The sequence below is a fragment of the Rissa tridactyla genome, chromosome 9 (assembly GCF_028500815.1).
Source record: "Rissa tridactyla isolate bRisTri1 chromosome 9, bRisTri1.patW.cur.20221130, whole genome shotgun sequence".
NCBI lineage: Eukaryota > Metazoa > Chordata > Aves > Charadriiformes > Laridae > Rissa > Rissa tridactyla.
In genome coordinates this window covers 1,501,546-1,570,722 of record NC_071474.1, presented here as the reverse complement: position 1 = coordinate 1,570,722, position 69,177 = coordinate 1,501,546, and the positions used below count along the sequence as shown (strand labels likewise).

General features: G+C 59.4%; 1 protein-coding gene across 13 annotated transcripts; it reads right to left on the bottom strand.

The window, feature by feature from the left end:
- Positions 1–15,022: 15,022 nt before the first annotated feature.
- Positions 15,023–43,857, bottom strand: TLE3 (TLE family member 3, transcriptional corepressor). 13 transcript variants are annotated; one of them, XM_054214245.1, is made up of 21 exons: positions 43,550–43,857; positions 42,875–42,990; positions 42,699–42,799; positions 42,535–42,598; positions 41,531–41,575; positions 32,990–33,052; positions 32,420–32,524; positions 25,774–25,978; positions 24,395–24,411; positions 22,111–22,230; positions 21,813–21,863; positions 21,475–21,630; positions 21,201–21,333; positions 20,728–20,924; positions 20,010–20,086; positions 19,524–19,773; positions 19,116–19,363; positions 18,685–18,832; positions 17,351–17,501; positions 16,815–16,891; positions 15,023–16,540 (listed from the first exon to the last, which is right to left on the bottom strand). In XM_054214245.1, exons 2-21 carry the CDS (start codon positions 42,896–42,898, stop codon positions 16,433–16,435), a joined length of 2,340 nt encoding a protein of 779 aa, XP_054070220.1. In that variant the 5' UTR covers positions 42,899–42,990; positions 43,550–43,857; the 3' UTR covers positions 15,023–16,432. The 13 variants fall into 13 exon arrangements, with proteins under 13 accessions (XP_054070220.1, XP_054070222.1, XP_054070221.1 ...); XM_054214247.1 differs by having other exon boundaries at positions 20,743–20,924; XM_054214246.1 differs by having other exon boundaries at positions 25,774–25,975.
- Positions 43,858–69,177: the final 25,320 nt, after the last annotated feature.

Below are 69,177 nucleotides of genomic sequence, written 5' to 3'. Positions count from 1 at the left end.
TTGCTCCTTTAACGCCGCTGCCGGCGGGGTGGGAGCGCGGGGGGCTGCGCGTCCCCTCCCGGCAGAGGCCGCGGTGCCGTGGGTGCCGGAGGACATGGCAGGGGTGCTCAGCCCTTCGCCCGCGTGGATCCTTCCACTTCTTTCCCCTGGTAGCGGTGACTCCGTGCTTCCCTGCGTCAATATTGCCTTTCCTCTGCTGTGCGCACCTTGTTCTTTTCCCAGCAGTTCCAAGAGCTGCTGCGGGGAGATAGAAGAGAAGAGGAGGCAACGCGGCCCTTCTGTGTCAACTCGTGGCCCAACACTTCGCCCCTTGCCTCGCCTTGGGGGCAAACACTCATTTTGTCCATCGGTCCCGCAGCCGCGGCTGCTTTTTTAGGTGATTTTTTCTGTTAGTTGCTCAGCAGTAGCCGACAAGGTCCCACCAGCAGCTTGGCTGCCATCAGGGTCACTTGGGGTATTGCCCTCTGGAGACCCCCGTGCTGGGGACAACACGCAGCACCGGAGCCTGCGAGGTCCCTCCCAGAGCATCCTGGGCAGGTGGGCAGAAGCTGGGTATCCCTCAACGCCAACTGGGAGCTGGGGCGGCCCAGGGGTGGTCCAGGGGACCATCTCCCAAAAGGAAGAGGAGCCCGAAGCCATCCCTGCTCCCTGCCAAACCTGCCCGGCTGGCCGGAGCGCTCACCGGCATCGGTGGCGAGCTGTGGGCGACTGCTGCACCTTGGGGACACCGATGCCATCGCTCAGCAGCCAGAGGAACCTCTTTGGCGTGTACTCCGTCAGCCCGATGGAAACAGGCGTGTATTTATTTTAAAAAACAAATGTAGGGGAGGGCAGGTGGAGAAGGAACCTGTAGAAACAGAAGCTGAGCAGGGTCCTGGTGCCTCGGGTGCCGGCAGCGGTTGAGCTGGACCCTGTGCCGAGGTGCCACATTCGCCAGGCCCCCACCGGACCCCGTGCCGAGGTGCCACGCTCGCTGGGCGCTGGGTGCCTCAGAAGGGACCACCCGGCCCAAACCAATTAACCTTTTTAATATAACCGTATCCTCATGTGGCTATCCATTACAGCCAATTAAGAAGAGCTGTGGTTAGGTATAATTACTGCCAGGCCATAAACCGCGCTGCGAGCAGGCGGTCTCCCCGGAAGGGGACGGGGACGGGGGGTGGCTGGTGGGGACACAGTGGGGGTTACAGCCCCGGCTTCCCACCGCGGAAGGTTGCATGACGGTTCAAAAGCAGTCGGCGCTGTCAAATAAACAATTGCTTATTGTGTTCGCTGGGTTGGCCCGGATTTACAGTGTCGTTGTGGCCCAACGGCGTAAGCAAACAGCTGCTGGGGACGGCAGCGGCCGCCCGGCAGCATGGGGAGAGGTTGGCAGCGCCCTGGGAGGGAGCAGAAACCCCATCCTCCTCCCGCCGGGGACCGAGACGGAGCCAGGGGCCGCTGGCAGGGTGATGCCACGCCGGGGACGATGCTCAGCACCCATCCAAGCAAAGCACCCGCCGGCTCCAGGCACCTCCTCTCCTCCTGCTGTTGCTGGTGTCAGTAAAACCCTGTTGTGGAAACAGACTCTTCCCTGAGCGGGTCCCCCCGCTGCCCCTCTGCTCCCCGGGCAGACAGCTGGCCCTGTGGCCACCATGACTTACACACCTTCAGGGCAATTTCCATTTGTCTCTATTACCTGGAGGAAAGGCACGGTGATCCTTGAAAAGGGCCCCTCCATGGGCCGCACCACCACCACCACCGCTCCTTCCCGCGTTTCCTGCACCTCATGGAGGAGAATGAACATCATCTTAACTTCTTCCAGCAATTCCCGGTTCCAGCCAGCACTGGGAAGATGGGCAGTAACCCTTTGCTTGCCGGTGCATCAGAAGGAAGCTGGGTGTCCCTGCGAGCGTTCCCGGAGCACTCCTGGCTGTTTGCGGCACTCGCCGCGGTTTGCACCGTGAACGGGGCTTTACTTTATTGCTGCTGAGCTGGTAGCTCTTGTTCCCATTCCCGGCTTTGCTGGGAGCCCGGAGCTCCAGCTCAGTTCCAGTCGTGGCTGCAAACAGCGCTTTGCAGCACAGAGCAGCAATTCGGTCCTCGCCAGGAGGACAGGAGCCAACGGCCATTCCACATAACGTCGGGAGAGATGGGAAAGGTACTGAACCTCAAACTGCAAATAGTTTAAAAGCAATATGAGGGAGTGGAGCGATGGGACGAGGGGGAACGGGTTTACACTGGAAGAGGGGAGACTGAGATGAGATCTGAGGAAGAAACTCTTGGCTGGGAGGGCGCTGAGCCCCTGGCCCAGGTTGCCCAGAGGAGCTGTGGCTGCCCCATCCCTGGAGGGGTTCAAGGCCAGGTTGGACGGGGCTTGGAGCAACCTGGGCTGGTGGGAGGTGTCCCTGCCCAGGGCAGGGGGTGCCACTGGGCGGGGCTTTACGGTCCCTTCCAACCTGAACCATTCTGTGATTCTATGAATAGATAAAAGTAAAAATTAACGCCAGCAGCTATATGGCTGAGAAGACTTTTCAGAGCAGGACAACTTGACAACGTATTCCTGGTCTACGGGAGGAGGATGTGGAAAGGGCAGAGGTGTTCCATAGCTGTTGGCCGGGTGGTTGGGAGGAAGCCAAGGGCTGGGATCGGTGGTTGGTGATGAAAGACTTCCCGGCCCTGCAGTCACTCGCACAAACGTTAAGCAGTTGCTAAACCCGGGCGTGTGGAAATCGGCAGGTCCGGTTAAGCTGCAGCCAAGGAACTTTAACAACAGTTGGCCAAGGGGAACGGTTGGGCCATTAATGTTGATTTTCAATAAGTCTTTGAAGACCGGGGTGGTTCCAGAGGGCTGGGAGAAAGCTAATGTTGTGCCGGTATTTTAAAAGGGCAAACAAGATGACCCAGGTAATTACAGGCCTGTCAGGCTGACATCGATCCCAGGAAAAATAATGGAACAGCTGATACGGGACTCAATTAATAGAGAGTCAGAGGAGGACAGTGCAATTAATGCCAATCAGCGTGGATTTATGGGAAGCAGCCCTTGTCAAGCTCTTGTGATACCTCCTTGATGAGATTACAAGTTTGGTGAATAATCATAAACGTCGAAGCCGTGGGTTTCGTGCCGTCCCCAGGTGCTGGGAACCCGAATAACGTGAAGGCACGGAGTGCACGACGGGTGGCCGGGGGGTCCCGGGGACTGCGGGACGTGCCCAGCAGTGACCTGGAGGAAGAACGGACGCTGTTCCTGGGAGGGGTGGCACAGGGGATGGAGGGGTGAGAGCTCATGGCGTGCGGCGCAGGCGGAACGTGTCTGTGTTAACCCAGCCAAAAGCGAAGCCCCTCACGGGGGAACGGGGACCGGCGGGCGCAGGAGGGACCAGTGTGGGTCACACCACCCCAGAGCAGGTGGGGCTGCTTCAGAAGCATGTCTGGGGGCACCTGAAACTTGTTGCCTGACCCAGGAGGAAACGTGGTGCTTTCAGGCTATTTAAACCTTCTGTCGACCTTTAAAAGCTCAGGCGATTTTAAATTTAAAAAATTGAAAAACAAAACAAAACAAAACAAAACAAAAAAACAACCCACCGTTTGTAAATGCATAGGCCAAGTTCCATTTTGGAAACATCAGAAACAAAAAGTTTGAGCGTCTTCAAAAGGAAAATCCCTCTTCAGGCTTTTGTTTTTCAGGCAGAAGCTCTCAGCAGGTTTTGTACCCGATCCCTGGGGTTGGTGGTGGCCTCCCCACCCTGCGGGTGTGGGTGTGGATATGGATGTGGATATGGATGTGGATGTGGATGTGGCCGGGCTGCTCCTGGCACCCACAGCGTGGTGGGGGGGTGTTGGAAATGCAGATTGGGGGGGTCTTTAGGGCAGGGGACGCGCAGGGGGCGGCGCGCTCCTGCCTCTGCTGCAGGGCTGTGGCTTGCAGGAAGGGCAGAGCCCCCGGCACGCGTGTCCCTGCCTGTGTCCCCCCGCCCCAAATCGGTCTGCCTGGGGGGGACACGGTGGCACATGGGATCCTGCCCAGCCCTAGATATTCCCCCCCCCCGCTGCCCAGGCTGATCAGCCATGGAGATGCTGCTGTGCCCAGCTGCCCGCGCGCACTTCTGGGGAACCTTTTATTCAAAGTATTAGGCAGGTTATAAAAATGTCACCGATGATTTGCTCGTGTTTTCTAGACTGTCGTTAAAAATTTATAGTCAGGACAAAATGCAAAAGGGGGAGGGGGGGGGGAAAAAAAACAAAACCACAACCCCAAACCCGCATGTTTTAAGCTGAGCCTCTCCATAAATTAGAGAGATTTGCTTTTGAGGGTGGTCCGCAGAGCTGCGTGCCAAAATTGTGTGTGTTCAAAGAGTGAGGATCATGGGGTTAAGTGTTAGGAAAGGGGAGGGGAAAAGCAACTTATTTAAGAAAGCGGTGCGTAGAGCGGGCAGAGGTCCCTGCATCTGCCGGGGCGTCTGTGCACTTTCTGGGCCAGGGAGCTGCCGTGGGGGGGGACGGGGACGCCGGCTAATCCCCGCTGCCCTCCCATTAGCATGCAAAGCCGTGGGCTCGCTTTGAGGAATTTTTCGAGCTGCTTTGGGGGATTACAGGGACGTCAGGCGGCGGGGGACACCCGGCCTGGTCCTGCCGAGCAGCACGGCGGCCGTTCCCCCCCGTGTCTGCTGCCCTACGACGGGGTCCTGGGGACGCCGCAGGCAGCGCAGCCCGGGGCGGGGGACGAGGACCTTGCTAGAGAAAATGTCCCAATTCCTGCTGCGAGAAGCAAGGTGGCTGTACGGGAGCGCGGATCCCGTGCGTAGGTGGGAGCGGGAGCGCTGCCGGCTCTCCAAGGATGGGTTTTCCGTGGATCGGTGGCAGCCGGGCAGGCTGAGCCTGTGCCCCGCGGAGCAGCAGGGCCAGTGTGGCGGCCCAGGAGAGCTCGCGGGCTAATGATAGCCCAGACGCTCCCTGCACCCTTCACATGGCCCCTGTGCCTCAGCTGGTATTTACCAGAACAGAGAGAAATCTTATTTATTACAGCTGGGCAGGGGGTGTAAGCAGCATGTCTCGGCACTGGCGGGTTTTGCAGGAGCACGGGTGCTTTCGGGGGGAGCCGTGGCTTCCAGCGTGGCTGAGTTGGAGCTCACCGGGAGCCCTGGGGCCAGCGGCGCGGCCAGAGAGGTCTCCTGTTCGTTCTTGCAGCATTACTAGGAAAGAACCTAAAAATAAAAAAGAGCCCCAAACCACCCAAGAGCCCCACGTTTGCTCCAGGGGAGAAGCGGGGGCTCCCCTGCTGTGCTGGGGGTGTCTCGAGGGGCCGGGTGGGAGCTCCTTGGGGGAAGGGGGGGGGGCAGCGGGGGGGAGCCTGCGAGGGAGCAGGCGGCAGGGGCTGCCCCAGATGTTGGTGCTGCAGATGTGTGGGGCTCTGGGATGCTGCGCAGAGAGCAGCAGCTGGGGGGGGGACCGAGTCAGCCCCAACCAGGGCTTTGAATCCTACGAATCCGCAGCTCTGCCGGGCCCCACAGCCGTGTCCCCCCCCCTCCCCGGGCAGGGTCTGCACTGTGTGCGCACAGGCCAGGGCGGCACCGCTGCCCTCCCGGCCCCCCCCCAGCCCTCGGTGGCAGCCATGGGATGGCCTCCGTCCATGGCACGGGCCACCCCGGGAGCCAGAGCCACTGGCGGGACCCACGTGGCCATCCGGGCTGTGGTGCTGCGCTTTGACCTTGCTGGCTTTGGGCTTTATCTTTGAAACTCGGAGTTTTCAGAAATATACTGACTTTTACAATTTCGCCTCCTACGGAAGAGCAAGCTGAAGGCAGCCGGTGGCTTTGTGGTTTGTCCAGCAGTGATCAGGAGGGCACAACCGATGCCAGTGTGCCGTGACGTATCATGCCATGCCATTCCGTGCCATGCTGTCCCATGCCATGCCATGCCCTGCTGTTCCATGGCGTACTATGCCATGCCATACTGTCCCGGGCCATGCCATACTGTGCCATGCCATGCCATGCCATACTGTCCCATAAAATCCTGTGCCATGCCATGCCGTGCCATGCCATACTGTCCCATGCCATCCTGTGCCGTGCCATGCCATGCCATGTTGAGCCATGCCATGCCATGCCATGCCATGCCGTGCCATGCCTGCTCGCATGGAAGGGTGAGGCAGGGACTCCCTGACCTGCTCCCGGTGCGTCTGTTGGAGCACCATCGCGCTCGCTCGCTCCCCTGCCCTGCCGACCTTGTGAAGAAGGCGGACCCACCCCTGCTTCGAAATTTCGCACTTTTGCATTCATTTCAAATATCCGACCTATCAGGCAAACGTTATGTGTGAAGTGAGCAGCCTCGGCGCCCCGGCCCATCGCCTGCCCCTCCACCCCGCTTGGCAGAAGGGCTTAAAGCCGTTGTTTCACAAGGAAGAGCGGTTAAGCAAAGGGGAGAGACCCAGCGTGTGCCGGCTGCAGGAGCAGCGGCCCCCCAGGGAGGGCAGTGCCACTGGGAGCAGCTCTGGACCGTCCCCCTCTGCCCGTGCCTGGCTCCCTGTGGTACCCGAGACCAAGTGACCCTCCTCCGAGGGTGGCTGGGACACCAAGGATGTGTCCCCGGCGTGCTGGGATCAGAGTAACGAGCGTTCATAAATACCGCATCTCTCAGCGCATAGGCTGTACCAGGGGATAATATATTATCTGCAAGTAAGGTATAAGGCCACAAGTCCAAAGCTACAAATCCTCACAAGTGAGTATTAATGGATTATGCCTCCGCAATCCATTGCATGTTCTAGTTATACAACAAAAATTGGGATAATAAAACAGCTCTTAGTGTCAAAATGTAATTAAACTGCTTCAATATGCCTTGAGAACAGCACAGCTGCTTTGTGCTGCCATAAAGCATTTTAAAACGGCTGGGCCATTTGCTCGGGTGCCTAAATGAGAGCGCGGGGCTTCAGCCGTGACTCCTGCGCCGCGGCGGTGGCGGGGAGGTGACCCTCTCCCCCGATAAACCCCGGGCGGAGGCGGGTCCCGGCGTCCCGCTGCGGGATGCTCTGGGCCCAAAACCCCATCCGCCAGCCTGAAAAAAAGAGCAAAAAGCTTTGCTTTAGTTGCTGCGGCGGGGAAGGTGGGGGCGTGCTGGAGGGGGGGACACCCGCACCCCAAAATGTGACCGGGAGGGGCTGCTGCTGTTTGTCCCTCTGCTGCTGGTGCCGATGGGAAGGTAAATGCCGAGTGAACAAGAGCTGCCAATAGACTCTTGTTTAGTCCTTCTGGGGGATAAACGAACCATTAATTAACCTCCCAGCAGAAGCTATCAAACCTGCACGCGTGAAACACCCGTTATCAGTCAGTCACAGCCTTTACGCCCGTCAGCCCCGTTAGTGTCCCAGGTGTGTCCAGGGCCTGTGATGGCGGCTCCGGGGGGGGGGTACCACGAGGTGCTGCCCGCGCCGCCGTAACATCCCGGGGGTCCCAGGGTGTCCCCGTCCCCCCACCCCATCACGGTCGCTGCCGAGCAGTCCCCCCTCGGACGGTGCCTGCGCACCCTCTCCGCGGGCGAGGGCGGTTACCCCACCACGTGCGGACGGCGTGCTTTATCGCCTGGAGACGCCGCACGGTTCCGCCCGTGGGGGCTGCAGGCCAGGAGGGAGGGCGCGTGCATCCAGCTCCCCAAAATCCCCCTGGTTCCCGGGAGAGACCTCTCCCTGGCAGGCACACGCTGACCTCGTGGCTTCCCGAGGCTGCCCCACACCAGCCGCTGATGCTGCAGGGTCCGGTCCCGCGGCCAAACCTGCTCTGAGGGTCTGCATTTGTTTTAAATCTTGACTTCTATAACACACAACACCCCCCTCCCCGGCCCCCCCTGCCCAAGCCACGTGCGGGATGCGCGGCCCGAGCCGCCCCGTGCTCCCGCATCCCCCTGAGACCGGGGCATCCCTGACCCGCTGCCTGGGAAAAAGGGCTTTTCCCCATGGCGTGGCCCATCCAGGGGTCAGGAATGACGGGATAAGTACAGCGGGCTGTGGGGGGGGCACCTCAGACAGCCCTGGGGGGCTCTGTGTGTGTTGTGTGTGTGTTGTGTGTGTGTGTGCGCACACACGTGCCCCCCCCCCCCCACTCAGTTCCCTTTATCATCTCACCCATCTTCTCCCCAGGGGTGCTGGGAGGGGGCGAAAGGGGCAAGGGGGGTGGGGGGGTTGACTTTTATGTGTAACAATAAAAACTTTCATTGTAGCAAAACATTGGCTGGTCAAAATTAGACTAGTTAATTCCAGCGAATTGTTTCATCTCGGCTCAACAGTAATAATGAATCTTTTTTACAAGATGAGTTGGTGAACAGCCAGCTTCCTCCGGGGCAATTCCTGTGTAGTGTTGATCCCACTGGAATTTACCTTGGGGGAAAAAAAAAGAAAAAAAAGAAAAGAAAAAAGAAAAGAAAAGAAAAGAAAAGAAAAGAAAAGAAAAGAAAAGAAAAGAAAAGAAAAGAAAAGAAAAGAAAAGAAAAGAAAAGAAAAGAAAAGAGAAGAAAAGAGAAGAAAAGAGAAAAGAAAAGAAAAGAAAAGAAAAGAAAAGAAAAGAAAAGAAAAGAAAAGAAAAGAAAAGAAAAAAGAAAAGAAAAAAGAAAAGAAAAGATAAAAAGAAAAGAAAAGAAAAAGAAAAGGTTTAAAACTATCAAATGCTACTATTCATAACAACGTGTTATTTAGCTCAGCCATTAACTGACGGCGTACAGATGGAGCCAAGTCTTTTACAGAAAAATGCTCACACAACACTTTTCTCCGAAGCCAGGCACGGCCTAAAAAGAAATATTAGGTGCACACACGCACGTTATTATCCTCGCAGAAGCCAAGAAGCGCGATGGGCGCTCGCCGAATGCGGAGCCGCCTTAAAAAATTAATATGATCTTGGCCTCTTCCTCAAGAAGAAAAAGGGTCCCCCCCCCTCGAAGGCCGTGTTTTCGGTGGGCTCGGTGCTCCCGCGTCTCCCCGCAGAGCTCTGCCGCTCGGGCACGGCTTCAGACCCCCAGATCTGCAGGATCGGTCCCTGGGGGGTGCGGGGCTGGGCTCGTCCCAGTGGCTGAGCGCTTGGGAGCTATTTATATCAGAAACGAGATAAATCTCATTAAAGCACTGCTGCATCGCCGGCCCCCCACTTTGGGCGGGGAGGTGGTGCTGCAGCAGTGCTTTGATGAGATTTTTGAGACTTTTTGTGCTGGAATAAGACTTTTCACGCATTTTAGGGCCAGGAGAGCACACAGCAGCTGCCTCAAGGTGTTTGCAGCAGAGGTGGCACGTCGAATGGCACCATGTCCCCTTTCCTTTCCATTCCTCCTGGCTTGCTCCTCAGGGGACAGGCAGGGTATGTGGTGGCACTTGCAGTGACCGGCGGTGACCGGGGCCGGCACTTGCCTTGGCCGGCCTTGTCCCCCACTGCCAATGGGTCAGCGGGTTTGGGGGGACAGCAAAAGGAGCATCTGGAGAGCGTCCTCCTCAGGTGCTGGCACCAGCACATCGCCGGCACCCATGAGCCCTCGGCAGGTCTGGGAAGGAGCAGAGCATCTCACCCCAGCCCTCTGTCCGCATCCCACCCATGGGAAACGCTGTCTGGGAAAGGCCAGAGTGCCCCGTGCGAATAGTCATAGAATCACAGAGTGCTTCGGGTTGGAAGGGACCTTAAAGCCCCCCCAGTGGCACCCCCTGCCCTGGGCAGGGACACCTCCCACCAGCCCAGGTTGCTCCAAGCCCCGTCCAACCTGGCCTTGAACCCCTCCAGGGATGGGGCAGCCCCAGCTCCTCTGGGCAACCTGGGCCAGGGGCTCAGCGCCCTCCCAGCCAAGAATTTCTTCCGAATATTCCATCTCAGTCTCCCCTCTTCCAGTTTAAACACATTCCCCCCCATCCCATGGCTCCCCTCCCTGCTCCAGAGTCCCTCCCCAGCTTTCCTGGAGCCCCTTTAGGGACTGGAAGGGGCTGGAAGGTCTCCCCGGAGCCTTCTCTTCTCCAGGCTGAACCCCCCCAGCTCTCTCAGCCTGTCCTCCCAGCAGAGGGGCTCCAGCCCTTGGAGCATCTCCGTGGCCTCCCCTGGACCCGTTCCAACAGCTCCATGTCCTCCTTCTCCTGAGGGCTCCAGAGCTGGAGGCAGTGCGCCAGCTGGGCTCAATAAATTCCCTTTCCCGGAGCAGCAGAGACCTTCGGGTGCTGCGTACAGACCCGCACGGAGGAGTCCGGCTGGTTGCAGCGGGGTTCCGCCATCCCAGGGGCTCTGCAAACGTCTCCCAGGTCAGCGCTGGGATGTCACCATCAGGCGCAGCCCCATGGGCTGGGCTCGGGCTGTCCCCAGGCTGGGGCCCTGGAGCTCTGTCGTGCGGCGTCCCCCGGCCCCGCAAGCAAAGGCGAGGGCGGCTGCGGGCACCGTGGGGGGTGGGCACGGGCAGAGCAGGGCTCCAGGGCTCCAGGTGCCCGTGTCACCTGCAGAAGGGACACGCTGGCAGCCAGAGCCCGCAGCTGCCAGGGGCTGGGAAAGGCTCTCCCCGTCCCTCCTGCATGGGCCCTGTGTGGCCACCCGCGCTAATGGTTTTTTTTCAGCAGGCAAAAGAAAGCTCTGCAGGTTTTGGGGTTTTTTTTGCTGTCGTGGTGGTGTTTTGTTTTTTTGTGTTGGGTTTGTTGGTTGTTGGTTGTGGTTTTTTGTTTTTTTTTTCCAAGAGGGATTAAGCCAAATTAGTTTTTATCTGTTTCTGCAGTTTTCCACTGGGATTCAGTGAAGCACCAGTGCCTGAGAACAGAAAAGCGATAAACATCTAAACGCAGACACTCTGAGTACTGTTTTATCTCTGCCATTTGAAGTGATGACACCCTTCAACCAGATAAACAAAGCAACGAGGAGGGGCATGTTGTTAGATGGAGTGTGTAACGAACAGAATACTCCCTGCCACATTACAGACAATGGTAATGCACAATCATTCATTATAACTCAATTACAGTAATTAAAACTGGTGGGATGCAGAGGCAGAACAGACGAAGGGAGTAGTGCCAACAGAATTTACACTCCGTGTCATCAGCTAGCGATAACAACAGCTGATGGTGTCCCAGAGCCTCCTCCCGCCATCTGTTCCCAGCGCCGGCGACGAGGGATGGCATTAGGAGCCGCAGCCTCCGAGCGGATGGTGGATGGAAAGGGGGTAGGAAAGGGCTCCCAGCCTCCCCCCGGCACGGCGCTGCCGTGGGTGCCGTGCTGCGGGGAGGTGCTGCCTTCGCACCCCGGAGGGTGAGACACCCCGCCGAAGCGGGCACAGAGCCCGGGCAAACCAAGGGGGAAGGGGGCACCCCGTTATTCCTGCTCCCCGCGGTCGGAACTGCACGGCCGCCTGCCTGGGGAGCACAGCCTGCGGCGGTCGGCTCCGCTCCCGGCGTGGGCACGGCATGGCATGGCACATCGTGGCATGGCACAGCATGGCGTGGCGTGGCATGGCAGAGCACAGCATGGTGTGGCACAGCATGGCATGGCACAGTACGCTGTGGCATAGAATGGCATGGCACGGTGTGGCATGGCACAGAATAGCGTGGCACGGCATGGCATGGCATGGCATGGCACAGTATGGTGTGGCATAGAATGGCATGGCACAGCATGGTGAGGCACAGAATAGCGTGGCACTGCATGGCACAGCATGGCACAGCATGGCATGGCTCGGCATGACGTGGCACAGCATGATGTGGCACAGAATAGCATGGGACGGCATGGCATGGCATGGCATGGCATGGCATGGCACAGCATGGCATAGCATGGCACAGCATGACACAGCATGGCCCCACACAGTATGGCATGGCACGGAATGGCATGGCATGGCATGGAACAGCATGGCACGGCACAGCATGGCATGGCATAGCACAGCACGGCACAGCATAGAACAGCATGGCACGGCACAGCATGGCACAGCATGGCATGGCACAGCACGGCATGGCATAGCACAGCATGGCACAGAATAGAACAGCATGGCACGGCACAGCACGGCTCTCCTACGCCTGCAGCATTGCTGCCGTTGGAGGACCAGAGACGCCGTGTGGGAAAAGCTGCTTGGCCAGGCCGGCTCCCCAGGGCAGGCATCCCCGGGGGGTCACCGTCCCCCTTCTCCGCCTGCTCGGGGCGGGGGACACACGTGCACCCACGGGCTGGGCAGGAGCCGCAGGGGCTGCGTCAGGGTGACTGTCGCAGCGGCAGCCTGAGCAGCCACCCCCGACCCGGGGCAGCGGGGTTCGGTATTTATTTCACGGCGAGCTCGCGATCCGCCTCAGCGCCAGGACCTGCACCCTGGAACTGGGTAATTACGGGCGACTCGAAGCGCAGTTTGGCCTGACGGCTGCCCCGGAGCGCCGGGCTGGGAAGGGGGAGAGGTGCCCAGCCCCGGAGCGGTGACCTGCACCCAACCGCCGCAGCCTCCCCCTGCGACCTGCCGCCGTCCTCGCCCCAAGGGCTGCGGGAACCAGGCGGGAGCATCGGCGGCGTGCACCCGAAAGGGGAAGGGCTACAGGGTGCACCCAGAAGGGTAAGGGCTATAGAGTCCACCCAGACGGATAATGGCTCAGTTTTGATGCTCAGCAGCTGCTGGGATCGGATCTCTTGCACATCTCCATGGGAGCCCTTCCTTGCCGGAGCGCGACGCTCATGGAAAAGGAAATGACTAATGAAAAGTGGGTAATGCAACCCAAAAGGTGCCGGGTGTGCCAGGCCTTGGAGCGCGCGAGCACCGGCACGGCACGGGGAGGGGAATCCTGGTGCCCCACTGCAATTCCCACCCGATGTGGGAGGTCTCTGCCTTCACGCCCCGGTGTGGCGCAGCATCGGCCCAGCCTGAACTAAAAGCATGTTTTTAAAAAAAAATAAAAAAGCCCTTATGAATATATAATAAAAAAAAAAATTAGCATGTGGGGCTCGGAATAGTTTAATTATAGAGCGCGGGCGTCGGGCGGCTGGCTGATAGCGTAAATGGGAATGGGAGAGACTGCGCACGGCTTTAACACCTCCTCCGTCAGCACTTTCGGAAAGGTTGTAGTCAAACCAAATTAATTGCAAAGGGCAACAGTTTGCCGGGAACTGTTGAAAGCAGAAGCTGCAGCGGATCAGGCGCCCGAAGGGGCAGCGCCGGGGGCTGGTGGGGGGGGGATGCCGGGCCCCACCGAACCCTTCCGCTCCCCAGCGCTGGGCTCTCCGAAATCTTACAACAAAGGATTTCTTGCAATTTTTATCTTTTAATGGTCCCCTGTGTAAGGCCCTCATTCCATCCAGCTTAAAATCAGATTTAAATGCACTCATAACCATTTACCGCTGTACATTATCGGAAACCCGAGCAGTTAGAGTGCTGCTCCTGCTTTTTATTTCTCCCTCGCAGCAGGCTCTGTCATGTTCAATCCATCACGGGGAAGCCCCCGTAGGACGGTACATATGTCCTAGTTCAAGGAAAGTGCTTTGTCTCTGTCAGGGGCACCCGTGCCGGGAGCGCAGGAATGCAGGTGCTCGCGCCCCGCGGGTGGGGAGCCGCCCGACCCCGTCCCCGAGCCACGGCGAGCGCCCCGCCTGCGGCTGGCACCCCGCGGGCTGGCTGGCACCCCGCCTCGGTGGCCGCGTCCCCAGCGGGGCGCAGGGTCCCCTGCTCCCAGCCCTTCCTCCCCATCCCCACATCCTCGCCGCGGGCTGGCGGGAGCAGAAACAAAGCAGCTGGGTGATGCCTTCGGGAAGAAATAGGAGGACACGGGGGTGCCCGTGGGCTGGCTCGCCCCCGGGGGAGATGGGGGGACACCTAGGGAGGAAGGGGCACGTCCCTCGGCAGCGCATCCCGGGGCGGGGAGGGCAGGGCCAGCCCCCCCAGAGGCGTGGGAAGGGGGGGAAGGCGAGGGCTGGGGGCTGCAGCGGCTGCTCCCATCGCTCCCGCGCTCCCGTCTCCTCCAGCCGACCTCCGCCGTCACCCCCAGGGGCGAGGGGGGCCTGGGCGAGGGGTGTCCTGTGCCCCCCCCAGCCCTGCCACGCAGGAACAACGGCCCCTCGCTTGCTTTGCTTGCTTTTATTAACAACTCAGTGCAGGTTTTCAGAGACCAAATGGTTTATAGACAATTTGCTTTCATTTGAGCTTCATTACATTTACTTTTTATTCTTTTTTTCTTCTTTTTTTTTTTTTTCTCCCTTTTTTACAAAAACCAGTTGTAGTTATTAACAGCTGTACATATTCTGCTACATACTTTGGTGTAAAGTTGAGAAGTCTGACTCAGTAACCCTCCACCAGCTCCGGTACATGCAGTTCCTTTATTTATTTTTTTTTCCTATTTTTTTTGGAGGAAAACGAAGCGCCGACTTGCAAACCGGTGCCCACGCAGGACGCGAGCTGGCGGTGGCCTTACCACGGGGCCAGTTTGCCATGGGGACAGTTCAAAGCCCCCCTGGCCCTTTCCGACATCCTCCCCATCAATGGGAAGAGGGGGGGGATGCTCCAAGAACCCCGGGGTCGGAAACCAGGCCCAGGGCTGGGGGTGCAGGGGAATGGGCAAAGCCCCCCCCCCCCCAAGATCCACCCCAGCCCCAAGGACCAAACACAAACCCCAAAAGACGCACGGCGCATCCCTGAAGCCCTCAGCAGTGGCCGACGCGGATCCCTTGGCACCAGGGGCATTTTCAGAGACATTTTTCTGAGCCAAACCCCCCTCAGAACCACTTTCCCCTCAATGCGGTTTGAAAGAGCCTGCTTTTTCCTTGGGCGGGTAATTAGCGCACAAGATCGATCCCATCTCCCCGGCCGAGGCGACGCACGGCGAGCACTAACGAGCCGCGCAGGACGGACGCCCTTCGCCTGGGACAATCCCCTTCTTTTTCTTTCAAGCAGAAAAGGGCAAAAAAATCTCAAAACCCCCTTCTTTTGACAGGAAAAAACTCCCCCTTTCCCATGAAATCCCCCTTCCAGCCCCATCTCGTCTCTCCCCACCCCAGGGGGGGCTGGTGGGAAGGATGCGATGCCAACCCCGCGGCCCCCCGCTGCACCCATGCATGTAAACCAGGCAGTTCTCACCTGAACCCTAAGCGTTCAGTATTTCTTCTTTGTTTTTTTTTTTTTTGAACCAGATTAAAATCCAAAATTAAAAAATAATCCATAAAAATGTAGTATAAAAATTCTCTTCCATATGCTACAATACAGGGTGAGCGCTTCTGCTACACAAATACTTTTATTTCCTGTTATGTTTTTTTTTTGTTGGTTTTTTTTTTGGTGTTTTTTTTTTTGTTTTTTTTTTTGTTTTTTTTTAACCCTTTAGTACAAAATGCTGAAACGCAGGCCTGTGCGGGGAGGGGGTTTGCTTCATCGGAACCTAGATACCAGAAGACACGAGACCGTATAGCCCACAGGACCCTACCAAAGCCAGCCCCTTCCCCCCCACCACACACAAACCCTACTTGTTAGTAAACTTTGCTTTTAAAAAACCTGTATTTTAAAGGTTATCAATTCTAATTCTTTACTTTCATTTGAATACAAAACACGTAAGTTGCTATTATCTTTCGTGGCTCCCTGAGCTGAATTTACTATGCTTTCTTTGAAATCACTCCTCATTGCTTCCGTCCGAAGACCAAGAAGGGCTTGCGCAGACGATCCCGCAGCGTGGGCTTCCCCTTTTCTTCAAACATACGAGCACAAAAAAAAAAAAAAAAATTTAAAAAAAAAAATCCATATATAAAAAAAAAAAAGGTGATTGTGTTGCTGATGTCCCGTCAGTAGCTGAGGATCCGAGCGAGTCCCCCGCGGTCCCAGCAGCGTCCCACCATCACTAACACACCGAACAACGCACGGGTACGACAGTAGGAACAACTTTCACCAGTGGACATCTTTGCTCAGCCTGGATACGCGCTGCACGGCAAAGTCACGTCCCAACGGACGCTTTTTTTGGGGGGGGAGGGGGGGGTGGGTGGGGGAGGGTTAAGGAAAAAAAAAAAAAGTAAAAAAAAAAAATAAAATTGCCACCACCAAAACCATCAGTGGAATACAATTACAGCAGACAAAAAATACACAACTAGTGTACCGGGAGGGGTCCCCCACCCTTCCAATGCTATTTACTAGTCCGTTATTTACATTTTTCACAAGTCTTATGCAGGATGCACAAAAAAAAAAAGTCACAATAAAAAATAAGTCCTTTATAGTGCCACCAAAGCGCAGACGGAAAGAACCAGAAAACCAAAAAAAAAAAAAATTCAAAATAAAACCCAAAACCCTAAAACCAAACAAAAATTCGTTTAGGGCTTCAATGTGTGCCATATTTGCAGACCTCCAAATAAATCCGTGTGTGTGGTACGCCGGGCCCTCGAGGCAGAGCCCCGCCGGAGCGTGCCAGTCCCTGGCCGAGCCCCGGGGGCTGCCCTGCTGCAGCCCCCCCGAGCCCCCGGCCGCTCGCCGCCGGCCGCCCGAGTCCTGCCACCGCCGGTGCCGGGAGCTGCCAGCCGTGCTATAAAATCCACGGTTAGTAGATGACCTCGTAGACTGTGGCTTTCTTGTCACCAGAGCCCGTGACGATGTACTTGTCATCCGCTGAAATGTCACAACTTAAGACGGACGAGGATTCCTTAGACTGGAAAAACAAGGTGCGGGGAGGGGGGCGGGTGGAAAGAGAAAAACCATGAGTTTGGTTTCCCCCGATGAGGCTTCCGCAGCCACGTGTCACCGAGCAGCATCCACAGAGCATCCATCACGCTGGGTAGGGATCTGGCCACCCCAAAAGGATCCCCCCCCCCACTTCCCCAGGGCTGGCAGCCCCCCAGGATGATGCCGAGAGGGGAGGGGGGTTCCAGGTGCTGACCACCCCCCCCCCCCCCCATCGCCCTGCCTGAGAAAGAGCCTCCTACCTGGAAGATGCTCGCTCCGTAGGGCGTCCTCCAGGCGTTGAGCAGGTTGTCTTTTCCAGTACTCACAAACCATTTACCTGCGCCCGGGGAAATACGGCCTCAGCACCCAAAAGCTGCTGCCGCCCCCCGCCCCCGGCCCCACTGAAGCCATGGGCCAGACCCCACGGCTGCCCTCGCCCCTGCCCCTGGGGGCTTCTGGCTGGTTTTGCCCTCAGAAATTGGGAGATTTTTCCAGAAACTGGAAAATCTGGAGATTTTCCCGCAGATTTTCCGGAGATGCTCTCCCCAGCCCCGCTCCCGAGGGGCCGCATCCCAGCGCCGGCACGTGGTGGTTCACCCCCCGCGATGCCAATGTGCCACCACCACTGGGCAGAGCGGCTAAGGGCAGGTTTGTGGGGACAATCCTTATCTTCATCATCCGTGGGACGGATCCTGCTGGAAGCCGCCCTGCTCAGCCCCCGCCCCCCGCACCGTGCCACGCTTCCAGCCACGGTCCCCACGCGTGTCCCCAAGCTGTCACCGAAGGAGCCGCTTACCGCAGTAGGCGAACTTGAGGGAGAGGACGCAGCTCTCGTGGAGGTGCAGCTGGTACTTGTCGGGTTTCGTGTGGTGCAGCACCTCCACGTTGCTGCTCTCCATGCCCACCGCCAGCCACTCGCCCGTCGGGCAGTACCCCAGCGAGAAGATCTGCGGGAGGGACACAGGGGTGGCTCAGCACGGGGGCAGGGGGGGGGTCGCACCCGCCAGCTCTGCATCCCTGACAATTCCCTGCTGGGGACAGATGCCGATCACCGGGGCACGAGCCGCGCCGGAGGTGATCCCGTTGGCCATTTGAGTAACGCGACGGCTTTGCCCGCAGCGCTGGCAGCAGGGCCAGCAATTCGGAAGAGAAACAGCCCGGCGGGGGGGGGAAGGGCACAGCCGGGTCCTCTGAAATCACCGAGTGGCCGCCGCCGCCGAGACGCGGGCACAGCAAAGCCGGGAGCCGGCGGCTGGCATCTGCCTTGGCCAAGACATCCCGGCTGACACGCAGCCTCTCGCGGGGACACCACTTCTGTCTTTGGACAGAAAGGACCCTCCTGGCATTCTCCAGAAGAGGAAAACTCAGCAGGGCTAAATAAGCTCTAAGCCACAGCTAGGAACTGCGGTGGCACGGCTTCTGGTCACCCAAGCTCCACGATGGCGAGTGTTCATGCAGTTAAAGTCCCGGCCGCCAGCGCCGTGGGGTCGGCAGCTGGGACGCAGCGGAGACCTCGGCCACGCAGATGCCATTCTGGACCCTGATCATACAACTCCAGTCTGACCAGCCGTACGGCATTGCTGGAGGCGGCTGGCCAGCCCTGAAGAGGCGCAGCAGGGCTCGGAGGGGCCATTCCACCGGTTCGGAGCAGTCGCACAAGACCCACAAGTGCCAGGGCAGCTCCGGCCCCACGGAGATGGCTGCACGTGCCAGGAGGACACAAGGTCCCAGCTTTGTCCCTCTGGGACAAGGGCTCTGGGAGGGTCTGCAGGAGCCCGAGCCCTGCTGCCATCCCACCTGCGGGGCACCCAGAGCCAGCCGGTAACAGCCACGGGCACCCCAAGGCAAGCGCTGCTTCCTTAACGGCAGCCTGGTCTTGCAGAGGATGAAAAAAAACAAGGAAAGAGATGCCAAAACAAGAGGAGGGGAACCCCCCCGGCAGTTCTTACTGCCTTGAACACTCCTCGGTCACACCTAAAGCACTGGGGACAGCCACGCACACGGCTAACAGGGGCCTGTGCGGGTCGTTTTCCCTCCCACGGCCAGGCACCACCTGGGGGGGATAAACTCCTACAGGGGGTGTCCAGGAGGAGCCGGACGAGGCGGCCGCCCAGGGCCCCCCCTGCTTACCTGGGAGGTGAAGTCGTGCTGCTGGAGCTGCCTGCCTTCCCGCAGGTCCCAGGAGCGCACGGTGTTGTCCAGACCCCCCGTCCACAACTTCGTACCATCGTGCGAGATATCTATGCAGCTGGCACCATCCGTGTGGCCTTGGAATTGCCTTTGAACGACAGAAAATAACGTAAACCTTCAAGGGGAGCACTGGGAAAAAGGTTGCTTCAAGGGAGCTGGTGCTCAGGCCACATTTAGGAGGCTTCCCTGTACCAAGTGCACCGGGAAATCCAGGGAGCATCCTCTGCCGAGGCGCACCGAGCCTGCTGTGCTCGCTTAGAGATCACGAGATGGTGTTCTTCTCACCACCCCCAAAGGTCCTCACGCCAAAATATGGCCGAAAGACCCCAATTATGGGCTCTCGTCTCTGCTGGGTGCCGAGGCGGGCTCACCTGACGAGGGTCTGGTTGTGCAGGTCCCAGACGGCGATGTTGCCGTCGCTGCAGCAGGAGAAGCAGACTTTGGCGTCGGGGCTGATGGCCAGGGCGTAGCAGGCGGGGGCGGAGGAGGTCAGCTCGGCCTTGATGCGGGGCGTGGGGGAGGCCAGGTCCCAGATGGTGAGCGTGCTGGCCTCCCCTCCCACGATCAGCGTGCGGCCGTCGGGGAGCAGTTTGCAGGAGCGGATGTAGTTATCTCTGTTCTGGAGGGGGCAGAGACGTTACCGGAGGGGACGGAGAATGAGTCACCACATTAGAGGGAGGGGAAAGCAGGGGGGGGACACGCGCTTGGGGACCAGGAGCAACCCGCGGTGGCGTGAGGGATGCTCCGGCTCCCGTGCGAGGCAGCCCCCAGCCCCTTACCAGGCAATCCAGCTGGGAGATGGGGCTCTTGCTGCCCGGCTGGCTGATATCCCAGATCTTCACGCAGCCCTTGCCCCCGGTGTAGACGTGCCTGGTGGGGTTGCTGATGGTGACAGCGCACACCACCTCCCCGTGGCTCAGGGTGTTGATCTGCCGAGCGTGCCGCGGGATGCCGGGACCCGCCAGGGCATCGTGGGGAAAGGGGACGGGCTGCATCTGCCCATCGGCACTGACGTGGAAGGAGTAGGCTCTGCCGGGGAAGGGCAAACGGGGTGGGAATCAGCCCGGGAGAAAGAGGTTTGCTGCAAACCCAGCGTAAGGGGGTGGGTGGCATTGCAACCCGGCTGCCAGGTCGTGCTTCACTGGGGGCCGGGGGCCACCGCTGCTCTCAGGGGCTCAGCCGGACCCAGCCCTGGGTGCAGCCCCCATCTCCCTCCCGCGCACACGCATCCCCCCCAGAGCGCAAAAAGACCAAGAGGGGCTTACGGCTTCCCTCCGGGGATGGACGCCAGGCTGGAGGGCAGGCCGGGGGCTCTCATGGGTGGGTGCGGGTCGAAACCAACCTGCCGAGAGACACACAGACGCGGGTGAGGCCGGGCAGGAGCCGGGCACACCAGCAAACAGCTCCCCATCCGCGAGCCCGGGCAGGTGTGGGGACACTCGGCAGCTCCCTCTTTTCCCTTGCTGCTCAATAGCCAATCGCTCCTTTTTCCCTGGCAGAAAGGGGAAGGACTGGGGGATTAGCCAAAGGTTTCTGGTCTGCAAGGACCAGCGCGGGACGTGCTCACCCTCCCCAATGCTGCTCCCAAGCCCCCAGGGACAGGAAGAGCCGAGCCATGCCCAGCACCCCGGCTGCAGGAACCCCCATCTCCGCATTAACGGCAGCGTTTTGCTTCTTGGTTTTGCCTGTATTTTGCCTTAAAGCGTACGATTGAGTGTTTAGCAGGAGTAAAGAAAAGGGGGCTGCACGGTGGGTACTTCCCACACGCAGCGGGGAAGGACAAACCCCAACGTCATGGCACATGCGCCTCACCCCAAGGGGAGGCATCTCTACACCCAGCACCTTTCAACGGCGGCCGAGTCGAAACGCAGCCGGTGAGGAGCCCCAGTTTTACAGCTGACACAGGGAAGCCTCCCCCTGCACCCCTCCGGACCCTCCCCACTCCCACCGGGAGCCAGAAAAGGAGCTAAAAGTGCTACGTACAGCTCCAAAGCTCACCATTGGCGACCGGCCATAGGCGGCGGCGGCAGCGGCAGCGGCGCTCATCTGCGGGGGGATGTTGTGGAGCCCCGCGTAGGCGCCGGGGCTGGTGAGCGAGCCGTTCATCTCGTGGTGCCCCATCATGGCGAAGGGAGCCGCGTAGGAGCCCGCGATGGAGATGGGCGTCCGCAGGGCCGAGGCTGCGGGAGGGATGGGGACGCGGTCAGGGGACGGAGCCCACCCGCATCCAGCCCCGCTCACCCCAGAGGAGAAGGTGCAAGGGCTGGACCTCCCTCCTCACCCCATCTCTGGCACGGGGAGCACCTGAGCTGCTGGCACCCCTGCCCTGAGCTGGATTGGGTCCCTGATAAACCTGAACCCCCCGCCGCCAAAGCTGCTGTGCCCCTGGAGGGCACGGGCTGAAGCCATGCTGGAGACAGCAGCAGAGAGGTGGCACTGGGGGACCCGGTACCCACCCAGGGGGTCCATGCCGGTCGGCTTGCCGGGCATCGGCCGCAGCCCCGGGGTGCTGCTCGTCCCCGGGGTCGGAGCGTCATTCCTGGGCGTTGGAGTGTTCGACTTGAGCCCGGGCGTCGACGATTTGTCATTCTGGATGGAGAAGGGATGAAAAACAGAAAAGGATGAGGTTCAGCCACTGGCATCTGCAGCCCCTGCTCGGCAAGCCCCCGGACTGGGCCAGCATTCCCGGCCAGGGGGGCCTGACCCCCCCCGGCAGAGCGAAGGACGTACGTGGCCCAGGTCTTTAGTCTTGGAGGAGGGAGTGCTGCTGGAGGAGGCGACCGAGGCCGGGCTGTTCGGCGCATCCCCCTTCTTCAGCCCACGGGCTTTGTCTATGCCATTCTCCGGGGGGGAGTGGGCTGGGCTGACCCGGGGGGTGGCGGGGTCCTGCGAGACAGGAGAAAGCATTGGCACCCCCAGCAGTGGGGAGGGCTCCCTCCGGCTCCTCTTTCAGGCAAGAACTGGGCTGGTGTCGGGGGACCCCTAAGACATCGCCCCCCCGACCCCCCCAAAGCCCCACTGTGCCGCGGGGAGAGGAGCGGACCTGCCAAAACACCCCCACGGCTCACCTCGTTGGAGACGTCGACCACCAGGTCGTCGCTCTTGTCACCATCGCTGTCCTGAAACACAAAGCGAGTTACATCCCGCAGAGAGCCGCCAAACCCTGGGGCGACGGGCAGCCCCCCGGGAAGCCGAACCCCCCCTCCAGCAGCACAGCGGCAGGACGCAGGTCACCTTTGGAAAGTATTACCCAAATCCCGCTTTCTCCCACCCAAAGTCCTGCCCGAACGCCCTGTGCCTCGTGCCACCGCATGCCCCTGCAGCTCTCAGCCCCCCGGCCGCAGCGTCACCGTCCCTGTCACTCACATATCGGCTCATGCTGTCCTTCTCCTCTGCTTTCCGCTTCTTGGAGTCGATGCTGTAGTCCGTGGAACTCCGGTGCTTTTCGCTGGCTCTCAGGCTTTCCGAGGGCGAAACAGAATTATTCTGCAGCAACAGAAGAAACTTTTTAAGGTGGAAACAGAAGGAAAACAGGCAGGACTCGACGAGCAGCAGCTTACAAGGTGCCTCTGACTCCCTCAGGGAGCACCAGCCCTGTCACCACCATCCTCTGGCCCTCACAGGGATCATCATCCCCATCACCATCATCCTCTGTGCCCCCCAGGGAGCACCAGCTCCATAATTATCATCCTCTACCCCCCATATGGAGCATCATCCCCATCACCATTATCCTCTGTGCCCCCCAGAGAGCACCAGCCCTGTCACCATCATCCTCTGCCCGCCTCGGGGAACACCAGCCCCGTCACCATCATCCTCTGGCCTCAGCTTCTCCCCAGCCCAGGGCAGGGGAAGGGACTGGCACAAGGGCTGGCACCCATGAGAGCCCACGGGTGCTTCCTCCGGCATCAGGAGAGCCAGGGCTTCACCCCCCCATGTTCATTAGGGGAGCAAAGGCACCGCTTCATCCCAGCCCCGGCCAAGCTGCACCGGCAGCTGAGCTCTGCTCAGACAAAGGGCATCCAAAAAAAACACTTGGAAAAACCCACGTCGCCGGGAGCAGCAGAGCCCAGCGCCCCACGGCGCAGCTCCGCTCGGGGGGGGCGGGTTTCTGCGCTCCCTTCAAGCGGCAAAGCCCAGGAGACGTTGGCATTCCCAGGAAAGCCGCCAGCATTCCCTGGAAAACCCCTCAACAAGCCGGGATCGGGCTGGGAGCAAAAATGGCAGCGCAAAACCCCCTCCAGAGCGGTGGCGAGAGCCCGGCCCCGCACGGCCCTGCGGCACAGCCCCGGCCCCGCGCAGATGCCCTTCAATTAGTTTCTCGGAGCAGCAGGAGAAATTACCATCATTTCATGTCTCGGAGCAGAGCCTGCCACCCCTGCTAAGCAGAAATGTTCCTAAGCTCCTCTGCCTGCCTTTCTTTCCCCGCTGAAAGGGAGAACTAAAGCAGTTCATGTTTCTCCTCGGTACCCAATAAGCGGCTTTGGATAACACCGGGGTCTTTCTTCTCAGGCAGTCATGCTGAAAAACCTCGCAGCTACCAGAGAATCATGTCAAGCATTTAGAGGCATCGATCCATTCAGCCCGCCGCTGGCCCGCCGCCAAGAAACTAAATATTTTTTATTGCGCAGGCAAGGCTAGGAAAATATGAATGACTAACTCTGATTATCGTGCGCATTAAACCTCCGTGGGGAATACCCCGTATTTTATTTTATAGATTGGGAACCTTCCCATCTCTGACGGCCCCCTCCCTGCCAAAGGAGCGGGTTAATGATGCCCAATTCCCCTCTCCCCCCTTAAATAGCATTTTTCTTCCCATCCGCCCCCAGCTCTCAAAAGGCCCATTTGTGGGCTCGGGGATGGCAGGAAATCGCTGCAAAGCCGCGGCTCAGCCGGGCTTTGTCCTGCCAGCTTTTCCCCGAGACGGCGGCATTGTGCACCCCAGGGGCGGGGGGCACGGGCTGAGCACCCCCCCCGCCACGGGGAGGGCAGCCCCCCACACGGCTCCTACCAGCCTCTGCCCACCGAAAAAAATGCATTCGCCGCCCTCTCCATCCACGCCGAGGGGCTGCGCCCAGGCAAAACGAGCAGCAAACCGCTGCCATTGCCATCGAGATGTCAGGGACGCAAATAAAAAGCAGCCGCGCTGGAGGTGACGGTTGCCCTCCACCACGGTTATTTAGCTGGTTAGTTAACTGCTTGACCTTCCAAGTCCTACTTAACACGGCGTAATAGCCAAAACCCATCCCGACAGATTAGATGACCCAAGATAATAGAAGAGTGATCAGGAATAAAATAGCTTTCCTAATCGCCAAAGGATTTTTAGCCGGCAGACTTGACTGCGCTCATTCACAGGGCTTAGTCAATTGAAACTGAATCGCGAAGCTCCGCGGCAATCAAAAAAAGATTTAAACCAAATCTCATAACCGGCCCGGAGGAAGGAGGCGGCTCCGCTCGCCCCTGGCACAGCCCAGCAGCTCTTCCAGCCAGGGTGGGGGTGGGTTTGGGGTTTTTTTTAATGCTTGCCTTTTTTTTTTTTTAATTTTATTAAATAGGACCTGGGCAAAAGGCATCCCAACAGCGAAAACAAAAACCACACAGCCACCAGAAACTGAGAAAAAAAAAAAAAAAAAAAGGAGGTAACGGGACTTACTGCACTTGAGTCGCGCTCTTTTAGAAGAAGCCGGTGTCAGAGGTGAGGTCACAGCCAAAATAAAGAGAAGACAGATAAATAAAGCAAGTTAGAATAAGTGTTAAAACAGGAAAATGAACCTAGAAGCTCCTCCTTGCACGGTCTCCTGCCTTAACTCAAAACCTATCTGGGCTCTCTTTGGCTTCGCTTTAAAATTCCTGTCCCCCACCCATCCAGCTCCCGCTGCCTCCTGCCTCTTTCTTTTTGTCGACGTGATTTATTTGGCAAAACACACAGAGGAAAGGGGAAATGTCCTGAAACACAAAGGGAATGGCATCAGCCCAAGGCGCTCGTACCCAAAGTCACAAACCCGGGAGAAGGGCCCGGCCGCCCATCTCCGCAGCCACATCAGCGGGATGCGGTTTCGGCATTAATCTGCAGACAAACAGCCCCGTTTTCCCCTGGGATCTCCTGGTAATTTGAATCCATGCAGAAAAATGAGTGTAACTGAATAATAGCTACCAACAGTTTTTCTTCACAGGGAGGAAAAACACCCCAAAAGCAGCAGCAGCAGCCGGGCCCCGCAGCCCCGGTGAGGCTGCTGGATAACTGCCCCACAAAGGGCACGTTACGGGGAAGATCCCAGATCTTCCCGTGTTAATGGGCTGGAGGATTTGCGAGGAAGATCTTCAACGCTGGTGGTTTGCAACCAAACCCAGGCATCATTTTTTCCCTTCTAAAAAACTGACTTATTGCTATTAATAACAAAAAACAGCAAGTTTGTCAGCGAATATTGCGGGTTTCCAGACCGTTTAAAGTCTCTGAGAGTGATGGAGAGGAGGAGGAGGAGTAGGAGGAAGGCTGCTGCACCGTTAAGGCACGGCTGACTGGGGATGCAGGATCTGCAGCAAGGCTCCACGGCAGCCTGCGAGGACTCAAACCTGCGCGCGAGCAAATCACCCCAACAGAGGTCAACCAGCCGGAGCCATTTCTTGGGACAATTTGCATTCCCTGCCCTAAAGGAGCAAAGCAAGGAGCGGTCCGGAGGCAGCTTCTTCCTCCCCCGCCGCCTCCCGGAGACCCCACCATCCCCGAGCATCCTCACCTCAGCCAGCGAGAGCGCAGGGAAAGCTTTAGGATCGCCTCGAAGCTGCTGCTGGGAATAGCCCGCAACAGCGGCAGCACCTCCCGTGGCTGCCCGGGCTGATTTAAGGAGCTCAAGCATCATTTAGGGAAAGCTGCACCCCTAAAAGAGCACAAGCCCATCCCCTGCAGCCCGTTCCCCCGCAGGACGAGGCGGTGGGAGCAGAGCCATGCCCGGCCCAGGGCGTTTCTAGCACCAGGGGATGCAGCGACGAGCAGCCCCCGGGGACCACGTCCTCCCGCCCCCTCGCTCTCACCTCTGTGGTCCAGGTCGTGGTGGTTTTTCTCGTCCTTGACGGCGAGGTGTGCCTGGCTCCCCAGGGCGCCGAGAGCCAGCAGCCCCGAGCTGCTGCCGGTGACTGGCGGGATGCCTGGCGGCTGGAGACCCGAGGGATGCGGCGGCAGCTGGACCGGGGGCCCGTGGGCGGCGTGGGAGAGGTGCTGGGCCTGGAGCTGCTGCTGCTGCAATGAAACCACCAGTGAGGCGGGGAGGGGGCAGCGGGACCGGGGGCAGGGGGGCGTCGAGGCATCGAGCAGTGCCAGGAAAGGGGATGCCCGGCATCACAGAGACGCCCCGGGGAGCTGGCCCGCTCGGCTGCCTGCAAGGAGAAGCCCCATTAGCAGGAGGGACGGAGGGTGCCCGTGCACGGCCCCGGGGACAACCCCCGCCGCAGCCACCCACGACACGGCCGGGCGGCACGAGCACCCGCACGGCACACGCAGCCCCGGCCAGGCTGCAGGAGTCACCCTCAATTCAAGGTAATTCACTTCAAAGCCGCAGACTTGGCTGGTTTTGCTTTTCAGTAAATAATAAGCAAAAAAAAAAAAAAAAAAAAAAAGAAAATAAAAAGAAAAAATAAAGAAATAGTACCCAGGACACAGCAAGCGGCTCTGGCTGGAGTGCCAGTGCTAAACCAGATCAGAGAAAGAAAACTCAAGCAGCCACGATCCTCCCAGGCCACCTGAGACAGGAAAAGTTTCGCTTATTTGTTCAGGACCAACTTTAAGGCGCCTGATGGTGGGAAGAAATCTGCCCACAGGGTGCCTGTGCCCCATCCTGCTCCCGTCCCCCTCCCAGGGCGGCTGGATGTCCCCTGCACTGGATGGGGACGGCCGAGCCGCGGGGGCAGCCTCTCCCCCGGCTGCAGGGCTGGGCGTCGGAGGAAGGAAAAAACCAAAACCAAACGCATCCCTTGCGTTTCTATTTCAGATACAAACTTGAAAACAAGCTGAAATCCGAGTCGCTGGCTATCGGTCAACAGTCTGCCCTCGGTGGTGTCACTTCCAAGAACCCCACTCCTGCGGCTTCTCCACCCCAAGGACACCAGCCGTCCAGCCGGGCGGCTCTCGGAGCTGGCACCATGTTTCTGACACTCCTCGCCTGCACCCACGGCCACCCCGAGCAGCACCCAATTAGCCACCGGTGAAAGATGCATTTGGGCAACTGACTTCCAGTGTGAATCACGGGCTGGGGGGGACACCCGAGCTGCAGCAGAGCCCCCCCACGCCTCCCCTGGGTCCCCGGGACCAGCTCGGGTCAGGTTTTCTCCTTCCCTGGTGCCACCAGAGCGGGCAGCTCTGTCGCAGGGAGGATCCCACAGCACGGCGAGCGAACGCACCCCCAGCCCGCTCCCCTGCGCGGAGGGAGAGCAGGAGAGGACCCTTCCTGCAAGGGGCAGCAGGGCTCAGCCCCAGCCCCACAACAGCCGGGGAGTGAGAGGGGGCTGCCAGCACGGCTCAGCTCAAAGCTTGGCAGGAATACCCCAAAAATACCTCCCGGGTACAGGGACCCTACATTTCCATCAAGGAAATTTCCAGCAAATCTTCCCCAGCGCTGCAAGGGGACGCACCCCGGTGCCCCCCAACAGTGGCCAGGGGGGGTGACCCCAGCACAGCCTGAGGGGGCAGCACCAGTCACTGCGACACAACCCACAAAACGCACCGGGAAAGCGCCGAGAGCGGGTTTGACCCGAGGCGTGCACTCCCAGCTCGGCCCCGCCGTGCACGGAAGGTGCACTGAAGTCTTCCTCCTGCCCTGGAGCAAGGCTGGTGCCCCCCCAAGGCTGCAGCCCCCGCCACGTCCTGGCAGCCCCCCATGTGCCCCCAGCGCAGCAAACGGTTCTGCTGCACACACAGACCCCCGGCAAGGCCGAGGGCACCCTGCGAACGCCCCCCCCAGCCCGGCTGCAGGAGCCGGGGTGCAGCTTCTCGGAAAAACCCCCGCACCGAGGCCACGTCTCCAGGGGAAGCAGAGCTTCCACCCACCTCCCGGCCAACGGACCTATTTTAGGGGGTAGCAGAAGGAGGGGGTGACTTGCTGTCACACGCCGACGAGCACCACGGGACCGAGCAGCCTGTTGCAGGGAAAAGCGGGCGGGGGGGTGGGTGACCCACACCTGCCAGGCGCCAGTTTCTAAGCCTGGTGTGAGGGCAGAGGGAAATCCCCGCGCAGCAACGCGGGCCGGGGGTCACATCCCAAAGGCGGCGGCGGCAGTTCCAGGCAGGGGAGACGCATTATCTTAAAACGCAGCTTCTTCTGGGCAGCGCAGAGGTCCCAGCTGGGGCAGAAGCCAAATCGAGAAGGCAATTAGGCCTCCACGGCGCTGTTATAGGAAAAGCATAAATCACCGTGCCCTCAAAAGCCGGAGCTTTTGGGTTCTGCTGGGCTGCTCCATCCCCAGGGCAGAGGAGGGGAAGCATCCTCAGGACCCTCACCCGAGGGGGGGTCCTCAAAGGAGGACCTCCGTGCAAGGAGAGCTCGCTGGCGGGGCGAGGGGAGCACCACGGCCCACGGGGGGGTTCCCCAGCCCCAGGGGCTCTGCCGGATGGTGCCAGCGCCGTGCCGGTGTGTCCCTTGACAGCACGGAGCGCAGTCCCTGCCTCCTCATCACGCACACACACGCCGAGATCAATCCCTCCGACACCAAAGCGAGAGGAACAGAGCCTCGGCTCTTGCTGAAATCAATGAGGCTCTTCACAGCCCCAGCCTCACATGATTTCCACCCGTTTAAGGGAGAGGCAGGGCTGGCTGCTGTATCAGAGCACCACCCTGGAGAACGGCCCCTGATGGTTTTTTCCCCGCAGGGCACGATCCCCTCCTGCAAGATTTCCAGTGGTGCCCATCCCACGGGGCTGGGATGCGCAGAGATCCGATGCTTTATCCTCAGCAATCTCCAACTTTCCACGGTGGGCATCCCATAACGCTCCTCCCGGGAACTCCCCACCCTGGGGTGACGACCCCCCGCAGCAGCAGGAGCCCCAGGGAAGGGGGGACAGGGTCTCGTGGGCACTCTAGGTCCAGGCGGCATCACTCCAGCCAGGCGACAGGGGTCACAGCCTTGGCACGGCCCCAGGAGACAACGGAGCTCCCACCACAAGCAACTGCAGCAGCACCCAGCTAGGGCAGAGCGGGGAAGGCAGGAAGAATCGCCACCCCAAGCCTGGCCCTCCACCGAAGCAGAAAACCAACGGTTTCTTCCCTTTTTTTTAAGCTGCCAGCAAATACATCCATCCAAGGGCTCGCTGAGCTGAGGAGGACCGGCCCCATGGGCTCGGAGCCCCCCTGCAGCAGCCCCGCTCCAGCGCAGGGGGGTGGAAACAAACGTCAAGACAACATCCCACTTTAACGATGGTTTTTCTCCCCTCTGGCAGGCAGGAACCGGTGAGCAGAATCCATTTGGAAAGCCTTCCTTGCCGGGAAGCTCTGGCTCGAAGCCTCGTCCCTCCATCCGTCATCGGGGCCGAGCCGCCCGCAGCTCCGCCGGGCAGCGGAGATCACATCTCGGGGCTGCAGACCCCCATCCCGGCTCCGCTGGAAGGAGCCGTGCCCCGGCTACGTCGCCCCCGTGGCATGGAGACGATGATGAGCCGAGGAGCCCCATGCACATCCCCGCCAGTACCGAGGGTGCCCGCATGGATGCTGGAGAATCCCCAGGCTCCGCTCGCAGCTCCCCGCAGATGCCTCTTGCCATCCTTCCTGGCTCCATCGCTCGGCTGTCCGTGCCCATTAGCCCAGGGAGGGGTCGGATGCACGTCCCTCCTGCGCAGCGCTCCGGAATCACGCCCTGGAGACTCCACGGAGGGGGATAAAACCCGCCTGGAACTCCACGGCGCAGAAGGATGCAGCGGAGCTCAGCAATGCTGCACGCTTGGTGTCTTCTCTGCTGGAAAACCCACCTTCCCTCCCCTGCCCCTTGTTCCCTTCCCTGAAAAAGGTTGGTTTTTAAAAAAAAAAAAAAAAAAAACAAAAAAAAAAAAACCAAAACCACACACATCACGTGGAGGCTTGTGGCAAACAACCTTGGGGAGGGCAGGCTGCAGAGCTCTCCAGCCACCTTCGCCACCCGAAAAACACCCCTGCAGCCGGCTGCCCCACACCTCAGCTGGCGGCAGGGACAAGACGGGGTGCTCCCCTCCGAGCGGGATGGGGGTCCTGCCCCACAAAGCCGTGCACACAGCGCGGTCGGTGCGTGCCAGGGCTTGGGGCAGCTTTCCAGGGCCAGGGACCTCCCCCGCACCTCCCCAGCTCGGGGGCCTGAGCTCAGACCCGCTCAGGAGGCTGCACTGGGGCAGGACCCCGAACCGGGCCGGTTTCCCTGGAAAGCCCAGGACACGATTCCCCACAGCAAGAGGGTGCAGGCAAAGGCGCCGCAAAGCCATCCGCGGGTGACAGCGGGGACATCAGCATCGCCCAGCCCCCAGGCCCGGGCCAGGCGAGAGGAGCTGCTCGGGGATGCGAAGACGCGGAGATGTTTTCCTTCCGCAGTCCCTCGGCATGTGCCAGACAAATATGGTTAAGATATGAAGGAGGTTACAATTTACGAGAAAGGCTGGCAAGGAATATCTCGTATGTAGAGTGTTTTTAATTGGATTATGTACATCATGCTTCATGCCTTTGTTAACCGATTTAATGGTTCACCACTTAAGTTCACCACTTGCGTTAAATTTAGTAAAGTAGTCTAATCATTTCCAGAGCTATAACCAAATCAAGGGCTCAATTTCACAGAAGCCTGAAGCAGAGGAACTGTGAGACAATGGCCTAGATGCATAAAATTAACAGTTCTTGACCTCAAAAGGGGCAAAAAAGAAGGTTTTAATGATTTGGTGTGGTTTTTTTAGCGTGTCGATTTCGTTTGCGGCACCTGCACCAAGACGCTGGTGGAGTTTATAAATAGAGTCGCCTTCTCTCACTCCAAGGCATGGCAGGGGACAGCAGAGCCACCTGCCCCCCCCCTACTTGGTGGCCCGTCCCCGCGGGACACAGGGGGTGCGGGTCCCCGCACGCCCCAGCGCGCTGCCCTCTTCCCCGCGAGAACAAACGAACTCAAGCCGTCTGCCCCACGTGAGCAACCCTACAACAACAAACCCCTCCGCGCGCAGGAAGGGGAGAAATTCTGTTTGCTGGGGAAAAAAAAAAAACAAAACAAAACAAAAACCAAACCAACCCAACAAACCCAAACCCCTCTCGGTTTCACACCTCGGGGGGCACCGGGGCCGGTGCAGCAGCCACCGAGCAGCAGGAACCCGCGACCCAAAGCGGCTCCGCGTCTGCCCGAAGCACACCTCGGGGACGGGCTCTGCCCTCCTCTGCTGCCGTCAGCGCGCAGGGCATCGCTCCCCGCCCCGCGCCCTCCCGGGAGGAAGGATGGAGGATGATGATGCTCTCCCCCCCGGCTGCCCATAACTCCTGCCTCCTTAAAGTTCGTCAGGCAAAGCGATTAAATGCCTGGCTGCTTAATGACAGGACAGACACTCTCTCTGATCCGAGGAAGCAATTACCTTGAAAATGGGGGTCACAGGCCCCACTCATTTACCTTAATTGAATTCCAATATCTGCCTCTAGCTGCCTGGGCTCCTGGCTGCGACTTAAAGCAGCTCATCAAAGCCAAGCGCCTCCCTCGCCTGCTGCCTCTGCCAGGGATGCTCCCGTCACCTCCCGGCCTGCCGGGAAGGTGCGAGGGGCGGCAGGAGGCCAGGCAGCAGCTCCCCCAGCACGGACCCAGGGAGACACGGTCCCGCGTCCCAGTCGCTTCCCAAGTGTCCCCATCACACCCGACCCACCAGGAGGGATCCGGCTGCGGCCGAGACTTTCCTCAGCCCCAAGGGCTGCAGGAGCCCAGGGCGCATTTCTACACTTAGCGCTACCCAGAAAACCGGAGGAATGTACGGAAAAGCAAGTTAAACGCAGAGAATCCCAAAGATCCTTGTAGCTTAAGAAAGAAGTGCAAATAGTTACTCCAAAAGAAAAAAAAAAACAACAAAAAAACAACAAACCCAAACAACTGAAAATCAGTGGTTTTTGTGCAAAACAGACACCCAAACCCAGAGGAGCTCTGGAACCACCTCCCCAGGACACTGCGTGGGGACGCCGATGTCCCAGGGTTAAGGGAGCTCCAACAGGGAGCAGGTTTGCTGCAGGGCTGAGACTGTTACATCAATTAAAGAGACAATAAAAATCGTTAGTCTTATAAACCGCCTGAGATCTGCCAGAGAGAGCCCGGTAAGACGGGAGCGGGTAAGTCAATGCATGGAACAACAACTCTGTCAAGTTTACAGCACATTTCACATCAACAGCACACGCAGAGACATGCCTGGGCTCAGGGGGCTCCGGGAGGGCTGCCGGGCACCCGTCCCCGCTCCGCTCCCCAAACGCTCCCCGGACAACATCAAATTTGGCTGGCGGAGGCTCTCGGTGCTGCATTAACACCCAGGAAGGGGGACTGGGGCTGCCCAAGCAGTGGCTGCCACCCCCCATCTCACTCGATGCCAGATTGGGGGAGTTTTGGCGGTTTGGGGGGGCCGCGGGACAGCCAGGGTGCTGCGAGACGCCCTTCTTTAACCCCACCTGAGCGCAGGATTGCCTCTGGTTATGGTAAATGATAGGAATAAAAGGGGTATACACACGGTGAGAGGCAGATTGGGAAGTCCACGTACCCCGATGATAGCATTCAACTCCGTCATTGTCACTTGCTTGGCACGCTCAACAGCCTGTGCCACTTGCTGTTGGTGCTGCGGGGACAGAGGTGCACCGCCAGGTCAGAGCCGGGCACGGGGGCACCGAGCTGAGGCATCAACCCCCCCCCCCTCCCCGGAGACGGTCACCCCTTTTTTTGGCCTCTATTTTGCTCACGAGAGCAGCAGCGCAGGCTCCCGTCCCTGCGCCCGGGGTGCAGGGGGAGCCGGAGCAGCCCCTCGCCACCTTTTTTGCTCCACAAGCTCGGCACAGACCGTCCTCCCCAGGGTCCAGCTCTCCTCCACCCCAAGGGTTTTGCAAACACACACATGGGATCTGAGCCCCATTGCTCACGGGGCACCCCAGAGCAGCCCCACACCCCCAAAATCTGGGTTTGGTTGGAGCAGGTCCATGCCCCCTCGTGGGACACCCCGAGGGGCACAGCGCTGCCTTCCCAGGGAACCCCCCCTGCCCCGCAGCAGAAGCGGCATCCCTCATCTGGGGTGTGAAAGAGTCCTTACCTCTTGTGACAGAAAAGGCATGATCTGAGCTAAAATCGTATTCAGCCTTTTAGCAATTTCTGTCTGGAAAAAAAAAAAAAGGGAAGAAATAAAAAACCAACAGTTAGTACCCAGCAACCTCCTGCCTGCATAAGGCTTCCCAGCAGCAGCGCCGTGCATCCCCTTCCTGGTCTGCCCATCCCCGTCCTCTCCTGTGCATCCCCTCCTGGTCCCCCCCCCGGCCCCGTGCATCCCCTTCCCCATCCCTCTGTCCCCGTGCATCCCCCTCCCGGTCCCTCCATCCCCGTGCATCCCCTTCCCGGTCCCCTCCCGTGGCCGTGCAAGAGGAAGCGGGGATTCCCAAAAGAGGCAACGAAAGCACCTTCGTGCACACTCTGTGCTCGCCAGCGCAGGGACACGGTCCCACTCCCCGTGCCCCCGGGACGCTCTGGTCCCCTTCCCATCACGGGACCGAGTATCACGAACCAGCTTCACGCCAGCCTGGGCTTCCCTGGCCTCAAGAAAACGTGGCCAGGCACGAGCACGGCTCCCCACCCTTGGAGCAGCCCCTGCCCTCCAAAGAGGCCGGGTCATGTAAAATCAATCTGTGCTTCCAGCCGGGATGACACACAAAGGACAGCCCCTCGCCATCGCTTCCCGCTCCCGGAGCTTATTTGCGGGCGTCGAGTTTCTTCAGAAGAAACCTCGGCAAACACACACCGCCCCGCGCAGCGACTGTTTAGTCAACAGCGAGGGCTGCCGGGTGCTTGCTCTGATCTCAGCACCGTCGAGGTCTTTCCCCACCCCAAGCCGGAGCCGTTCGGGCTCCTTTCGCCATCCTCGCCTCACACCCCGCAAATCTAACCCGTAACCATTTACGCCCGTCGGCTCCACCACATTATTTAGGAGTTTAACAACAAACTTGCGCTGTCAAACTGTGGTTTCTACAACACCTCCATTAACCAGGAATGGCGTTTTCCTCAAGTGACAACCCCAGCACGTGTGTGGGGTGAGCCGGGAGGTGCCATCCTGCCCCACACCGCACACCCCAGGGATGCTCGCGCTCGGCACGCAGAGCTGCCCGGATCCTCGCCGCCCGGCTCCCAGGAGTTAACGCCGGCTACTCCGCCGGCCCCGGCAGCTGTTAAAACAGCTTTTGGTCCAACTCAAACACCGCCCGAGCAGCCGCGAGGATTCAGCGCCGCAACAATGGCCGGAGCCGAGCCCTGGCGCGGAATCAAACGCCCAGAAATTCCTTCCGACAGCCCCGAGCAGCTCGTTATCAATAACACAAGTGATTAACCGGGTCTCGCTCCAGCCTTCCTATTGGCAAGGTGCCTCCTCCCCGCGATGGCCAGCAGCCTCCCCCCCTGCCCCGGCTCAGGGAGCACCCCCCATGTGCTCCCCAAATCACCGCCCCCCAAGGCTTCACCCTCCCGGGTCCCCGCTGCATCCCCGGGATGCACCCTACAGCAGCTTGGATTTTTAATCCCAGACCCAGCGGGGTGCCAACCCAGAGAGGGGCTCTCAGAACTGCAAGAAAAGAAATAACCCAAATATCATAGTTTGGAGGAAAAAAAAAAAATCCAAACCCAACAGACACACGACTCTTGCCTTGAGGAGCTGGGCAGTGGCTGGCGTCACTACGAGACTAACCTAACAAGCACGACCACCAGGACGGCTGTAAGCAAGGCGATGCCAGGAGAGCCCCCCTCTCCCCCCGCCTCGCCTCACCCCCCACACACAGAGGGAACCACCCTGCGGAGACCCCCCGGCCGTGGCAGCTCGGGGACCTGCTGCGAGGGCTCCCCACGACCCGCCGGCCGCTCCCGCGGCGCCTTCCCGCGGGCATCGCCGCTCCCGCCTTCAAAGCGACGGGGATATTTCTGGCCCTCGTCTTTTCCGAAAGCGCCCCGGTGATCGCGTTACACCTGATGCTTTTATTAGCCCTTCCAGAGGTCAGGGCAACACGCCGGGGCCGGGCAGAGGCAGCTGGAAGCGAATGCGGTTTGGATCTAAACACCTTGGCTACAGCCAGGCCAGCGCTGGAGCTGCCGGGGTGGCCACGGACCCGAAAGCGAGGATGCAGGGGTCATCGCGCGGCCGGTGACCACCGTGCTCCCTGCCCAGGGGAAAGGGCTCTGGCCAGCGGGAGGTTTTTTTTAAACACCCAACGTGCACGTGCCATCGCCCGGCGCCCACAAAAATCGGGCTGCAAGTTAAAGCTGCAGAACTGGGGTGCCGCGCGGGGAGGAGCGTGGGCTGGCGCCCGGCGTGCCACCGGCCACCCCGGCAAAGCTCTGCCACTTCAAAGCGGCAGCAGTGCCACCGATAACCAGCCCGGCGCTCACATCGCGCCCTGCTCAGCGATAGGTAAACCTCTTTAAAGGCCTTTTTGGCACCGACGCATCGATTAGATTATATATAAACTGCAGCTCCATTAAATATTTATTCCTTCAGATGAAGTCTATTGGATTCCGGGCGCAACAAGCACTCGGCACATTGCTCCTCCAGCACGGCTGCTTCTCCTGCAAAAGCTCGCTCTTGCCAGCCCCCAACAAGTTCTAGAACAAATTTAATCCTTATTTGAGGTGAAAACAGCGGTGCCAGCAGGAGCGGTCCCTCCAGCTGCCTCTCGCAAAGGGCGTTAAGGCATAAAAGGAAGAAACGCAACATCCAAACAGGGCGCCTCCGCGGAGGAGGGAGGGAAGGTGCTGGGTTTTCCCCGGGCACCATGGGGCACTAACACGGTCCAGACACCCAAGACGCACGACGACCCATCGCCTCCGCCTTTAAATCCAATCCTGCCTAAACTTCCAACAAAGATTTGAAGAAAAACGTCGCGCTCTGCAAAGAGAGAGACTTCCCACGTGGGACTCGGCGAGCAAGAAGATATTGGATGTCCAAAATGTTATGTTTACAACCGTGAGGTTTCCTGTTAACACGAGAATCAATGATCTTTAAATATTTGTTCACTTTAACTTTTCCCATTCCCCAGCTTATTAAACTCTAGTTGTCCCCATTAAAAGTTTAATCGGGAGCGAAAGGGGATCCTCTGGCGCGCCGGGAACAGGGGAGGGTTTCATGCCCGACACCTTCCCCATAACAGAGCCCATTCATCACCTCGCCCCAGAGCGGTGGAGCCCCCGACCCCCCCCCCCAAGCTGCTCCTGCCAAGAAAAACCTCCATTTCCCCCCTCTCCGCTGTGGGTTGCCATGGCAATCCCAGCCTCCGCATCCCCTCCCATCGCCCTGCATCACCGCTGGACCACGGCGTACACCACCGGGATGCGAAGGAGCAGTTGTTAAGAGACCGGGGGCTGCATAGGGCACCCAGGGAAAGGCGCGCAGCCCAGCACCGGCACCCATGGGACGCTCCCCCCCGGGGGCAGCGGGATGCCGACAGCAGCTCCATGCCACTCGTTAAACAAGGGCAAGGAGTCAGGAGAACCTGAAATCCCGGCTAATCCCCCCCCACCCCCAGCCTTGCCCCCCACTCCTGCTGGGAATCTGACCTGCTGCTAGACATGAAACACTCCGCGTGCTGTTTCGCGAGCAGGGAGGGATCGGAGAAAACATTTGCGCCGGTTATAAATCAAGAGCCAGACGGCTTGGCCACAGGCTGCGAGTCCTGTCACCCGCTCTTAAAATGGCCAGAGCTCTCCCAGCACCCAAAGCACTTCGGGGCACGGAGCCGCTGCTGGAGCCCCGTCAAGAGCCTGGCAGGGGCTCCGGCTGCAGCGGCACGGTGAGAAATAGCTGCAGGGCTGGCTGCCCCCGGCAGCCCCGGCTCCCCGGCCTCTCGTCTTTACACCTGGACCTGGCAGAGGGAAGTTTAAAAATAACACTGCTGGCTGCCAGTGTCGGAACACACAGAGCGGACTTGAAAGGAGCAACCTTAAAAATGGCCCGAATCGCAGCAAAGCCCCAGCCCTGAGCCCGCACCCCGGTGTGCTGCACCGTCCTGATGCCCTGCAGGCATTGCGCTTGGCAACGGAGATGCTCTCTCTGCCGAAATACATCGGCCCTGGCCACTGCTGAGCAGCAAAGGGGAGCCACAGGGCTGCCCCAGCCCCATCGCTGCCCTGGGGGTCGCCGCCCGGGCTCATCCCACCACCCTGGGGCAGGACCCCGGGGCACAGGACACCAGACCCAAACCCCCTCGTGGGCTCCCAGAGCTCGGGAGCGCTCAGGAGCCCTCGGGGCCAGCGCTCAGCCGCGCTCTGGGCATGGAGGAGCTTGCAGAAACCACCCCTGCAGCCACTGCTCCGCGGGGAGCACCCCAGCCCTCCCAAACGCCCCACACAAAGCACCCGCACCCCGAGCGGGACGCATCCTCCGTCAGCCTACGCGGTTTTGAAGCAAGTCCCACCAGCACACCGGATCAGGCCGTCTGGGACGTGGCCTCAGAACAGATTTTGGGCCACACGAGACCAAACTCCAACCTGCCCTAGCTGATTGATTTAAATGGCGGGCCGAAGGCTGGAGACAAGGGGCTGAACGCCGAGCATCGCTCATTCAGCCCTTCCTCCTCTTGAAAAAACACACCAAAACATCACAAAGACTTTGCACCCCAAGCCTAAACCCCCGGAGCAACGGGGCTGGCAGGGCTGCGGAAGGTCCACGGGATGCAGGAACGGGGCATCAGCATCATCCCACGCTCCGCACAAGACTCCTGGGGAGAAGCACCCACCGGCGAGCCCCCAGCTTTCTCCTTGGCTCCAAAACCACAGCTCCCTCCACAAACACCCCAGCGACGTTTCCCAGATAGGTCTGGACCACCACAACCCTCTTTCAGCCACCCCGGGTCTCCCCCCGTGCTGCACACCCCCCCCCAAAGCTCAGCCCTGGAAGAGGGTGGCAGGGCGGTGGGAGAAAGGCGAGGAGTAAATCACACCACCGGTGAAGCACCAGAAGCATCTGTTGAAACCAGGATATTGTCTCTTTAAGCACATGAAAATAAGGCCCTTGAGCAGTGTGGTTCTCACTCCGGCGCACAATTACGGGTACTTTCAGCTGTCTACCACTATTTCAAGTGCTCTCTCCAACCAGGCTGTCAATGGCATGTTGAAAGCTATTTGTGGCTGCTATCGTTATTAGCAAAGTGGAGAGCTTCACTGATGAGAATTAAATTCAGGGAGGAGGGGGTGTGGAGGGGCGGGCCACAACCCCTCATTACGGAATTACCGCCGGCCCCGGGGCTGCAGGGGGACAGAGCTCACCCGGGACCCCCCAAAACCCAGCCAGGACCCCCAGCGCCTCCCGCAAAGCCAAGGGGAAGGAGAAGTTAAGCTGGTTGACAGCCATTCCCTTCCACCTTAGGAGACCTGAGAGTATCACGCTAACAAATTACTTGGCTTCTGAAGTATTTAGCAAATTATTACCTGGCACTCCTTGCTAACAAGCATGACAGAAAGTATATTGTGTTCTTAGAATATTCTAGAGAGAAAAAAAAAAAAAGAAAAAAAGAGAAAAGCCTGCCTCTCTTCCCCTGGAAGCGTCAGGAGGGTTTAGGTTTGTTCCAAGCATTAAGTGTTTAAGCACAAAAACAAGAAGTGCTTATGTGGAGAGTTCTCAGCCATAAAAAAAAAAAAAATCAGCACAAAGGTTCTCCCCTCCGAGGTGTCCCGTTTCCCCACGCAAAATTAGTTTTTCTTTTGGAATCGTTATTCCCTCCCATTGCATTCGGCGATTATCTACAGAGATCTGAACAAAAACAATGCAAGAACAACAGGGGAACGAAAGTTGCTTTTGTAAAAATCAATTACCCTTAAAAAAAAAAAAAAAAAGAGAGAGAGTTTTGCTCAGGTTTGAAAAGAAAACTCCCGACCGACCTCAGGTTTAAGAAAGCCAAAGCCGGGATAAGAGCTTCCTTCATTCGGCAGGAAGACTGATGTAAGGAGCAATTTGCTGCGTTATATGCAACAAAGTGGGTAGTCACTTCCTAAATATTTCCTTGCATATGGAGTTGTTTATGAAACTACATTTTTTTTTTCCTTTTCTTTTCCCTTAACGAGAAACAAAACGAGAAGAAGGGGGGGGGGACACCAAACCCCACCGCACAGCAGCCACATATGCACACACTTAATATTCAGCGTAGAAGAGATAATCTGTTATATAAGCCCACAGACAGACAATCCCCTTTTGCTTAAAGATGAAGTATCCATCAATGTTTGTCTCAAGCAGATGTAATCACAAGCAGTCAAGTCTGGAGGGCAGGACACTGCATGAATAATTCAAGCACTTCAGTCTACTTGATTGTGTGCAGATAAACACAAGTCAACCGCTAAACAGGTCAGCTGATAAACTTGTTTGTTCAGGACTAGCCACCCTCAACCAGATGCAGGCAGGACCGCGCTGCAATTAGCGGCGGGACGATGCCTTTCGGGGGGATGCTGCAGCCCAAAAGAAGGGGTGAAGCCACCCACCGGGCCCGGCTCTCCCAGCCCTCCGGCTCCCGCTCGCCCCATTTTCGCCTGGGAGCAGCTCGGGCCGCTTTGTTTCCCTCCAGCGCCGCGCACATCGCTGTCAATTAAAGACGACGACAAGCTTCACCTCCCCAAACTTCCCCCCTCGTCAGCCCAGCACCAGGCACGCAGCATATGTCAGCGGGAACAAGGCGAGGAGGTGACGCTCGGAGCGGGCTGGAATCGTCCAGCAAAGATTTATCCGCTCCCGGCGAGGCACCCCGACCACGCAGGGGCTCCCTCGGGCGGCGCGGGAGCTGCCACCCCGCAAAAGCCGGGTCGGGGAGGGCAGCGGCGGCTCGTCCTGCCCCCAAGTCCCACATGGAAAAGCGCCCCAGGGCATTTTGAGGCTCCTCAAGTTACCCCTTCCCAAACCACCCCGGGACACTTCGCCTCGCCAAGCGCCGCGGGGAAGACATGCTCCGTGGTCACACCGCGGGATGGAGCGGACGACGGAACGCTCCATCTGAAGCCAGAGCCTGCGCCGGGGTCTCAGCCCCGGCCCCCAGGCTCATCCCGGGGCGCAGACCCTCCCCCATAACCCTCTTCCATCAGTTTTTCCTTGCAAGCACGCACTGGTGGAAAACACACCGCACATCTCGGGGAAATAACCAAAAATGCTTCCAAAGCTTCGATGGAAAGGAAAAGCTCAATATCTTGCCGTATTATTTCAGCATCTCCCAGCGTTTGCACAGAGCGAAGCTGTTCCATCACCGAGCGACCATCCCCTCTCCCCAACGCCTGCGTTACTCCAGTCCCTCGAGCTTTTCTGAAGAGGCCACAGGGTCCGTGTCCCTCCGGACGCACACGCAAAACGGGGACGGGGTCCTCGCAGGAGGCCACCGCCGGCCTAAGCGGAAATCCCGCGTTCAGGAGCATTCCCGGCTGCACCACGGCAGAACCGTGCCCGAGCTCTCCCCAGGCCGCACACCGGCCCCGTGTGCCCCCGCTCGCCCTGGGCACGGGGGGGACCCCGGCTCTGGTGCAGCCCCCCCAGGGCACCCCACAAACAGCGCCGCTGGGCCAGGACGCCTTCGCCCAGGCAGGAGCGGTGTAAATCGGGATTATCTGCATGGAAGAAGATATTTTTAAAAAACTGAAGACTAAGCAGTAATTATTTTCGTTACCCGGCGAGTACGTAGCAGAAAGCTAAAGGGAAGCGTGTGCGAAGAAGAAGAGAGGCAGATTCACAGACAGGCTGCTTTGAATTTCATCAGTCGCTAACGACACTTTCTTACTCAGGGCTGCGATGCTGCTATTAAGCAAAACCACTCTGGAGCTGAATGGGGCTGATTTGCGAATTGCAAAGTTGATGTCAACTTCTATCTGCCTTAAGTTCTTAATTAGAACTACTTCTAAAACCAGTAAGCAGCAGCAGCACAAATAATCAGGTCTAATCTCAATAATAACTTTATTCCTTTAAGTTTTACCATCATGTGCCCAGCCTTTAGGCTCTTTAACTATAATCTTATCAAGGTAGCACACCACATTCTGCTATGGCCTTCTATATTTTTCCTTCGGGCAAGTTACATATTAGAGGAGACTGGAGAAAAAAAAAAAAAAGAAACCCAGTACCAAACATTGCTTCATTTTCCAGATGCAAAGACAAATCCGTGACATTGAGCAACACACCAGAAGATATCGGTATCCCTGAAGATAATTCCCTTCTAAGTCTCACGCTACAGCACGGCGAGTATCAGGGCTATGACCTTAGAAACAGTCGCGTTGTACCAACAACAAAACCAGAGGAAAACGCAGGAGATAACAGTATTTTCCGAGTGCTGGGAACGCGCTATTCCAGGTACCGACCTCCCAGCGTGGAAGGCAAGGCTATTTTCACCTCTTCTCATAAACACTCTTTTCCGAACCTACGTTTCTCCCGAATATAGGCAAAAAACCCCACCCCGCCGGCCCGCCATCAACCTGCATTTCCCAAGAGAACTGCCAGGCCACCAGATCCCACCTGGAATCACATCCCAGACTTCAGCACTTACTCCCCATTTAGTGCAATCAGGGCCTATTTTATCTCAGGTTGAGAAAAGGGCAACAGGAGAGATCAATCAATCACAATTTCCCCCCTTTTTAAATTACTCACCTGTTTGTGCATTTCAATATTCAAACCGTACGACATCTCATAGTACTGGGGAATAAAAAAAAAAAAAAAAAGGAAAAATAGAGCCAAGAAGAATTTGAATTAATTTAACATAAGGCATTTGCATAAGATCATTACCAGAAAGCATCCCGGTCAAAACTGCGCTTAAAGCATTCGTAGCCAAGGAAATTATACCTTATAATAAGCAGATGTTTATGGGGTTTAACTGGCATGCATTTAACAAGAGGACACTCCTTTTTACTCCTGTTTTCTCCTCCTAAGCTACTTAGAAAAACAAAGAGGCGCAGAGCTGTGTGACAGGCGTCTGCACAGCCCTGGCAGAACAGGTACAGCCCGGAGTCTGGCCAAAAACCCAGTTTCTCACTGGGGGGGTGTGTGTGTGTGGATTTATTCCCTTCCCCCCCCACCCCGGCCGGGAAAGGGGGTGCTGGGTCCCGCTAAACCCACCAGACCCAGGCACGGTCCCACCGCGGGGCCCCGCGATGCTAATTTCGGGGAAAAAAAAAAAAAAAAAAAAAGAAGGGTTTCTGCGGCAACAAAAGAGCCCGTTTTCCCCCGGGGGATGGCGGGGGGGGGGGGGGTGTGTGGAGGGAAGATGCCCCGGGGTGGCCTCACCCCGCTCCGGAGCGGCGAGGGGGGCAACCCCCAGGGGCATCCCCCGGGGCTGCTGCTCCTGCCCCCTCCCTCCCTCCCCCCCCCCCCCCCCCCCCCCCCCCCCCCGGCAGAAAGGGGTTAACAGGAAACTTGGTTATTTCCCTTCCAGCCTTCCCGGTCGGTGCTGCGCCCTGGCACCGGGCGGGCGGCCCCCTCCCCGGGCACGGCGGCGGGGTCCCCGGGCTGGCCGGGGGTTCCGGGGGGGGGAGCGGGGGGGTGTGTCCCGCCCTGTGTGCTCCCCCCCCCCCCGCCTCCCCTTCCCCAGCGCACCGCTGGGTCTCCCAGCTAATGACATTTACAGCCTGATCCGAAATCTGATTAAAGTCTCTTACCATAACGTAATGGCGCTGCATTTCGGTCTTCTCGTTCGCCAGCTTATCATACTCCACTTTCAGGCTGGGGAGGGGGGGGGAGCAGAGGGGTGAGACCCCGCGGGCAGGGGGAGGCAGGGCAGGGGAGGGCAGGGGAGGGGGCGGCGCGGCCCCCCCGGGCTCACCTGTGGTACTGGGCTTGCAGGAACTGGAACTCGTCCTTGATCCGGTCGCAGGATTCGGCCACGGTAAATTTGAAGCCCGGCTGGCCCGGCTGGTGCGGAGCCTGCGGGGGGCAGAGGGGGCTCAGCACCGCGGGGTTGGGGGGGGGGGGGGGGGGTCGGGGGGGAGCGGGACTCACCGGGTGCCGGCCCTGGGGGTACATGGCCGGGCTGGGGCGCGGTCACTGGAGCCGTGCCTCGCTACGGCGATCGCGACGTGCGCTGCTGCCCGGAGCGCTCCCGGAGAGGCCGAGAACTGGAACAAAGAGAGGAGAGGAAAGTCCGTGCGGGGGGCGGAGGAGAGAAGGGGGGGGTGGCGGGGGAGGAAGGGGGGTACCCGGCCGGCCCGGCTCTCTCCGTGCCCCCCCCCCCCATCCCACCAGCCCCAGCGCAAAGCTCCGCACCGGCGGGGAGGCGCTGCGCACCCGCGGAGCCCGGCCCAGCCCCGGCCGAGCCGCCCGCAACCGCCGGGACCAGGTGCCGACCCCCCCCCCCCCCCGCCCCGCACCGGGGCCGCTCCGCGGTGCTCCGCTTCCTCACCCGGCCCCCCTCCCCGCTCCTTCCGGCACGGAAAAAAAAAAAAAAAAAAAAAAAAGAAAAAGAAAAATCACCCCTGGAAAAAATTTAAAAAAAAAAAAAAAACAAAAAAACAAACAACAAGAAGAAGCAGCAGCACCGCCCGACCGCCAGCCCGGCGGCGCGGGGGGAGGCGGACCCCCGTATTCCTCTGCGCGGAGAAGGGGGAAGCAAAGCCAGGAACTAACGCCGGAGCACGACGGCCATGGAGGAGAGGAGGAGGGGGGAGAAGGCCGTACACATCCGACTGCCCGGGCGCCGCGGACATGCGAAGTGCGAGCGGTGCCTCCGCCGCGGCTCCCCCGCCCCGGGGGGGGGCGGCCGTTCAGCTCCGTCCAGCCGGCATCGCCGTAACTCCTCCACGAGCCATGCTGCTGCCGCCGCTCCGGGAGGGCCGGGGGGGGTGAGGCGGGCGGCCCTGCGGAACCCGGTGCCGCCGGTGGGACCCGCGGAGGGGGGGTTTCTGGGTGGTGGGAAGGCCCCGGAGCACGCGGTCCGGTCCGGTCCGCGCCGCCGCCGCCGGAGCGCTGGGGCCGAAAGCGGGGCGGGCGGGGAGGGGGAACAAAACCCGGGCGGCCCCTCCGCCGCCGGCCAATGGGGAGGCGGCGACCCCACGTGGGGGCGGGCGCCGGCGTGCGCTGATTGGCCGCCGGCGGCGGCGACGTCACAATGCCAGCTTGTGTCTGAAGCGACGGAGCCGAGCGCGGCGGCGGGGCTGCCCCCAAGCCACGCCCCCAGTGCAAAGCCCCGCCCACTCCCCCGCAAGCCCCGCCCGCCACCGCCGCCGCCCGGGCCGCGCCGCGACCGCCCGGTTCCCCCCGGCGGCGGCAGCGCTCGGCCCCGCCGCTCCCCGGTGCGGGCCAACACCCCGCCAGGCCCCCAAGCCGAACAGCTTTGTCACGTTAACGTTGTCAGTCCGCCCTCCTCCCCCCATCCCCGCTGCCTTTGATGTTACGGGTGCGGCGGAGGCCGCAGCCCGGCGCGGAGGGGAGGGGGGGTACCGGGGAGGGGTGGGGGGGTACCGGGGAAGGGGGGAGCCGCGACCCAACGGGTGGGCCCGGCCGAACGCTTCGCGGTGGCACAAAATGGCTGCCCTCCCTGACGTCACGCGGGAGCCTCCCCGGCCCCCACGTGGGCCCGCAAACCCCGCCTCCCCCCCCTTCCTCGCTCCGGCCAATAGCAAACAGCCGCCGGCCTCCGTCCTGCCATCCCATTGGCCGAGGCGCGCCGGGCGGCCGCGCGCGGGGAGGGCGCTGTCAATCAAAGCCACGCGGGGCCGGCGCGGTGACAAGCGGCGGTGCCGCCCGCCATGGCGGCTTAATTAGCTCGGAACGGCTTTTCCTCCCAGCTCAAACAATCTGTCACCGCCGCGCGGCGGGGGCGGCCGCGCACGGAGCCGTACGCAGGGGCTAAATATCAATTTGATTTTTCGCGTATCAAAGGGGTATTTTCGCTCGTCCCTCCCCTCGCCGTGAAACGCGCCCGTTGGATTAATAAAAAAAAAACAAAAAAAAAAAAACAAACCCAAAACAACCCCACAACGTCCCCAAAAAGCCACCCCCCGCGTCGCCGGGGGGGTCCCCATCCCGTGGCGGGGGGGCGTTGTGTTTCCCCCCACCTCCCCCCCTCACCCCGCCGCTAATTGGGTACGTCCCGGCCGCTGACGTGCCGAGCGGTGTCAGGGCCCGGCGCTGCCCATTGGACGCCGCGCCCGGCCACGCCCCGCCCCCACGTGGGGACCGGCCGGGCCGGCGGCGACACGCGAAACCCGGCGCGGAACCGGCCGCCGGAGCCGGAGCCACCGCGCTCCCCACCGCCGCCTCCCCGCCCTCCCGGCCCCCTCCTCCGTCTCCCCCCTCTCCTGATAGTGCTTTAACGTCGCCTCCCTTTTGCTTTGTTTTTCCTCTGTGGAGGCATCGGCAGCGCCACGCAAAGCCCCCAGGCTTTGCCACAGGGGTGCCGTCGGGGTGCCTTCAGGGGCTACATTGGGGTGCACATTGGGGGGCCGTCGAGGTGCCACTGGGGTGCCATTGGGGTGCCAGCAGGGTGCATATCGGGGTGCATATCGGGGTGCCATCACGGTGCCGTTGGCAGGTACGCCGGGGTGCACGTTGGGGTGCCGTTGGGGTGCCATCAGGGTGCCATCGGGGTGCACACTGGGGTGCATATCGGGGTGCCACCGCGGTGCCATTGGCAGGTACACCGGGGTGCGCACTGTGGTGCTGTCAGGATGCCACCACGGTGCCATTAGGCTGCACAACGGGGTGCCATCGGGGTGCCTTCAGGGTGCCATTGGGGTGCCACTGGGATGTACACTGGGGTGCACATTGTGGTGCCGTCAGGATGCCATCACGGAGCCATTGGGGTGCACACCGGGGTGCCATTAGAGTGCCATTGGGGTGCACAGTGGGGTACACACTGGGGTGCAAAGCGTCCCTGGGAGGGCGTCCCCAGGAGCCCCGGTGTTGCCATGTCAGACAAGCGGCCTGGGAGTGCGCCGGTGCAAGCCAGCGCGGGAGAAGCCCACGGTGCTTCGAGCCGCACCAGGGGGGCTCCTAGGACCGCCGGTGCCCGCGGAAACAGCAAAAAACTAATGGCAACTGGTAACCCTGGAAATATCAGTGGTGAAACCGGTACTTATTTCTCCGGTGAAGTGCTCGCTCTGGCAGTTCGTTCTGCCAAGTACATCCAGGGCGACATCCATTTAGCGGAGGAACGTGACGGGTGCTCCCGGTGTCACACGCTCGCCTCGGTCCCGGGAGGACGGCAAAGAAAAGGAGGCAGCGCCCAAAAAATCCTGCCCTCCGCCAGGCCCTCGGGGACGGGACACGCCGCCCTTCCTCACCACCCTGCTCCTCCTCGCCGCCCGGCATGGCCGCGGGCTGCCGGAGCCGCCCGGGGGACGGGGCGCTCTGTGATAATTCTCCAAACCGCTGCACTTTGGCCCTCAGCCCTCGCTCTCGGGTCCGCAGCTATTTCTTAATTTTTCATGGCTGGGGAAGGTTAATTGATCTTCCCCCTGGCAGGTTGGGGCTAACCCCGCGGCTGCGGGTGCGGGTTGGGTGCCGCTGGGTGCTGAGCCCCCGCGTTCCCCATCCGTCCTCGCTCTGCGCCGAGCTGAGCCGGGAAAGAAAAGCACAAAAAACGGGGTGATCCCGGCGGCGGGGCTGAGCCAGAGCCTCTGCCCCAGGGGCTTTCTGGGGCCTAATTCGGTGGACACGGGGACGTGGGGACAGGAACGGAAAGCAGCGGGTTTGCGCTGAAAATTCATTTCATTGCTCAAAATAGAACACATTAGATGAGCCGCTTCCCTCCCCCAGTGGTACTTATGGACAAATTCTGATTTTTATTTAATGGTTTCCCCGAAAAGGTTGTAATTTTCTTCACATTCCCATCTAGCCGTAGCTCCAGTGCTGTTGTGGTGAACTTAAACGACCGAGAATGCCTCTCGTTAATTGATATTCCTCACACTAGGACTGTACTGAAATAGCAGATGTTTTATTTTAGCTTATTAAAACTCACCTGGTTGGAAGGAAAGAAAAAAAAAAAAAAGAACTATTAGGGGTGAAAGGAAACGTTCTAGTTCATATTGATTTAAAATCTACTTAAATTGATATTTGCACATCCCAATTATAAACGGTGATCTTTTCCCATAAGTTATTTTTCTTTTTCTGAGTTTTTTTTTTTCCTTAATGGTATTAGAAAAAGCCTCAGTGGGAGAAGCCACCGTCTCCTCTCCCAGCCAGCTGCCGCCAGATGCCTTTGTCACCGGGGGCTGGGGACGTCGCATCCCTCCTCCCTGGGCGACGCGGGGCAGGAGGGAGGCACCTCCTCTTCCCCCAGCGTGGGGCGGCCAGCACCACCAGGTGAGGGTGAGGATGAGGACGAGGACGAGGGCTCTGGGGATGCTCAGCCCCGTGCACGTGGCCCGGGTGCCTGCAAAGGGCAGGTCCCCACGGGGACGCGGCAGTGGGGCACCGCAGGGTGAGGAGCCGGGGTCCTTCGGGGCGATGCGGTGACGTCCCCCTCGGGAGGTCACTTGTCCCAAGAGCGGTTTTGGCCATGACGTGCCCCACGCGGCGGTGCCGGGGTGCCCAGCATGCTGCAGACTTGCAGCCGGGTCACCCTGCGAGGTCTCACGGCCGGGGGAGAGGGGAGAGATGTCCTCACCCGCCCTGTCTGGGGAGAAACCGCAGGCTCGGCTTCTGGGCACGGGGTGTTGTGACACCGTCCCCTCCCCACCGCGATGCCGCCCTTCGGGGAAACCCTCTGAGCTGCCCTTCCTCTTCCCAAACGGCCTCTGCGGGGGAAGCGCCGCTGCGCCCCGTCCTCCCACGGCCACCGGTCCCACAGGGCCACCCCTGGCCGGCCCCAGTGGCCCCAGCGCTCGCAGCCCCCCTCGGCGGGTGTACACAGGCCCCCCACAGCCCCATTCCCCGGGCTGGGCCGCCCTGGGGGCCCTGGTAACGGCTGGAGGAAACAGGGGAGAAAGAAACCCGCGGGATGAGGTTTATTGCAGTTGGCCGGGTCCGAACGCCCGCACAGCCACGGGCACCCTGCGCACCCCCGGCTCCCTGCAGGGAAACGGGGCCAAAACACCCGTGATAGGAAACGTATTTTTTCCCCCATCCATCCTTTTTTTCTCCCCTTCATATGCTGTGTGTTCTGGGAAGGGGCTGCGACGGCTTTTTCGCACAGCTTCCTCAGGCCCCCCTGGGTTTGCTGTTGGGGGGCGGAGTGGGCGGCGAGGGAAAGAGGGGAAACCTGGGCACGCACACGCACGTGCACACACACACCCGTGCACACACACCCGTGCACACACACATGCACACATGTGCACACACACCCGTGCACACAGACACACACACCCGTGCACACACACACACACCCGTGCACACACACCCGCACACACACCCACACACGTGCACGCAGACCCCGGCGGTCACCGAGCCGCCCCTGTCCCCCCTTCGCTCCCTGCCACCGCCAGCCGCTCTGGCCCGCCGCGGAGCTCCCTGCCTGACGGCAGCCGCCCCGAGAGGTGGCTTTATCGCTGACAAGCCGGTCCCGGCCCCAGTCAATAGTGTGTGTTTACATTTCAGGTGACACTATCTGCCCTCCGCGCAGGGCAGGACCCTGCCTGCCAAATTTCCTTTAGCTTTCAAGTTTATCTAAACAAGGATTTCAGAGCCGGGAAGGCAGTGAAACGCATACTAATGACCGAGCACGGAGAGCCAGGAGAGCTATCAGCCAGTTTATTTTGCTTTGTGGGGAAGCTCGGGTTTATCTGCTCTTGGCAGTAAGGTTTTACGGCCCCCCTGGCAAGAGAGGGTTCAATCCTGCAGCCGCTTCTCCCACCAGCATCCCCCGGGGGCTGGGGACAGCAAACGCCTCTCCTAGTTTTGGGTGCTCCCACGAGGGATGCTCTGAGCACCCAACGCCAGCCCCAGCCAACGCCTGCACAACAGAGCGGGCTCTGCCTTCCAGCTTTTCCAGTTTCTCTTTTTTTTCCCCTCTTCAGAGCAAATCTGGAGGCTCCAGGCGGAAAAAAGCACCCGCGCAAACCTATGAAACGGCGGAGACGCGGGTCCCTCCTGCAGGAAGGGGCCCGAATTGTTCCACAGGGTAGACACCACCTCCTCGCACGCAGCAGAACTCGGCTGCGACTTTTCTCTCTGCTCCACAGCCATTAAAGACAAATTAAAGCACCGTGAGGGGTCCTCGGGGCCGGCGGCAGGAGCGGGCAGTGGTGGGCATCGCCATTGTCCTCCGTGGCCACGTGTCCCCGCTCCGCAGGGCCGCAGCCCGCACGACCGAGGAGCCGCCGGAGGTTCCTGATCCCCGGCCACCCCGCACGCAGGCGGACGGATGGGGAAGAGCGTCATCGGTTGCCAGTGTTGCCACAACAGGCCCCGATTACCCCGTCCTTTCACAAGCAAAACTCCCACTGACCTCACCCTCATCCGCGGGATTTGCTTGAGCAATCCCTGGCCTCGCCCAGCCCAGCACCCCGGGGCTGCCCGGGCAGGGGGGGCCGGGGGGCAGCGAACCTGCTCGGGACCTGCCGCAAGCTCCAAACAAGGGCCTGAGCCTCACGAGCAACATTTTTTCTCCCCCATCCCCCTGCAGTCGGGACGGGAGGTGTGAGGAGATGGGTAAGGGCTACAGATGGGTACCATCCGCACATCTGCAGAGTCTTGGCCAAGAGGCTGGGACCAACACGAGGAGCCGGTGACGGCACCAGACTCACTAGGAGGACTCGGCCACCGCTCGGGTCCAAACCCAGCAGGTCCGGCACTGCCGGCTCCATCAAACAACTTGCCGGTGTCCAACCCAAATGGGGAAAACAGGGCGTGGGAGAGCCCTCTGCATCCCTCCGGGATGGAGGAGGGAGAGAGAGAGCGGGTTCGGCTGTGCCCATGGAGCCTCCCTGGATGCCGGAGCCGGGGCCAGCCCCTCGCCAGCCTCACTAGTCCCCATGGCTGGAGCAAGGTTGCTCGTGGATGCTCGCGGATGCTCGCTGGTGCTCGCCAGCGCTCGTCGCCTCCGGAGCCAGGTCCGAGGGCACTCTGCTCCCCACACTCACCTGCCCGCCCTTCCCGGGGCGCACGGCTCAGCCCAGGCTTTCGCTGTATACTGTCTAATTATAGATATTATATTGCAAATGGCTTTTGGGCCTGCTAATGGTATTACTGGTGTTATTCTTCTACTTGTTAATTATAACCAATTTGTTTGGGATGCCTTCCCAGTTTTCGTCTGTAATTGCTCTCCCCATTCCCTGATGACTGTGACTCAGCAGAAACTCTGCAGTTTCGCTCAGGGATGATATTACTCTTTGTCTCTCCTGCCAAGCGTGGCTACAGACGGCTGCCTGCGCCGCGCGGCTACCGCTCCCACCCCGCCGGTGGCCGCCCTCCAGCCCGGAGCGAGCGGCTGGGGGACCGGGAGGGATGCGGGATGGTGGTGGCGCGGTGGCATCTGCGCGGGGTTGGAAGCGGGGGCGATGGCAGCCGTCCCGCGACGCTCCGTGTCCTCGGACGCGGCATCGCCTGGGATGAGCTGTTGGGCTCAGGCCTGGGGATGCTCATAAGCAACTTGCTGAATCAGGGCCGCGGCCCACAAACCTTTACAGGATTCTGCCTGCGAAAGCCCAGCGAGGCTCGGTATGACCAAAGGCTTAGCCAAGGAGAGAGGGAAATATTAAACGGATTGTTTTCTTTTTATTATTGCTAAATTCGAAAGAAGTTTGCTCTTCTCCTCTCTCCAGCATTAACTGCAGATAAGTTATTTGGAAAGCGAGTATTTCACCAGAACAGCCATTCAAGTAGCCTAATACACACATTAGAGTCTATTTGCACTTAAAAGAAGTGGGAGGTATTAAATCAGCCTCTGGCCAGATAGTCATTGTATAAACAAGAGCTGTTAACTCCTACTTGATAGCAGCGATAGGGAGGGAAAGGAAAACAGCCCTGCAGTGTCATGACCAACCTGACACAACACGTTTTAGGTCCGGGGGAAAAAAAAACCAACAACAACAAACCCCTGCGAGGTCACGACTGCCTGGGCTGCGGGAGGGCGGCTGCCGGGGCCGGGCTGTGCGGGCAGGGACGCTCCTGCTGCCCCTCCGGGCTGTGCGGGCAGGGACGCTCCTGCTGCCCCTCCGGGCTGTGCGGGCAGGGATGCTCCTGCTGCCCCTCCGGGCTGTGCGGGCAGGGATGCTCCTGCTGCCCATGGGGGCTGTGCAGGCAGGGATGCTCCTGCTGATCCTCCGGGCTGTGCGGGCAGGGATGCTCCTGCTGCCCCTCCGGGCTGTGCGGGCAGGGATGCTCCTGCTGCCCATGGGGGCTGTGCGGGCAGGGATGCTCCTGCTGCCCCTCCGGGCTGTGCGGGCAGGGATGCTCCTGCTGCCCATGGGGGCTGTGCGGGCAGGGATGCTCCTGCTTCCCATGGGGGCTGTGCGGGCAGGGACGCTCCTGCTGCCCCTCCGGGCTGTGCGGGCAGGGACGCTCCTGCTGCCCCTCCGGGCTGTGCGGGCAGGGATGTTCCTGCTGCCCCTCCGGGCTGTGCGGGCAGGGATGCTCCTGCTGCCCCTCCGGGCTGTGCGGGCAGGGATGCTCCTGCTGCCCATGGGGGCTGTGCAGGCAGGGATGCTCCTGCTGATCCTCCGGGCTGTGCGGGCAGGGATGCTCCTGCTGCCCATGGGGGCTGTGCGGGCAGGGATGCTCCTGCTGCCCCTCCGGGCTGTGCGGGCAGGGATGCTCCTGCTGCCCATGGGGGCTGTGCGGGCAGGGATGCTCCTGCTTCCCATGGGGGCTGTGCGGGCAGGGACGCTCCTGCTGCCCCTCCGGGCTGTGCGGGCAGGGACGCTCCTGCTGCCCCTCCGGGCTGTGCGGGCAGGGATGCTCCTGCTGCCCCTCCGGGCTGTGCGGGCAGGGATGCTCCTGCTGCCCATGGGGGCTGTGCAGGCAGGGATGCTCCTGCTGATCCTCCGGGCTGTGCGGGCAGGGATGCTCCTGCTGCCCCTCCGGGCTGTGCGGGCAGGGATGCTCCTGCTGCCCATGGGGGCTGTGCAGGCAGGGATGCTCCCTCTGGCCCCCGCAGCCCCTGCCTTGCCCTGCACACCCTGTCCCGGGACCAGCTCTCACACCCAAGGCTCCGACAGCAGGAGCAGGATGGCATCGGCAAACGTGGCACCTTGTCCTGTTCACGGACCTGCTCAGGCCACGGGCAGCAAAGGACAGGGGAGTTCTCCGCAGCCGAAGCACTCGCCGACGGTGGGTCTCCAGCCCCCTGGGTCCTGCGCAGCGGCTGGGCTCCACTGGGGAGACGGAGTTCTGCACCGCTCCGCTCGCTCCCAAGCAAACCCGGGGATTAATGAAATTTATGAGTCAGAGCAAGCAAAAAAAAAACCCAAACCACCCCGTTTTCAGCTGACTTCACTCACCACTTCCTCTCCTCGGGTTCGTCTCTCCCAGCAGCCCACTTATCTTCCCCCTGGAGCGGTGCCCACCCTCCCCTGCCCGATACGCCTCTATCGCTAACAGGCCGGAGCATTCAGCACCAGGATTGCTTCTGAGTTTGCTCACTCACTCACTCAAGCACTCTCAAGTTGTTCTCTGTGGCTAATCAAATGTCAAAACAAGCTACCCCTGTGATTTTGAGAGCTTTTAAACAGGAAGACATTTACCACTGATACATGAGAGCCGCGCACATTTGTCTGGGGCTCAGCCTAGAACGGGTTTCAGCGATAGCTCAGGACTGGTTTCAGTTGCAGCAAGTATCTGCTGGGCAGGAGCTATTTTGTGGTCTCTCTTTGGGGGAATAATGACTGTACGAGCCCGTGGCAGCGGTCCCACCGCTCGCCCAAAGCCAGCACTGCCGTCTCCCGCGGGGACGGGGCTCTTTCCCCCCCGCCGGTGGGCAGGAGGCGGCTGCCAGCGCGGGCGGGCAGCACCCCCGCGTCCCAGCGCACCCCACTCCTCTGCTAATTAAACCGTGGTTTATAGCCCGACTCTAAATCGTGTGCTTTGGGGCTAAAGCAGTGAGCTTTCAGCATTTGAGAAGTGATAACTTCCGAGCCCTCCAGAAGCCCAGGAGTCCCCAGGAACGGCGCCGGGGACCTTTGGGTCCCCATGCAGCCCGCAGCGAGGTGCAGCATCCGCAGAGACACCCGCGGCCCCCCACAGGCCGGGCTGAGCCGAGGACTGCAGAAGAGCCGGACCCTGCGTAAAGGACGATTTTGATTTCAGAGCCGCTCGGCCGGTCTCTGTGCAGCTCTGAAATCAAAGCTGTCCTTCATGCAGGGTCCCGCTCTTCCATAGCCGACGCTGGCCAAGACCCGGCATGTGACTCTCCGGCGGGCCCTGCACAGCCCGGGTACCCCCGTGTCCCACCCTGAGCATCCCCTGCCCAGGGAAAAGGGTGAGAGCCCCCAACCCCGGGTGAGGGGGGGGATGTCAGTAGGGCCCCCCCAGCCCCAGCGCGCCCCTGCCGGGTGTGGGATCCCGTCTCCCCGTACCACCCACGCGGGATGACAGGCGCAGCGTGGGGTTTGGGATGCCCCGTCGCGCTGGCGGGGCTCCAGCATCGTGCAGCCGGGCTGCCTTGTGCTCTCCAGCCCCGGGAAGGAGCCGGCGGTCCCACAAAGGGCTTCTGTCGCCCTGGCAAAGGGGTCAACAGTTACGTGATGCCTGCGAGGGCGCGTGAGAAATTTCATCAAAGCAAGAAGAAAATGGAAGAGGTGGAAGAAGAAGATGTCCCCCCCTGCCCCGATCACCCCCAATAAAACATGGTGTTTATCTGCAGAGGGCTTGTCCCAAAAGCTGCCTGGGCTGAGGGATGCTCCTTTCCCTGGGAGGCTGCCGGCGATTTCCCTCTTGCAGGATTAGCCCTCGCTTAGAGGCCTCCGTGGGTGCCAGGGCAGCAGCACCGACCCCGGGGGCTCTGCCCTGGCCCGGGCACCCATCTCTCAGCAGCTCCGGGAGCAGCGGCACCCATACTGGCCTTCAAATCCACCACTTATTCCCACTGAATGCCCAGCACAAGCTGCTCACAGGAACTGCCAGGTCCGCACGACGCTCGCCCTGTGTTTTCCGCTTTCCTCCCAGCACATCTCCAACGTCAAAAAAAAAAATAAAAAAAAAAAATACCCACAGCTTCCTGAAGGCTCCACAACAGAGAGAGATGCTTCTGGTGCTCAATCTGTTGCTGGTCTGGAAATGAAGCATCTCCCCCCTCGGAAGCATTTAATCAGACACGGAGAGCGCACGCACGCGCGTCAATCCGAGCGGCGAGCCCTGCTGCTGCCGTCAGCCAGAAACGCAGTGGTCCAGGCAGGGGCGGCCAAGCCGCTCATTGCCATGTGCCGTGGCCAGGGACAATGAAGCCTCCCGGGGGTCCGTGGGGGCAGAGGCAGGTCCTTGGGGACAGGGACATCAAGACGGGGCTGCACCGCCGGAGGATGGAGGGGACCAAGCCTCGTGCTCGCAGCCGAGCCCAGCTGGAGCACCATCCCCGCCACCTCCCTCCCTCCCTGCCTCCAATAACTCCCAAGTTTCAGCTTTCCTGCTTTGCTGGGGGGCTTGCGTAAGCCTCCCCCACCCAGCGCCGGCTGGGGGGCCGGGGCTGTGGCCGTGGCACCCTGCAGAGCCCGTCCTCGCGAGGGCTGCGGGGTTAGGAGGGGGCGATGCCCGCTGCCACCATCGGAAGGGCGTTGGGAGCTGACAGGCACAGACTTTGTCCCAGCCCAAGACAGGGAGAATGCTGTGGGTTTGCTTTTAGGCAAATGAATGGATTTTACTGTTTGACCAACACTCATGAGAATGCCAGTCAGTGCGAATTTGGCAGGAGGTCTGACACTTGTCAGCTTTGGTTTATAACCGGGGAAAAGCAGCCAGCTCTCCGGAGGAGAATGACGTGCGCGCGTCGCTGTGCGGGTTTGTTCTCGGAAGAATGTGTGGCAACAGAAGATCAAGCAAATACTTGGGACCGCTACATCACGGAGGACTTTGTCAGCTAGCCGGAAAGTTTTAGAAGGGCTTCGCGCTCTTTCAGAGACAGCCAGGCCACTGCCTGGAGCCGGGTCGAAAATACAACGGCGCGGGTTTTGTGAGTAACAGCGGCTTTGCTGTGGCATGGCCAGCTCGCCCCCCGAGAGGTGCTTGGGTGGGGGGGACAGTAAGTGGCCGTGGTGACATCCCTGGTGGCGTTTTCCCTGGGGGGGGGCTTTGCCGGAGCCATGGCAGGGGGCAGTCCCCATGCCCAGCGCGGGGCACAGCCTGGCCCATCTCCTCCCATCAGCCCGGGGAGGGGGCGGGGGGGCCGTTCAGTTCCCAGGGGAAAACCACGGGACTCACCGCTGGGGCACGGCCCTGCACCAGCACCTGCACCCCAGGAAGATCTCGGCCTCAGCCGCACGGGTCGGGGTGCGCAGGAGCTGATCTCCCCCGGCCCTTGCCCAGGCTGGAGCGACTCAGCCGCCACCTGGGGATGGAGAGACCAGGAGAGACACCGGTGTCCTCCCAGCCCGGCTCTGGGCTGAGCTCCGGCAGGATTCCCAGCCCGGCCAGCGTTGGCGCGGCGTTCCAAGCCAGCCGGCTGGCAGCCGGGGCGGAATGCCCTCCCGCAGCCAGGGACAGCATCTCTTTTTATTTAAAGCCATCGTCTCAGCCACATTTCCTGTACAAAAGCCAGAAGCTGGTGCAAAAGACACAAGTGTAATTTACTTTGTTTTGTTTTTTCAAGGCTCTCCAGCCTGCAAAAGGGAAAGAGGGTTTCTCTGCCTCCAACAGCGGGCTGGAACAGCTTATTCTGCAACATCTATTCCAGGCAGTTTCTCTGTGTTGACAAAGCCTTTGGACAGTGAAGGTCAAATGTCTGTTGGGATCGTTCCCTCTTCCTCGTCTCTCTCGCTTGCCCAGGGACACGGGGACGCTCGGGGGTCTCCGATGTGGGAGATGGGCAGTCCCTCCGGCACCCACCGCGCACCCGTGTCGGAAGAAACCCAGAGCTGCCGCGTCCAGGGCTGCCGGGGTGATGCTGCAGCAGGAACCCAGAGCCCCACCTGGAAAACGGCCCTGACCAAACAGACCAGACTAACTCCGCATGAATCATTCCAGAGCAAACCATCCACCTTTCGGAAAGGGCAACAGTTGCCGTTCCCTGGGTTGCTTTGGAGCAGGTCTTTAGGAGACAGGACTTTCCAGTGAGCGGCAGGGAGCATTATGGCTTGCCGCGGTGGGAAGGGTGTGTTGCAGGCACGGCCGCGGGGCAGGCGCTCGCTTTTCTCCCGGCAAAAGATTTTCTCCAGGGCCCAGCAAAGCTCTGACTCGGACCTGTGGTAACGCAGCTCCTTCTGCTTGGTGCTGACAGCTCAGGCTGCTGCTGCAGCCCGGCTTTGCTGTGGTCTAGGTGGCCCTTGAGTAGGGGTTTGGAAGGCTCCACCCGGCTCCTAATGAGTGTTTGCCTGCTGCGCTCTGCAATTTGGCACCATGGGCAGCCTTTGCTCAGGAGCTGCCCCAGTCTGGGAAAGATAAGGGTGTTGCAGGCCAGCTCGGAGGCGGGATGACAGAGCTGTTTGCAGGCAGCTCCTCTGATCTGCCCAGCTCTGCTATTACTCCCCGAGCAACCATTAATAACCCAAGTCATTACGGGGTGCTTTTCCATTCAGAGACTTAACAGCTCTCTAAAGTCAAAGAGCGAGGCAGGAGGTTATGTGCTTCACCCCAGTTGCGCAATGAGCCAAGCCAGGAGCCAAACCCACACCTAATGACCGGGCCACGGCTCGCCCGGCGCTGGGAGCCAGGCTGGGACTCTCTGCGGGACCACAGTGGCACGGTGCTGGTGGGCGCAGGCTGCGGCACGCTCGGCTCCAAGCTGGGGGGGTGTTTCCCTGCACGGGGACTGTGCCCTCACAGGTCTCGCTCTCCTTTGGACATCTTTGATCTGGGCATTGTAGTCTGCCTGGCTTCGTGGAGGACGAGGAGGAGGAGGGCCAAGCTCTGTCTGCCCCGTCCTGATCCAAACTCCCGGCTCATCCTGCTCCAAATGCTTGTTTGTCCCTAAGTATTGAAGCATCCCCAGGCATGTGCTCAGGCTCTGATGGGAAAGAAGGTGCCCGGTTGCTCACACATGCCTCCCTGCCCCCTTCCCCATCCCAGCCTCCTCCACCTGCAGCCCCCATCCTGTTGTTGCGGACCCCCAGGACAAAGCTGGACCCCACAGCTGCACGCCTCAGCCCGGTAGCCGCGAGGCAGAGGCGGTCCAGGACGCTCCCACGACGTCTGCACGACAAATAAGGCTCCAAAGTGAAGGCATCACGGTGACGAGGAATGTCAGCCTGGCACCTACAAGCTGATTGTTGGGTAGGAGGGAAACGTGGTTCTTGGGTACCGAGCAAACTTCTCCCAGGTTTGCCACCACGAGCCCACTGACCATCTGGGATGAAGGAGAAAGGGGGGAACTCACGGCCTCTGGGGGGTTTTCATGATTTCCTGAGCATGGGGCAAGGCCCTTGCGCCACTCAAGGTTGCAGCCTCGCGTCCCGGCAGCCCTCGCTGGGGACACCGGTGGTGGCTTGTCCCCCTGCTCCTAACCAGTGTCAGAGGTGGCCACGGCAACCTCCTGCTACAAGGGATCATCCGGCCTTAAAATAGCTCTATATCATTAGTTACATCTAATTGAAGGTGTTTTGAATGCAACCTCCACAACACACAAACCAAATGGGAAATGACATACCATCAAATTAATGCCCCCAAACCATGATAAATGACTGGTTAGATGATTAATGTTTCTATTTCTTGGTTTAAGAGAGAACAATGCCGCCTGGCCCAGCATTTATCTGCCTTGCCTGCAAAAGGTCACCAGGCATCCTCAAAATAAATAGGACTATTTTCAGGTGCCCTGTGGCTCACTCGTCTCTGCGCACGCTGCAGCCCGTACTCGGGGACAGGCTGCCCCGGCCGGAGCTGGCGAGCACCAACAACCCATCTCTATTGACCCTTGTAGCGATAGGACAAGGGGTGATGGCTTCAAACTGGAAGAGGGGAGATTGAGATGAGATCTGAGGAAGAAACTCTTGGCTGTGAGGGGGGTGAGCCCCTGGCCCAGGTTGCCCAGAGGAGCTGTGGCTGCCCCATCCCTGGAGGGGTTCAAGGCCAGGTTGGACGGGGCTTGGAGCCACCTGGGCTGGTGGGGGGTGTCCCTGCCCAGGGCAGGGGTGGGATTTGATGGCCTTTAAGGTTCCTTCCAGCCCAAACCATTCTAGGATTCTCCAGTCCCTCTCAGCTCCATCATTACGGACATCCCAGGCTGCCTCGGAAAATCGCTCCCTGACGCTGCATCGGAGGAAGCCGGTCGTCAGAGTGCTGGTTTATTGGATTGGGGTTTTGACTTCTGAGAGGACTCGTTGGTACGCTGGCCATTTTATTAAATCATTAAAAGACACTTCTTTAATAGTTCCAGAAATATCAACTTTTCATGTGGCTGGGGCGGCTTGCTGCTCTGCACCTGGAAACGGCACAAATTCTCTTGCAGGTTCAAAGCCGTCTGGCTTCTGATACACCGCGTGTAATTAGAGGTAATTGAAGCGAGCGCGTTCAAAGCAGCCCGAGCCCCGGCGGAGCGTTGGAGCCGGCTGCGCTGTCGCGCGGCACCGGTTGCTCCCCGCCGTCCCACCCCCGGCACCGGGGCCCTGCCGAGCCCCCCGCCGGCCCCTTGGCACCGACTGAACCCCAGCGTGCGGGGCTGACGCCGCAGGTCTCGGCAACGTCGCAGGAATTTACGGCAAAACCCTGCGGAGGGACAGCAAGCCGGGGCGAGGACGGCCGCGCCGCAGCCCCGAGATCCCGCAGCTTGTCCTGACAAGACGCTGTTTGTGCGCGGAGATTAAAGTCTCCTCTTCAGTAGCAGGAAAATGCAAATACTGTTTAAACAAGCTGTTAATTGTTAAACCGCATTATTTAGGGGTAATAATCACTGGAACACCTTGTACTGCTAAAATGAGGCCCAGAGCTCCCCGGTCATGGGCTCCACAAGAGGAGGACGCATCTTGTTTATGGGCTCTGCCTGATGAAAACTAGCTCAGAGATGTGGGAATGGGGGCAAAGAAAGGAAATTACTGAAGTGTGAAAGGAGAGGGTCCAGGGGAACAGCTCTGGTGGCCGTGGCTCAGGCCCCAGCGGGATCCCACGGAAAGGGAGACCCCTGGATGGAGAGGGAGATGGTGGGGATGGAGAGGATAACGCTGCAGGTGAAAAGACTGATGGAAAGGGCTGATCCCACTGATGGAAAGGGCTGATCCCACTGATCGAAAAGGTTGATCCCGCTGATGGAAAGGGCTGGTCCCGCTGGCTCGGCCACATGCTGGGAGTTGCCCTGGCTGGCGGCATCAAGGCTATGGCGGGCGCTGGCACCTCTTCATGAGGCCAGGGGTGTTCTCAGCCGGTTGTCAGCACAGGAGCAAGCACCTCGCCCTTGCTTTGCACCCAGACCCCTCTGCTCCTGCCATGTTTTGCGTTTGTTTGCCAGGGACCCATGCCCGGAGGCCGTCATCGCCAGGAGGGTTGGCTTGCAGGATGGGTGCTGTTGGGAGCCCGGGCGATGTCCAAGGTCTCCTTCCGAGCCCTGGTGATGGCATCAAGGCTGTCACAATCCCCCCCAGCTCGAAGCCCTGTGAAATCCCAGTGCGGAGGCTGGGGAGCAAAGCCGGCTCTCCGCAGCACAAGGAGGGGAGATGTTGGGAGACTCCCAGCAGAACGGCTTGCAATTCCTCCCAGCGGGTCCATGGGTTCAGCTGCAAGCAGAGGCTTCGGGCAACCCCCTGCGTTTGCTGCTGGTCCCACTTCACCCTGCCAGGACATCACTGAGGGGTGTCCGGCCACGCGCAGACCCCACCTGAGCTCGGCGACGGAGGGGACGATGGCAGGGGACTGACCCAGCGCCCACCCTCTTGGCTGCAGCCGGAGAGCGGAGCAGGTTTTGGCAGGAGCCGCTCTCTCCCCATCCCGCCCCCCCAGGGACCGAGCCGCTGAAGGTGCTTCCTCCCTGGCCGTGGTGGGAGCAAAGGGGAGGGAGCAGTCGCCTGACCCATAAGTAAAGGGACCCCCAGCTCCTTCTCACCGGCACAGAAACAGTGAAAAACACCCCAAAGGCGCAACCCTCAACCCCCACGCCATGGGGCAGCCCCGGCACCGCAGCCCCTGTCGGTACCGTGGGGTCCCGGCGTGGGGAACCCCCTCCAGCGCCCCGGGATTTTGATCCCCTGGGTTTGGTGGAAGGCAGAGAAATCCCCGGGGTGGAAAGCGGCTCGCTTCAGAGCCGGGTTCTGACAACCAGGAACTCATGTATATTTTGGATTTTAATCCAATGCGGCTGGGGCCATGTGCAAGATGTAATTTAAGCTCCAGCTCGGGGTCCAAATATTCTCCAAGTGCGGAGGTTTTGGCACTGAGGTTTTGGTTTGGTCCCAGCTTTCATGGCAAATTGAATAATCACATGAGGGAGAGGAAAGGAGAAAGAGCAAGGGGAAAAAAAAATAATCTATCAACAGTTCTTCCAAAAGTGGAAAGAACCAAAACACATTTTGGCTTCATCAGCTCTGAAACGGAGTTATTTCCCTCTAGATCTGGAACAGCCTTTCGAACAACGTTTTTCAATTTAGCATTTTATTAAAATAAAGCCATGCCCTGGCAAATCTGCACAGAGCTGCCGCCCGCGACCACGGAGGTTCCCCATGCCGCCGTGACCGTACCCGGCTTTATAGCTCCTACTTGTGCTGCTGGCATCCAAACAAACATTTCCTTCACCGTTTCAGAGGCCTCTGGGAGCGGCTGGCTAGGAAGTATGGTGAGAGATCCCTCTGCACATATTTAAATCACCTACTGTTGTGCTGACTTTCTGGCCTTGCGTATCTTTTAATTATTCCCATGTTTAGAGTTTTCTGCGGCTTAAAGGATTTTTTTTTTCCCCCCTTAAATGCCTGTTTGCCTGACAATTAGCCCTGCTGGCTGTAAAAACGCGGATGAGGAGCTGGAGACGGAGACGAGCCCAGCTCCAAAATCCAAACCTCCCCCCTCGCTGCGGTGCCGGCGGCTGGTCCCGGCTCAGCCCGGTCCCAGCTCAGCCCAGTCCCAGCTCAGGCTCATCCCCGTCCTGGCTCAGCACCAGACCCCCACCATGTGTGCCCTGGGCTGGGACCCCCCAGCCAAGCAAGACAGGAGCCGGCCAGCCCCGCGGTCAGCGTGGCGCAGCCAGAGGTTGGGAGCAGCCAGGGTTTGCTGTGGGGCGAAGGATGGGCTGCCGGGCAGCCGTGGGGCACGGGTCCCGTGGGCTCGCGCGAGCCCAGAGCCTCCCGTGCAAGCTCAGCCCCGACGCTCGCGTGCAAGCGAGCAAATTAAAACCATGGCTGGGCGCGCTCCCCCCGCCACCGGCTCTCCGTGCCGCCAGCCCGGGCTCACACGGACCTGCTCGGCGGTGGCCGCGTCTTTGCCCTCCCCGGGGGGCCCAGCCCGTCCCCCCCGGCCGGTTGCAGGGCTGAGCGCTGCTTTCTGGGGGGGTCCGTGGGGTCCGTGCGTGCTCGCCGCGCTCTCCCGCCCCAGCGGCCGGGCGGGGGGTCCGCTTGGCTTGGCTGCATTGTTGCCTAGAACAGAGAAGCAAACCGCAGCGCTGCCGCTGCCCCTCGCCGAGCCTGTCTGGCGTGCCGTGGCTGGAGCAGGAGGGCACCGCTGCCCGAGGGCATCCCCGAGCCCAGATGGGTTTTCTCCGGGGGCGCAGGGAGGGTCTGGAGACGTTCATGCACCCAAAGACCCTCAATATCCTCAGCCTCCTGCTGCCTGGCCCTGCTTTGGAGCAGGATACGGCCCCGGTGCCCCTGCAACCAGGGCCTCGAAGCGTCCCAAGCGTGGCTGGAAACGTCGGGGCGTTTGCTCCAGCGGAGCTGGGCCGGGAGCACGCACCCCACGCTCCAGCAGCAGCGGCCCCGGCCATGTCCCACGGCTCGTGCGTGGGCTTTATTTTCCCTTGCAACACCGTAAGGTAGCGGCAGGAGGGGAACCCCAGGCCTCCCCTCCAGCCAGCCCCACCGTTTCTCGCTCTGACTCATCCTGCATCCTGCCCGGTGCCCGGCTGCGCGGCTGGAAACTCCCGGGACACACGTGTGCGGGTACGGGGCGGAAAGGTCCTTCGCCGGCATGCGGGCCCCATCCCCGCTTCACCCCTGGCCGTGGGTCCCAGCCCCACCGGGCGGTTATCTTCTGCCCTTTTGCACCTGAGGAAACCCCAAAAATAACGCTGGGCTTTGGCTGAGTCAGTGGGGATTTACACATGTGCAAACAACCCGGCACCTGGCTGCCGGCCAGGGCGAGGGCACACGGGGGGTTGACCCAGAGGGTGCCAGACATACAGAGGGCACCGGGTAGCAGGGACAGACGGCGGGTGGCAGCCCCCATGGGCACCCACCCCCTGCCCCGGTGCTGCGGGAGCCGAGCTGGGAGCGCTGCCGGGGATGCTCGTCACCCCTCCGGTGCGCCGGGCTCCCAGGGAGCCTCTGGCTCCGCACCAGCCCCTGCGCACCGCAACCCGGATAACCACCGAAGGCAGCGGGGAGGTGTAACCTCACGATTACAAGGATACAGGACATGCGACCGCACTCCGGTAACGCTGCCCGGCGCTCAGCCCACCGGCCCCGCTCCCAGGCAGAGCCCATCTGCCTTCCTGCCGCAGCCAGGGGAGTCCCAGCGGACTGCAGGCACCTCTCTGCCGAATTCCACGCCGGGCTAAAACACAGCGAGAGCAACCTCTTGGGCGGCAGGGACGTTACGACAGGCTCTCCCACCATCGCCAGCTGGGCAGAGGTCCTCCCTCCCACACATCCGAAGAGGGACCCCCTGGAAAAGAGGTGGCCTTACCTGTCCCCGCCGGTGCTCGTCCTCTGGCTGCAGGCTGGGCTCTGGCCCCAGCACACCCCTGAAGACACCTGGGGCCAGAGACACCCTGGTATTAAACACTCCGCTTGTAAAGCTGCGCCTGAGCCCCTGGCCCCACGTCGAGAGCGGTTTCGGGGTGCAGTGGGGTGTCGGGGTACCAGCTCCCACAGAGCCCCCTCCGTCCCTGCGCCGCATCTGGCCCCTCATTAACCAGCGCTTCCCCGGAATTAGATGGGAGGTTTCTGTTAATCAGCTACAAACTATTAAGTCATTGGCCAAACTACTCTCCTGCTACTTTTGCAAGGAATTAGGCCTCTATAAAATCAAACAGCATGAATCTTAAAGATTTACACGGTGCTTTTTTAACAGTTTTCAGTATATTTCAATAGTTAATAAAACTAAATGCTGCTTTGTGTAAAAGGTAATAGATTACAATCTAGTGTATTTTACTAGCACTCAGTGTGTTCATCTAACACCTAATACGTTAAAGTTGGAATCTATGAAAAGCACTTTGTGGAGATTAAAAGCAGATTTATCACAGATGTGCCTCAACATTATGCTTGGCTTGAACCATTAGACTCCTGGAGTTTAAAGGTTAGACTTTAATGACTTCAAGGAAGTCGGTTACTTTTTAAAGCTTTAAATAAGCAGCTAAGATACTAATGCCATTTACAAAACAGGGAAGACTGGTTAAGAGCTGTTCAGAGGATGCCTGAGTTACCACTTCAATGTCTGCTCTTTACATCGCTTTGAAGCAGACACATCTCGGCGCAGTAGTTTAACCCTCATGCAAATTAATAATATGTTATTTACCAGATGAAAGTGTTTCCTTGAAAACTTTGGTGGCAGAGCTTTGCTTCCACGCCTGGGCTCCCCAGCTCTCCGAAGGATGGGAGCGATTAGCCGTAAATTGGGCTGCCTGATTGCTGCTGGTTACGGAGGGCAGGAGGAGGGAAGGGCAGCCCCGACCCGGCCGCCGTCCCTGGCCACCCGACGTGCTCCCGCGGAGCGAACGCTGCCTAGGGGGGAGCATGGGCTCCAGCCTCCGCGCGCTCCTGCCTGGCGCCTTCGCAGCCCTTCGCAGAGGAGGTCCGGCCCTCGGCCCCGTTGCCAGCGGAGGGATTTGCCGCCTCTCCGACTGCGGGTGAAGATGCTCGTTGTGGCTCTGCCGCCTGCGAACGGCGCGGGACCCTGCAGGCAGGTCTCTGGCGTGGCCAGCAGCTTTCTGTGACCCCATGCCCTGGTTAGAGGACGCCTGGTTAGTCCCAGCTGTGGGGAGGAGCAGACGGGACAGGGGACCCCAAACTGACCAACAGGGTATTCCATCCCATCTGCCCCATGCTCAGTACAAAAGCTGAGGGATCAAAGGGTCAGTCTCTTCCTTCAATGGCTGACGTCCGAGGAGGACCCTGTCTGTTCATCGGACTTTGATCCCGATCCGTGTGTTCCTGACTCCAGCTCTGGAACCCGCTTCCCACCCGTCGCTGAGCCCAGTCTGGGACTTCCCCAGTGCCTCCGGTGACGTCATCCTGGGAGCTTGATATGGTTTTGTATATACTGTATCGATTTCTTTATTTTCCTTTTTATTTTATTCTTAATATTTCATTAAAGTGGTTTAGTTTCTTTTAAACTCGTAAACCTCTTTATCTCCCCTCCTCCTCCTCTCCGTGCACCAGAGGCGGGGGAGGAGCACCTGTCGCCGGCCATTGGCCAGTTTGGCCAAAACCACGACACCCCAGCCCTGCCCTCCGAGTCGCCATGGCGGAGCTGGGAGCACTGCCGCAGACCTCCCCACACAGCCCCGGGGACACCCTTCCGCTCCTGTCCCCAGACGTCCCTCCAACGGGCACCATTGCAGCTCCTGGGGGGCCCTGGGAGGTCCCTCGTCATGCACACAGGGGCTGATGACCCACGGGCCGATGGCCTCCGAATGCCCTGGCTGTGTCTGCTCCGCCACTGGGGAATCAAATGGAGCTAAAATACGTTTTGCAGAGCTGGGATGATTCACGTGGAAAAGGCTGCGGGTGCAGTCCCTGCGTGGGGTGGCTCCGCCTGGGCGCTGCCAGGGGAGGGATGGAGCAGCACCGGCCACGAGCCGATGCCCCAGGAGAGGCACCCTCACTGCTGCGCTCAGTTTTGGTACTTTCTATGCTCTTGCATGTTTTTCTGCCCTAAGGAGAGGCACCGCTGCGGCGTTGCAGCGTTGGCAGCGCATCATCCGCACTGGGGACATATTTTCCAGCAGCAAATCAATGAACCCTTGTCCTCCTGCTCCACGAAATGACTCAACTTGTCCTTTGACTGGCTCAGGCGCTGCTGGGGAGCGTTTTCCTCCTGTTTTCGTGTATTCCCAGTTCCATGCACAGTGTGGGTGATTGGGACGAGGCCCCAGCTCGCAGCCCCCCCGCCCCCCCCCCCCCCAGCCCCCTCGCGGCTTCTGCTTTTCCCCAGCCACCGCTTGCACGCACGGGCGTCCTGCTGAAACCCTTCGGGAAGATTTTCCCAGCCAAATTGCTGCCATTGTAGGATGACTGCAGAAGATTATCCCGATAACGCCTTAAAAAGCAAGGATTGATCTTCACGAATACTTTACAGATATACAATATAAAATGAACGCTTTACAACAAGGTATATATCACCATTTCTTCTGTCCTGAGGGCAATGGCTCTAATTAAACACTCGCAGGGACGATTAAAATTTAACCCCAGTGACGCTAGCTTTTATTTCAGTAATTCAAGGACATACTTAACATATTTAGAAGCGTACCTCCACGCATGGTGATGGGTGGATAAATGACATTATACATCTCACTTAAGGCGCTCTCGTTGCCCGCTCCGTGCCCGGATGAAGGGGGCGCGAGCTGGGGTCCCTCCAAGGCTGGGTGCGTTACGCACGCAGGGCTTGAGACCTTCTGCCTTTCTTTTTTCCACAATGTTTTACCATGTTTGAATTAGCACGAGTTTTTACCAATGCTTAAACAAATAAATAATTGTGCTGCCATCCAAATTTCCTTTTTTTTTTTTTTTAGTTAAAAAAAAGGTTAGTTAAAAAAAAAAAAACAACAACAAACCAGACAACCTTCCTGTGATTTAATTTGGATTCCACCGTTCGGGGTTGGTTTTGGGGGTTTTTTTTGCGTCCTTTAGATCAAAAAGATAAAAATAATTTAATAGTTCATAATTGACAAGGTAGTAACAAGGCCGGGCTCTCCCAGGTGGGATGAGGGCACTTGGGTGCTCATTCCCAGACACTTCCAGAGGTCCCGCCTTGCCGGAGGGGCTGAGCAGCGGGACGCAGCACCCAAATTGAGCAGCCAGCAAATTTTCATGGTTGAAACCCCAAAACGAACCAGAAGCCGGTTCTTTCAAACGGCTGTTGACACATTATTTTTTTTAACAATGGCAGTAATTTGTCTGGCATGCTTGTCCTCTTACATCTTCCTCCTTTTCAAAGCGATATTGCGGGAACACGGGGAGAGGAGTGCTGGTGCTGGTGTGCTGGCTGCAGCCTGGCGGGCTCAGCGCGGCTCGGCGGCGACGGCCGTGGGTGCTCGGCAAGTGCCGACAGCCCGGCCCGCCGCTGCCGCCCGTATATTAAGCTTTCTGCTCTTTGATGGGGATCTTTGAAGTCACCCCGAGATGCTGCAATTAGCAAGAAATAACACGCAGTGCACAACTTTCCGTACTTGAAACTCTTCCCAGCCAGAATTAACCCGTTGCTAAAGGTTTTTCCATTTTGCAAGGGCTTTGCCTGGGTGGCAATTGCAAAACGTTTATCTGCCGTAACACCAGGGTTTCAGAAAATGAAGGCAACCGTAAGATTTCTCCAGAAACCGTAGAAAAAGTAGAACCTCTGGAAGGGAGGTATTCTAAACGCGAATGGATGATTTGTTTGCTGTGTCCAAACCTGTTACTAACTCAATGTCTGGAGCCGTGAGAGGCTGCACACCTCTTCCCAGGCGCTGCTTCTCCGCAGCTCCCGGTGGCATTGCGGGCCGCCAGAAAGGGGACATTCTCAGCAACAAGCAGAAACAGGGCTTAAAAAATTGACCTGGGCGGCCCCTGCTCACGTGGAGACGTTAAACAGCACCTCGAGTGCATCCGCGGCTTGTGCGGGTCCTCTGCGGTTCCCATTTCAGTGATGCCGGCGTGGGGTGATGCTGGTGTCTGGGGGTGATGCTGGTGTTTGAGGGTGATGCTGGTGTTTGGGGGTGATGCTGGCATTTGGGGGTGATGCCGGCGTTTGGGGGTGATGCCGGTGTCTAGGGGTGATGCTGATGTTTGGGAGTGATGCTGGTGTCTGGGGGTGATGCCGGTGTTTGGGAATGATGCTGGTGTTTAGGGGTGATGCTGGTGTCTGGGGGTAATGCCAGTGCTTAAGGGTGATGCTGGCGTTTGGGAGTGATGCTGGTGTCTGGGGGTGATGCCGGTGTTTAAGGGTGATGCTGGTGCCTGGGTGTGATGCTGATGTTTAAGGGCGATGCTGGTGTCTGGGGGTGATGCCAGGTGTTTAGGGGTGATGCTGGTGTTTGGGAATGGTGCTGGTGTCTGGGAGTGATGCTGGCGTTTGGGAGTGATGCTGGTGTCTGGGGGTGATGCCGGTGTTTAAGGGTGATGCCGGTGTTTGGGAATGGTGCTGGCGTTTGGGGGTGATGCTGGTGTCTGGGGGTAATGCCAGTGCTTAAGGGTGATGCTGGCGTTTGGGAGTGATGCTGGTGTCTGGGGGTGATGCCGGTGTTTAAGGGTGATGCTGGTGCCTGGGTGTGATGCTGATGTTTAAGGGCGATGCTGGTGTCTGGGGGTGATGCCAGGTGTTTAGGGGTGATGCTGGTGTTTGGGAATGGTGCTGGTGTCTGGGAGTGATGCTGGTGTTTGGGAGTGATGCCAGTGTTTAAGGGTGATGCTGGTGTCTGGGGGTGATGCTGGTGTTTAGGGGTGATGCTGGTGTCTGGGGCTGATGCTGATGTTTGGGGGTGATGCTGATGTTTAAGGGCAATGCTGGTGTCGGGGTGTGATGTCGGTGTTTAAGGGTGGTGCCGGTGTTTAGGGGTGGTGCTGATGTTTGGGGGTGATGCTGGTGTTTCAGGGTGACACCGGCTGGGCACAGTGTGGTGGCAGTGTCTGTAGCGGAGACTGTCCATGGGGTGAGGTGTGAGCCATCCCGCTCAGTAAAGGCTCTGTGAGCGGTTGGGAGGGGGGCGTAGGAGCAGGATTTGGCCCTGCCGGCCGGGAGCAGCTGCTTACAGGCAGCCCCGGAGCCGGGAAAGGTGCAGCCCCGACCCCACCATGAGAATCTCGCTTTTGGGAAGCACAAGCCAAACCTGGGCTCACACTGCTGCCCCACAGAACGGCCTGACGTGTGGGACCAGGGGTGGCCAGCACCCAAACCCCCTCCTCCCGGTCCACGGCAGCTGGCAGCCATCGCCGTGGGCTCAGACAAGGGACCCCGGGGTCCCTCCTGCGGGACATGAGGCTGGGCAGGGAAGGAGCGGGCTGGCAGCACCTCCCTGCCCGCCGCGGTGGGAACCAGCCCTCGCGCTCGGGTATGCAGATGGGAATTTGCATCGGTCCATCATTAGGCGGTAGTTCTCATTTCAGGCAATAAAGGTGCTTAATTTCATAGGGAAAACTTAATGGGGCACTTAGTTCCCATGCACTGCTTCCCTGACATTTTATAGTCTTTGAAAGTATAACTTACTAATGGCCAGAAGCCTGAATCTCCAGGTTCTCCTGACCCCCTCAGGAAACAAAATAAAGCCTTTTGGAAAAAAAAAAAAGAGCAGGTGTTGTGGAAAAGTCAGAAGATGCAAATTCTTCCTTCTCATTAATTATTTTATTTATTCCACGATTCCACCTGTTCGTAGGACGTCTCTCCCTCACGGAGACTTCTCACAGCAGATTAAAGTGCACTTTTATCATTATTCTGAAAGGCATTTCATAAGGGAACATTAGTTCTCCTACATTATTCTTGCATGTTATAAAAAGTGTCTTTTTAAAATATTAGACAGCAATCGAGATTAATTTAAACCACATCAAACATGCACGGCTGGTTTGCTGGAAAATTCACCCTCACCAACACAAGCTCCTTGACGCACTGGCCACGGGCAGAGCTCAACTTTGCTCCCCGGGCTCTTCTCCCCAGCAACGATGGAGCTGCGGGGAGATGCTGGAGGTCCAGGCTCTGTTCTGCAAACTCCAGCCAGAGAAACGCGGAGAGATTTTTGACCATCAGAGCAAGCTTCATCCAAGCGCTTGGGCTGCGTCCCTAGAGAGGTGATGGACCACAGCCAGGTGTCTCCTCCAAGCACTCCGGATGCCGACGCCAAGGCAGAGCCAAAGGTAGTACCAGGGCAAGGCGAAGAGGTCCATCACCCATCCCCAGGAGAGACAAATCATTTTGCTCGCACGACTTTTAGCGATGTTTTCTGTCAGTGGTAGGTTGGCGGTTGG

Coding starts and splice junctions, on each gene's coding strand:
- TLE3 (XM_054214245.1), bottom strand. CDS start 42,898: ATGTACCCCCAGGGCCGGCACCCG. Junction 21,864..22,110: donor AGGACAGCATGAGCCGATAT/GTGAGTGACAGG, acceptor TTTGTGTTTCAG/GACAGCGATGGTGACAAGAG. Junction 20,925..21,200: donor GACCGGCATGGACCCCCTGG/GTGGGTACCGGG, acceptor TCCCTCCCGCAG/CCTCGGCCCTGCGGACGCCC.